This window comes from Oryx dammah, unplaced genomic scaffold (genome assembly GCF_014754425.2).
Source record: "Oryx dammah isolate SB20612 unplaced genomic scaffold, SCBI_Odam_1.1 HiC_scaffold_18, whole genome shotgun sequence".
Classification (NCBI taxonomy): Eukaryota; Metazoa; Chordata; class Mammalia; order Artiodactyla; family Bovidae; genus Oryx; species Oryx dammah.
The window spans coordinates 98,160,702-98,232,790 of NW_024070202.1; the positions used below are offsets into that span (position 1 = coordinate 98,160,702).

General features: G+C 42.3%; 1 protein-coding gene and 1 pseudogene across 1 annotated transcript; one reads left to right on the top strand and one right to left on the bottom strand.

The window, feature by feature from the left end:
• Positions 1–2,204: 2,204 nt before the first annotated feature.
• On the bottom strand, positions 2,205–42,331 carry SLC35B4 (solute carrier family 35 member B4). The gene is made up of 10 exons (XM_040260899.1): positions 42,023–42,331; positions 24,526–24,639; positions 20,298–20,400; positions 18,657–18,706; positions 15,436–15,517; positions 15,156–15,216; positions 13,439–13,548; positions 11,497–11,572; positions 8,585–8,660; positions 2,205–7,546 (listed from the first exon to the last, which is right to left on the bottom strand). Exons 1-10 carry the CDS (start codon positions 42,097–42,099, stop codon positions 7,300–7,302), a joined length of 996 nt encoding a protein of 331 aa, XP_040116833.1. The 5' UTR covers positions 42,100–42,331; the 3' UTR covers positions 2,205–7,299.
• On the top strand, positions 31,442–32,409 carry LOC120878220 (annotated as a pseudogene).
• Positions 42,332–72,089: the final 29,758 nt, after the last annotated feature.

The following is a 72,089-nucleotide window of genomic DNA, read 5'->3' on the forward strand; positions in this document are numbered from 1 at the left end:
TAAGGATCTTGAGAATAAAGAGTGAAAAGTTTTGAGTTGTTAACAGTTAGAAAATAAACAGAACAAACTAGATGAAGAATAAGTGAAGTGAAAAATACACTAGGAATACAGAAGGAATAAACAGAGGACTAAATGATACAGAGCAATGAATCAGTGAGCTGCAAGACAGAACAGTGGAAATAATGAGGTGAACAGCAAAAAGAATAAAAAGAAATGACTGTTTAAGAGACCTCTGGGAAAACATCAAGCATACTAATATTTGCATTATAGAGATCTCAGAAGGAGAAGAGAGAATAGGCAGAGAACATATTCGAAGCAATAATAGCTAAAAATATTACTAACCTAAAAAACAGATATCCAGGTTCAAGGAGCATGGAGAGTTGCAAACCAGATCAACTCCAAGAGGACCACATCAAGACACACGATAAGTAAAATGGCAAAAATTAGAATATTAAAGAATGGTAAGGGAAAAGCAACAGCTTACCTACAAGGGAATTCCCATAAGGCTGACTTTTCAGCAAAAACTCTGTAGGCCAGAAGGGAGTGGTATGATATATCTAAAGCGATGAAAGGGAATAAAGTACAACCAAGAATACTCTATCTGACAAAGCTCTCATTCAGATTTGATGGAAAGGTCAAAAGTTTTACAGATAAGCAAAAATTAAAAAAAAAAAAAAAAGCAAAAATTAGGAGTCTAGCACCACCAAATCAGCTGTTTAATAGACATGTTGAAGGGACTTCTCTAAGCAAAGGCAACATAAAAGGGAAAAGCTCATTGGTAAAGGCAAAAAAAAGACAGTAAAGGTAGAAAGTCAACCATATACAAAGCTAGTAGGAAGGTTAAAAGACAAAAGTAGTAAAATATATCCATAATAAGGAATTAAGGGATACGCAAAACAGATATAAAACATAATGTAAAAAACTAATTGTGAGGGGAGGAGAGTAAAATGCAGTGTTATTAAAATGTTTAAGGAGTCAGCAATTTAATCATATGTATGTGTGTATACATATATGTGTGTGTACACGTACACATATATAGATTCAGATACCTTATGGTAACCACAAACCAAAACTCTGTAGTACATGCACAAACAGAGGAATTCAAACATAACACTAAAAAAGAACTACCAAAGTCATACAATGTAAATTGTTGCAGCCACTGTGGAAAACAGTATAGAGGTTCTTTCCTCAAAAATCTAAAGATATTGACAGAACTACCATGTGATCCAGTAATTTCACTCCTGGGTATATATATCTAAAGAAAATGAAAACATTAATATACATGTACCTCGATGTTCATAGCAGCATTATTTACAATAGCCAAGACTCTGAAGCAACCTAAATGTCCATCAACTGGTGAATAGATAAAGATATGTATAAATACAATAGAACAGTAGTCAGCCAAAGAAATTTTGCTATTTGCAACGACATGGATAGACTTGGAGAGTTAAATTTGCTTAGTGAAATTTAAAGTCAGAGAAAGACAAATACTGTATGTTATTATTTTTATATATTATCTAAAAAATAAAACGAGTGAATATAACAAAGTAACAGACTCACAGATATAGAGAACTAGTGGTTCCCAGTGGGGAGGGGGAAGCAGGGAGGGACGAGATAGAGGTAGGGGATGAAGAGATAGAGTTCTATGTATAAAATAAATAAGCTACAAGGATATTGTTTACAGCACAGGCAATACAGCCAGTATTTTATAATAACTATAAATGGAGTATAATCTATAAAACTTGAGTCACCAGGTTGTACACCTGAAACTAGTATTATTATAAATCAACTATACTGCAATAAAAAAGAAAAAAAAGACAGTATAGTAAACTGCTATGAAAGCTGCTTCCACATTAAGATTCATTCAGAAGCAACAGATGGAAGAGGAAAAGAGCTGGCCATTGCAACGTTACAAAAATCAATGTGTTTCTATTAAGGCAAAGAGGTTTTGAGAGATTTGCTACAGAACTTACTGCCACGAACTTCTAAAACCTCCCAAAGTAAGCCAATCCTCTTTAAATTTCCGAAGTAGAAACTGACCTGTAGCCGGGGAAGTGGTTTGTGATTGACCCAGCTGCCAAGCAGCAGAAGATAGGTTGCTTACGATTGTGGTAAAATGTCCCACCACTGTATAAGGCAAAAACTGCAGAGCTTTTGAAACGGCACCCAAGCGCTTGAAAGGTGATGGTGATTGGAAACACCTGCAAGATATATATCACTTTTATTAAGAAACAATGATTGTACAATTCAAGATTAAAAACCAGGTGTCTGATGTGTTGTTTCAGAAAGCAGAAATTTGCTCTTTATAAGAAATCATGGTAAAAAGACTCATTCAATTTGTTTGGCAAAAACATTTTATTCACAAAATCTCCCTTTTCTCTGTAACTCTCTGCTCAAATAACTCAGAAGGCTGGAAGCTGACATTTGCTATTTACACAGCTCAAAATCTGAATACTCACTAATGTCTTAGCTGTTCTACATACTCTACTACTGTCTAGCCACCGCTCCCCTCCCACCGCCATCTTTGTTCTTAAATCACAATATGAATGAAGAGCTCAGAGGCTGGATAAATCAAATCCCCATCATCCTTCCCCAGCCCCAGGCCACATAATCTGTTACAAAATCCTACTTTAAAAATCATCCTCTTTTTGGGGAGGATGATGCCATTCTCTAGAATGAAAGCAACTAGCACAGAAATGACTTGTGATTGCAAGTGACACACAAAGAACATTTTTATCACGTTGGGGAATAATTACTGCTTCTCCTGGTTCACGGGAGTCTTCTTTACATCTCAAAAGCTATAAATAAATCAATGTGCCAAAGAATCATTACAACGTTTACTTTAAAAAGTATGAGTCTTATAAATGGAGACCAAGCTTTCCTCCCCTTAACCCACCTATCTCTGGTACCCTTCCTTGCAGCTTGCCTTACTTGACTGAAATTGAGGGCGTTTGGTAGAATGCTGAGTGACTTAAGTAGGTAAATCTCTGTGTGATTCTGAGGAGACAAAAAGACAATGAGCTTAAGGCATCAGCCAATGCAAACCCACTATACCAGCTTTGGAGATGTAAGGGACACCCCAAGCAGCCTACTCCAGAAACTTTTAAGCATCTTTAATGGTACCCTGAGGGCCTCTGCTTGCACTGAGCATCAAATGATGCAAGGTGCTAGACATGTAATGCTCTGCCCTCCTCCCACTGGCAACTGGAGAGCAGAAAGCGTCATTTGCACAACTCCTTGTGTGCATCCTCCCTTCCTTCTCTGGCTTAGAATCCAGGAATGTTGTCGTCTTTGCTTTCTTGCTGACCTACTGATGAAGGGTGGGAACGGGTATCAAGAACCATTAGAAGTTTTCTCAGAAACTTGAGGGAGTAAGAGATCTTGGCGAGGATTTATTTATTCACAGGATGCAAGTCAGATCCTGGTCCCTCCCTTCTCTGCAGTGCCCACTATAAGGAAGGTGCTAGAAAGCACACACAACTATAGTGTCTCCCAGCCCAGCCTGGTACACACCACATGTATGCTAATGCTTATTATTAATTTTACTGTTTAAACTCATTTCCAAAGGTCACACATCTGTAATAAAAATGGATTTTATCTATATTGACAGTTCTTTCACCCTAAGACTGAACTCTCATAGGTAACTTCCATGCACATTTTTCAGGATAAAGCTATTGAGACCAAAATGCTCATAGTTCCAGCCAAAGAGAAACAAACTACAGCAAATGTAGGATCTTGATTTCCTATCTCCATGTTAGGGTGCGTTTCACCGTGCATTTGTAGAGATGCTCAGGTCTTTGCTATATTGGCTTATGTGCTAGCCCACCAATAAGCGTGTCCCCCAGCCCAGAACTAATTCATTGGTTTACAATTACTCCTGACCTAATGTGGCCCACCTCCCCTCACCACAGACATTTGGCACTGCGAGTGAAGTCAGCTAGAGGTAGGGTAAAAAGAGCAAAAGATGAAAACTACTGCTTCCCAAATATAGAAAGAATGTGGTAGGATTGATAGGATTCTCCACCCCACTTTGAGCTGTAACACTATAGAAACATTTGTACATTAATCCTTCTTGTTCTTACTCATCTACACATACATTCGCTCTGCCTGATATTTGCATCTGTATATATACACACCCCTAGTATCAGTGCTTAAAACAATGTATAACAAAATACATGCTACTCAGATATGTATATCCTATAAAAATCTACAAAAGACACCTAGAGGCCCCAAAGAAGAGGCATAAATAGATACAGGATTATAGGTGTCATTCAGTAGAAAACTACATGAGTATCCAGAGGCTGCTGAAGAAATTGGAGGTAGGGGTAGGATATGAAAAAAATAAAAAATATGCAGAAGGGAGGCAAGGTGCTCAGGGAATGACACAAGCTATTATAATCCTTACAAAACACCAGGTAATCTTCCCAGAAGAATGGAAGGGGTTTGGTGAGGTTGGCAGAGATCAACTCAGCTTCTGTGTTTTTCTTCACTGGACGCAATGACCAAATTTCAGGTACTGTATTCACTTTGGGTAACTGTGCAGAAAGAAGGAAAAGACTATCTAGACTGTGTCCAAATACTTCAGAACTTGACAGAAACTTATTAAATGGATTAATGGTTTCAGCTGGATGAAAAAGAATATAAAAGACCAATAAACAAATTCCTGATAAAAAATGAAAAAGCGTTTATAATACAACAATGGAACCGTGGTAAAGGATATGCAGACATTAAATGGAATAACTCAAATATCACCAATTTTGCCTCATTTATGACCCTGGTCAAGCTATGAAGTGAGTTCACAGGTACATTCACACACACAAAACTTGTGTTTTCTAGCTAGTCATTTGCTATTTGATCTTTGCTCTAAGGGTAGAGTTTTGGATGCCTTAAACATCAATCTCTTTTGTAAACAAACCATACCCTCTCTGAGGCACAAAATTACATGGTCTTGATCCAGAGAAAGAGAGGCATTTAACAGACATTTCTTCTCCAATTACAGATGAGCCAGATCCTCTATAAAATGGTTTATTTGCCCTTTTAACAGGGATTGAAATCAAGTTCAACCAGGATTGAAAAAACAGTTAACCAAGGTGGGGAATAAACTGTTTTTAAAAAGTATTAACTAGGATCTGTTAGATGTATTTCCTTATATGCAACTACTGGAAAGAAAAACCAATTCCCAGGGCATTGTGTTCTTACATGCACTCATTTCATTGTACGAGTGCCCTAAGCTATCCATGCCCATCCTCCTATGAATAAGACCAGCAGAAGTGTTTAGCCTGAGAGAAACACACGCTCCATAAGCAGAACCTAAAACCTCAGGAACTCAGTTAAATGCTGTCTGTGTACATCAACACTGTTTCAGTTACTAAAAATTGTAATATTTCCCATCCACATTAAAAAATAAAAAAAGTGATACTATTTCATGTAAAGCTCTATAGTTATCCTGTCAAGACTCCAGACATGCAGCAGTCAAACAGCCCCTGGGGACAGGTTCTTTTATTATACAGTAAGAAAAGTAGCTTTTGTTCTTAAGAGGCTATTTAACACATGGTATTTATAGCACCACCAGTCTGAGAAACTCTACACAGTTCAAAGAAATTAAATACCTTTTGAGTCCATGAACAAATTCACACTTAATTCAGCATCTTTTAGTATAGACTCTCACTGGCACAGCACAGCTGTCAATGTCTAGGACAATAAATCGATCTGAAAACCCTGGGACTTAGATGGAGAAACAGTATCCATACCGTATGTAACAAAAAACCCGAGGCAGCTTAACTGACTTCCCCCAAAGTGACCCAGAGTTTCTAGGACACTCATCTCAGGGCTCATCAGAGAACAGCTCCTGAAAGTGGAATAAACACATCATACCTTGGGTGAGCCCAGGAGACTTGGAGAGCCACCTCTTGATTTAAGAACACAATCTGTGCCCAGCACAGGAGAGGCCTCTAAGTGCAAAAAGAGAGGCTGGTAAATCTGATGGACCCTCAAAGCACATACCTGGTGAGGCGATGCAGGTCAGGGCTGCTGAAGGATGAGGAAATAAAACACTGACTTTCAGGTTCTCCTCTCACCAGTGATCACAAACCACACAAGAGCATACACACCCCTATACACGCCACCCTAACACTATTGTTCTTTCTCAAAATTATCCCATGGGAGGAAAACCAGACATTTGAATGATTAGCAAAAGGGTGGGGGGCAAGTTTCTACATATAAAAAAACACACTCACCCCAAAACCCAGCAAGAACATCCTTGTTTAAAAAAAGAAAACCCTTCTATTTCAGATGTAGTTTGGCCTGATACACCACACCCACACGTACTGAATATATTGGTTTACCCATTAGCCTGACTGGTCATAACTCTGAAAAGAGTTGCCAGGCAGAGATGAACCTCTCTGATTAAGCAGCATTTCAAAGACTTAACCTCTCTCCCATGTGGAACCCGCCCTGAATGCCTGGCTGGGTGTAGAGGCGGGAGAGCCCGAGGCTCTCCAAGTGCCCTCTTGTCCAGTTTCTCCTGTGTTCTCCTGGCATCACCATCTAACCTTGAGGTTAAATGACTCAGACAACTGAGAGAAGACAGAGAGTAAAAGTCTTTCTTTCCCAATTCATATACAACTCTTCTTTAGCACTGTGCCATAGAGAATTGCTGCAGTAGAAAGCAAAAGGTATGAAAGCACATGACTGTTGCATAGAGGGAGGAAAAAAGGAAAAATGTGGGAAAGGATTCCCACCAGTCTTGCCCCAGTGTCACCAGGGCACACAGGGACACCCGCTGCTTTCCCAACTCTCAGGAGAAAGCCCAGCCCCACTATCACCGGAGCCTCAGTTATCTTCCTGGTGAGGGTGCCTGGAGCGTCAGACGGAAAAGTGGAGCTGCGGGTGGCAGGGTGATGGAGCAAGGGGTCAAGGCCCCAGGAGGAGGATGGCTGTTACAGAAGAGAATCATCAGAACAGGGAGAATCTTGTCTGAGACCATGGATATAAAACTAGTAGCTCTGGGGACTCAGAATTCAGCAAGCCAGTACAGTGCTGAATGTTTTGGTAAACAAAACAGAAATAACAAATGAACAGGGCTACCCGATAGTGGAGAACCGTTCTCTTTTCTACTTCAGGGTAGAGGGGCTTCTACTCAGGGTCCACAAATGTGGGTCTGCAGAGCCATGAGAAATCTGAGAAGCCCCTCCCTCTGAGGATTCCCTGGTACCCGGCAGGTAATTCAGCATTAACCAAGGTGAAATAGCAGCCAGGCCCCAGCCCATCAGCCTCGGGTCTCTCTACTGCAGGTGGGCCTCAGTTCTTCTTCTCCTCCTTCTGAGGCTGGCCTTTGGTGGCGCCCAGGGTGTTCCACACCTCTGTGTACATGAGGGTCCCAATGAAGACAAACAAGGTGCCCAGCCAGTGCCACAGGGTGAAAGGGTTCTGGAAGTACAAGATGGAAAAGATGAGGCTGACGAACTTGCGCAGTGTCACGACAAGGGTGACAGTGAGGGAGGCGCATTCTGTGGTGAGAATGAAGACGCCCCGGATGCACACATACCTGGAGGGGCGGGGTTAAGGCAGTTTTCTGTAAACAACCCAGAGATTAGCGGGAGAACCTTCTGGCAAGGTTTATGGCTTCATATTCCAGGAACCAGAAAACAGGGCATCAGCCATGGCTGCCCTGAGGCGGCTCCTTGATAGAACACCCTGCAGAATTCCTGTCCTGCCACACTATTTGTGGATCCTAACTTGCAGCTGCCTGAAAACTTCCTATGATAGTTATTTTGGATTTTTTTTGGATTCTTCCCATAGTTTACAGTGAAGGTCACCCCCCAAGTAATGACAGAAGGTAACACTGTCAGTAAAGCTGATCACATTTCCAAAAAGGAACTCTGCAGGACAAGCATATGAGGTGACTTCAGAGGAATGAGGTCATCTACTATCTGTTCCATTGTTTCAAAGGCTCAACCGTTGTTCTAATGGGCATAAAGTGTTTCAAGGGCTTTCCTTGTGGCTCAGCTGGTAACGAATCCACCTGCAATGTGGGAGACCTGGGTTTGATCCCTGGGTTGGGAAGATCCCCTGGAGAAGGGAAAGGTTACCTATTCCAGTATTTTGGCCTGGAGAATTCCATGGACTGTATAGTCCACGGGGTCACAAAGAGTCGGACATGACTGAGCAACTTTCAAGGTGGTTCAAAAGAGCCATTTAAAAAATTAGGCCTTATTTAATTTGAAATTTCTTGCAGAATTTTGAGGCAGCTTGTGAAATATCCTAGGATACTGGAAAACTCCATATAGAAATTATAGAGGATTTCTGTCACATACTAATTCTTAGTTACCCACTGACTTCCATCCCTCCACCCAGAGGTTTTCCTTCCTGGTGTCTTATGACTTACTGACCCTCCACACTGCCAGCATCTGTTTGCCTCCCTCTCCCTGCAAAAAGGAGTTCACTGGATGGGCCTGTCTCCTACTTACTGCAGAATAGATCAGAGCAAAAGCGAAATTCATGTCACTGCACCGTTAGAAGAAAAAACATTTCTGTGGCAAAGTAGTACAGCAACGACCACATGGCAGAGGAGTGCAAAGGATACTGAGTGATGACATTCATGAGGAGGTAGAACCACATGACGGGCACTGTCACACCAACGACTGGAACCCGATACAGTTCTGCAGAGATTGAGAGACAGTCGTATCACTGTGGACAGCTTATGTTTTCATCCCTTTGAACACAGTAACACAGGTGAACATAGTAGAGATAGCAACGTTATTTCTCTTGCAAATAGACTTGGGTCATATACTGTACTTGCCTTGATGCCAGGCTACATTGTCCTCAAGAGTCATTACACTGGTTTCTTAAAAAAAATTTATATTTTAACTTTAAACTTTTTACCTTTCACCGGACTAGGACCCCACTTTACAGAGAAAGATTGTGCAACACAGAGAAGTTCAAAATGATACGGTCTTAAGTATACTTAAAATACTTGTCTTGAGAGACAAGCCCTAAATAAATGCCATTTGGAAATATGTTCAATCCTACCAGTAATCAAAGAATTCTAAATTATTACAAGGCTATACCATTCTTTATCTATTAACTTAGCAATTGAACACTTATAATAATATCCTGATCTGGCAAGGTGGTGGCAGAACTAGCAGCCATTCAGCAGTGGCAGTATAAATTGGTGTTTTCAAAATCAGTTTCACAATAGGTATTAAGTGGTCAGAAAGGCGTTGGTTCTTATTCTCAGGAATTAGTCCTAGTTAATTCAAAAGAAGAAACAAGTTCAACATACATTGTGGCGGTATTTATAATAAAGGAAAAACTAAATGAGTCACAACGCCCAGTGATAAGAGCAAGGACTATGTAAGCAAAGGTACTTTAACTAGATGTGACATTATACACTTGATTTAAAAAAAAAAATCACAAAGATTATATATAGTCACATAAAAAACGCAGAACAAAAGTTAAAAAGAAAGTGTAAAATTATATTTACACAAGGATTATGACTGTGTGAGAATATATGTAAATAGTGTCACGACGGAAACTGGTAAAATGAAATTAGCTCATGTGTAGGACAACAGAACTGTAACTTTCCTTCCTTGAAATACATCCTTATGTTTAGTTTTATATAATGAGGCTTGCATGGTAAATATGTGGGAGGAAATAAAATATTCAAGATCAGAGAATAAGGACATAGTAATTAATCCTTGAAGGATCAGTCTTTTTATATTGCTAAACTGTTTGGGAGGCTTGAATTATACGGGCTTCCCTGGTGGCTCAGACAGTAAAGAATCTACCTGCAATGTGGGAGACTCAGATTCAATCCCTGGGTCAGGAAAGATCCTCTGGAGAAAGGGAAAGCTACCCACTCCAGTACTCTTGCCTGGAGAATTCCATGGACAGAGGAGCCTGTCCATGGGGTCACAAAGAGTCAGACATGACTGAACCACTAAAACTTTCACTTGAATTATACAGCATAACTGAGTAAAGTCTAACAAAGTGATGCTGAAATATGGTTAGTAAATGAACATTAATTTTCTTTTGCAAAAAATAAAAATTTATATACATATAAATCATTTCTGAAATTCTACATCTGGACTAGTGGGAAATCCCAATAATTTAGTGTTCTATTGTCTTTGAAATACTTAGCAAGTACTGAAATGAAAAGAAAGTCAACAAATGTTATTACTGTATAATAACTTGAGAGATTCACTGTGTCAGCTTGCTGGGGAAAGACAATCCATATGACGTACAGCATTTAGACGGATGTTCAGTTTCCTTGCAAATAACAAGTTCATCTGAGACGAAAAATGTATACTTAGGAACGATTTTAAAGAAGTTGAAGGCAAACCTTAACAGATTTTTTTTTTTATAAAAATACCCATCTCTGTGACTTCTAGAAGGAGCATTCAAGTAACTAAATATCAGTCTCAAGGAACTTGATAATGTATTTATTTCAATAGCCCTTTGCTATATGGAGCCTCTTAAGAGACCTTAGAAAACACTGTGTCAAAAATCATCTATATGTCAATTGTATCTCAATTTTTTTAAAAAGTCAAAACCAATTGAATAATCCAGAGCCTTAAAAACTTTCATGCCGTCATCACACACTTTTTTGCAGTCAAATGGGAGATACAACTTTGCAGACTCAGAGAACAGTCAAAGTTCACAACTTGTGACCAGATAGCAAACAAATATTTACTGAGCCCCTACTGTCATTCTACAAAACACACTTCCCATTTTATAGGTCTGAGCAACATAAAGCCTCAATTTTAAAAATATTTGTTCCCTGTGTATTCATTTGTCTGTACAACATGCTCTGTCTTTTAGTAGATAATCAGATTATATTGGGGTGACCAAAAAGTTTGTTCAAATTTTTCATTACATCTTATGGGAAAACCCGAAGGAATTTTGGGGCCAACCTAACATTGGTAATTTCTTTTAAGTTAACTAGCAATTATTAGCTAATGTACTAAATAGCCACTGTAAAAAGTAATAGCCAGCTCACACTGTAGATACCTGAACTAATTTTGCTTATTCTTGCGGCCTATCTACCCTGTTGTCATTTCTGTTCCTCCTTGCTTGGAGGCAGCTCAGCCTGTATCTGTGAGCAGATGTGCCTTTCCTAGCAGAGAAGGAGGAACAGGAGGAAAGAAGCTGGACTGCTGTCCAACTTCTCATGGCTCCAGTCACTGCAGTATTATTACTACTTGTTTGCATTCTCAGATCATCATACATTCCCTATTCAAATGCGAACAGCACACAAATTCCAAAGCAAAACAGAAAATTTGAAGATACTATCTTACTTCATTGGCAAATAATTGAGAAGTGCCTGCAAAAGCTTTTGTTTCTGCAACCACTGATTAATGGCACTATATTTCAGGAAGGTGGCATGGGGATGGGTGATCTGGATATGACAAAAACTGCAGAGGTGAAGTCATGAGTAAAACTGAGACGTTGCCTCTGAAACCGTCAGGTAATTCTACTGGATAACCCCAAACTCACCAGAATTATTGAACAGAACTGCATGGTCATAAATGTCAGAAGCCAAGAAGATGAAACCAGGAAGTGGAAGGGCGTGCTAGGGGAAGAAACATTTCATGTAAATTTAAATGCAAAAACATTACAGAAGTATAATATAGAGTATCTTTTACAATGATTGAAAGTTTTATAAGTTGTGTAAAAAGCAATATCACGGAGAAGGCAATGGCACCCCAACTCCAGTACTCTTGCCTGGAAAATCTCATGGGCAGAGTAGCCTGGTAGGCTGTAGTCCATGGGGTCACGAAGAGTCAGACACAACTGAGCGACTTCATTTTCACTTTTTACTTTCATGCACTGGAGAAGGAAATGGCAACCCACTCCAGTGTTCTTGCCTGGAGAATCCCAGGGATGGGGGAGCCTAGTGGGCTGCCATCTATGGGGTCGCACAGAGTCAGACACGACTGAAGCGACTTAGCAGCAGCAACAAGCAATGTCAAGAAAAACAAGTCAGACTTGTTAAAAGTATCCAATGCTTTTAATAGCCTCCTAGGTGGCACCAATGGTAAAGAACCTGCCTGTCAATGCAGGAGATGTGAGAGACATGGGTTCAATCCCTAGGTTGGGAAGATCCATTGGAGAAGAGAATGGCAACCTACTCCAGTATTCTTGCCTGGAGAATCCATGGACTGAGGAGCCTGGCAGGCTACAGTCCATAGGGTCACAAAGAGTCAGACACAACTTAAGTGACTGGGCACATATGCAGTGCCTTTTAAAGCAATGGATACTCTTAGTAAGTCCTGACATTGTATGGCATGATATGAACCCGAGAATTACAGTCTTGCCCCATAGAAGCTGATGGTCATTACAAAACAATAGAGCTAGCATCCTTTCCTCAACAAAAGGGAATGGAAAATTCAAACACAGTCATTCTGCCCAAAGGATCTGCCTACATCTTACTATTTTTGAGAATGGTTAAACAATATAACAGATTTAAAAATTATACGGAACGTGAAGACGGGTTTTAGGGAGTTCATGAAACTAATGGGAGAGAGACTAGAGGACAATATGAAGTCAGGGGAAAAGAAATGAAGACAGAGAGAGAGATTGAAGAGGAAGCGGAAACAATAGGTAAGCAAACATTAAGGTGCCTGACACCCACCCACCTACCACCACCACCACAGTTAACATTTACTAAGGAATCACAGTAAACATTTACCAAGCAGTTAACTATATGCCAGGTACTGTGCTAAAAGAAACATGGGAACCAAACAGAATGCTCCTTTATTTTTTAAACTCCCAGCCACATACTGTAGCTACAATTAAATATCTCAAATTGCTTGTTTGCAACTTCAGTTCAAAAGGTTCACAGGGAAGGATTCTTTGAGGTTACTGAACCTGGAAGCAACGCTATCCCTGAGACCTTGAGGAGCTGGGCATTATCTCAACACAAATGAGTGGGGAGAAAGAAAGAAGCTAGAGAAGGTGGCTCTAGATCAGCAATTTCAAACAAAAGGTAAAAGGGCATATCATTAGCTAATTAAGCTCTCTCTCAAAGGAACAGAGACTGTCTGAGCGGCTTGCTCCTCAAACCCCCCCAGTGCTCCCCAACTCCTGCCTGCACATCTTTTCCTTGGCATTGGGCTTTTGGAACTTCTGTTCCCTTTCCAGGTTTCCATATTGGTTTTAACTTGATTTCATCTTTAGGAACATTGAGTTCCTAGAAGGGAATGGTTGTTCTTGGTTGGCAGACATATTCTGTTCACACTGACTAATAACAATCATTTCTTGTAGAGAACTATGGCAGGCTATTAAAAGTGCCAAAGTCGGTGGGCCCCAAAGCAGTTTACTGGATAATAAATTGATCCTTCAACTATATCAGAAAGATGGAATATCATACTTGAACTAATATACTACAAAAACAACTCAGTAATTTCCTTTTCCCTGGGTTCAAGAAATTGCTTACATTATAAAATAAAGCCTCCTTGGAGTGTTTCCCGAATTGTTTGTACAGAGTCTCTTGGAAAATACCCATCCTTGCAGACATCAGAAGAGCAAAAGTCAGTGCCCCAATGCCTGAAAAGCAAACATGGAATTATAAAACGCCCATACTGGCTAACTTCTCAAAAAACATTTATTTTTTTCTTAAAAAAAAATTTATTCAGTTCTACAAATATTACACACTAAACATGGACCATGTACAAAATTTAAAAAGAAATAAAAATCAACCACCATATTACCATCCAGTCCTAAACAGTTTGCTATCTTTCCCTATATATGTTATGTAGATATTGGGTTGACGAAAAGTTCATTCGGGATTTTCTAAGATCTTACAGAATGCTCAAAGGAGATTTTTGGCCAACCCAATAGATACTTTATGCTGAGATGGTATCATAATGAGTATGTAATTTCATATCTTTTTCTTCATGATCTTTTTCCTGGATTTTCCTTCAAGTCATTCCATTAAAAATGTTTTCAAAAGTATGATTTAAAAACAGCATACTATTCTATCATGTGGACTGTACCATACTTAAATGTCTTACAAGAGGAGAATGGTTAGATTACTTCTAATTATTTCATCATTAAAATCAACATACATCCTAGTACATAAATCTTTAAACAAAATGTTGATTATTCCCTTAGGGAAAACTCTTATAAGGGGGATTACTGAGACAAAAGTTGTAGACATTTAAAAAGCTCAATACTTAATTTTTTGCCCAGAGAGTCTGTGTCAATTTACCATAAACAATTTATATGAATATGGCTGCCTTACTGCACCCTCAGCAGCAATGAGAATAATCAATATCTAGCCAATATAATAGACCAAAACAAAAAGGTACTGCATTTTGGTTGCCATTTGCATTTCTTTGTTTAGTAAACCAGTGAGGCTGAACATAAGCTTACTGAATATTAATTCTGTGCCCATGAACTGTGTGTTGACATCTTTCATTCTTATTGGAGAAAGTATCTTCCTAATAGCTCATAAAGATCTTCCTATGTTAAGAATAGCAACCTAAAGGGATAAAGCTGCAAAGTCAAGAAGCAAGGAGAATCCAGTTCTTTCACTGCTACTTTTCTTCCGTTTGGTCAGGCTCCATCTCTTATTGCTGTCACTGACTCTCCCTTCCTTATAGGATACAGCGAGGGCAAAGCTCTATAGGAGTTGTTTAATTAGTTAAACAAAGAGATATCTGTATTTTTAAAAATTACCCAGGAGATTCTGATGACCAGTCAGGTTTGGGAACATTGCCATGTGGAAGAGCTTATGAAGAAAAGAAATCTAAGATTTAGAAATGGGTCCTACGGAAATTTAAAGAGTCAACTGCTGCAATGTGCCCTCCTTTTGTAGAAGCTTCTGCTCAGCAGACAGATCATAAAGAAATGGGTGACACTCCCATTGTTCCCAGAGAGTGTGATGGGCAACTAGACACAGACTTTTCTTTCTATACTAGTGGCAACCAGCAAAAACATCCATGTTGTAGAACACACTACCATGAACATAGACATTTTCTTTTTAGTTTCTTCAACTCTAAGGTTCAGAGATATATAGTTAAAGGTGCCTTTCTCTTCCATGGCATAATCTGTTCAGTTGAAGCTTCTTGCCAAGAAACATATCCCTTAGGAGAAAACTCTGAAAACAGAACTGCAGAAGCAATTAGCTTTACTGTAATTACTGTACTTGCCTAGCAACCACCATGCAAATGCCTGGAATCCATCATTCTCAGTTGAGCTTGACTGGGAAGTCTAGGAAATAAAAAAACATACGAGGTACAGAGACCAGAACTACATGCAAGGGGCCTTGATACAAGGAAAATATTTATGTCACCCATTTCCCTCCATAATTCTCTTTTGAAGATGTAAATCCTTGTATTACATGAGTACTTACATTTATTGTATCATTAATAAGTACCTGGGCATCCCTGGTGAGGAGTGAAAAGAAATCATTTGTGAATAGACTCTTACCACCTGCTTCGCTGACATGAAAGTGCAAACAAATATCCCCACAGACACCAGGGCAATGGAGGTATATTTGAAGATACTGTATCTGCAAAAATAATAAAAAGAGCACGGATATGAATTTCCACATGATGCTGACAGTAAAGTGTGGTTCACGAACGTATAGATCACCAAGACATGATCAAGGGGATCACTTCTCAGCAGAGTCCACCTAAGTCTGTGCGTGAAAGAATCAGGATACTGACTTGTTTCTAGACCACACCCTTTCTGGTGGTGTCCAAGACTTGGTACACCAGTATACTGTTTCATCAGAAAACAAAAAAAGACAGATCAGGCACGACAGTCCATTCTGCTCTTACGTCTAAATGAAAGTCTAACAGATCTTAATACGGAATTCCCGTTGCTTTTCCTGGTTTCCGGGGCCCAAACATAGTGTGAAGAGACACAGCCTGCAGAGGAAGGACAGGAGAGAAGGACTACCAGGATTCCAGCAGGATTCCACACTCAGAAAAGAACTCAACTGTCCCTTTTCAGGGGAAGGTGCCGTCTTAATGTCTCTGAATGACTTAAATATTGTTTTTAAATGTTGGCATAGTTGGATAAAGCGAGTAATACTAAACCAATAGGACTGTTAGCAGGAATAACAGTGGCATTTCACATTAACTAAAATAGTATCAATTAACATCCCTCTCAGGCTCTTGGTGAAGCAAAAAGCTTCTGGCGACAAGAAAAAGGTGTTAAAACCTTACATCTGAAATTTTCTACTGAAATATTTTGTACAGTTCTGGTCACAGCGTGTCTGAAAAAGGCCAAGGGGTGACTAAGAACTGGCTAAGGGGTGGGGCAAGGTGCCAAAAGCACCACTCTAGAGAAGAGGGGTGGGCGAGGAGACAGGCACTGCTGCAGCAGACGTATAAACAGAGGGGAGCTCTTCAGTCTGCAATGATCAGAGAGAGGTCTAAAATTCAGGTCTGAACAATCATGAAGAACACAGTTAAGGTGAACAGAGGTTTGGTCTATAGTGGGGAACACACTATGAACTTGAAGGGGTACTACTCAAGATAAGCAAAAGGAGATGCTAAATGACTAATCCATGATATAGATAGTTAGCTTAGAGAAGTTTCTGCTCTCTGGGTAAGACCTACTGGACCGAGTCAAAGAGAGAGGGAGAGATGACAGACTCAGAACAGGTTCTTAAGGAAAAATCAGATGTTTGATAAAGGCCCCTGACATTTGGGGTATGTCAGAATATTAATGCATTCCTTTTATAGTAAATTCTTCTATATCCCTGCTATGCACCAAAATCAAAGGTTATAAAGACCACAGGTCTGTCCCAATGTGAATTTTACACTACCAGGAAGCACAGGGGTCACTTCAAAGGTAATGAGCCTGAGCATTATCTCTGTATGCTTGAACAGAAGAGCCTAGAAAAGCAATCAACTACAAGGGTGCTCTCATCTGGGGAATATATGAGCCTCGGGAGATAAAGAGCTCATCATCAGGAGCCAGCAGGACAGGACAATTATCCTTTTTATGACCCAGTCCTTTGTACTTAAAAAACCCTAGGTTCCCATGCTGAGTTGACAGCTACTTTCCAAGCTGGTACAGAGTTCCAGTACTGGGATTGGGTACGGACTACATTGAAAAGCTGGAACCAACTCACCTTTTTGGTCCCAACAGTGAGGCTGAACTTTCCCTAAGAAACGTTCCGGCCTGTATGTGCTGTCTCTGCTCCTTGCCCCTCCTCCTTGGGTGTGAGGGGTGAGGCTCTGAACGAAGGTGAGACACAAATCCCTGGAAACAGCATCCCAGGTACTGCTACTTTTTTTTGAAGATTGTTTTTGATGTACACCATTTTTAAAGTGTTTATTGCATTTGTTACAATAGTGCTTCTGTTTTATGCTTTGGGGTCATATGGGATCTTAGCTCAACCAGCAATGGAACCCGCACTGCCTGAATTAGAAGGTGAAGTCTTAACCACTGGACCTTCAGGAAAGTCCCTCATGTACTTCTGATACTTCCCAACTGTACCCAGACAGAGCTGCTCGTGATAGTCACAAACACCAGTCCTAAAACTTTTCCTTGCCTCTTCCTGGCCACTTGGGCCTTTGTTAGGAATCTTCTTTGTAATGCATATGATTATTCCTTAGTTCGCCATGTTGTATGCTTCCTAGGAGAGCCCCGTCCCACAGAACTTTGGTAAATCGGGAAATGTTCCACACCTGGGCTCTCCAATATGGTCACCACTAGTCACCCATGGCTACTGAACATTTAAAATGTGACTAGAGAGATGGAGAAACTATATATTTAATTTTCCTTAAAAAAATTTTTTTTTAAATTTATTTTACTTTACAATACTGTATTGGTTTTGCCATACATCAACGTGAATCCGCCACGGGTGTACATGAGTTCCCAATCCTGAACCCCCTTCCCACCTGCCTCCCCATACCATCTCTCTGGGTCATCCCAGTGCACCAGCCCCAAGCATCCTGTATCCTGCATCTAACCTAGACTGGCGATTCGTTTCTTACATGATATTATACATGTTTCAATGCCATTCTCCCAAATCATCCCACCCTCTCCCTCTCCCACAGAGTCCAAAAGACTGTTCTATACATCTGTGTCTCTTTTGCTGTCTCGCATACAGGGTTATCGTTACCATCTTTCTAAATTCCATATATATGCGTTAGTATATAGTCACATGTAGCCAGTGATGACCATGTGGGACAGTGAAATCCTAGATCAATTGCTTCATAAGTTACTGTTGTTATTTAGTTGCGAAGTTGTATCTGACCCTCTGTGGACTATAGCTTGCAGGCTCCTCTGTCCATGGGATTTCCCAGACAAGAAGCCTGGAGTGAGTTGCCCTTCCCTTCTCCAAGGGATCTTCCCAACCCAGGGATCGAACCTAGGGCTCTTGCATTGGCAGACAGATTTCTTTACCACTGAGCCACCAGGGAAGCCTGGCTTCACACGTTAGTATGGTACTAAAGATTTAATGACAAGAGTCTATTAATTCTACATAGAGAAAATGCTGCTCCAAAGACACAGGCGGGGCCTCTTCCCTGATCCACTGCCTCAGGAATGGGCCTCACTGTCACAGACAGAACCAAGAACCAAGGCAGATGGCCAAGAGCAAACTTATCACCACTATGAGAAAAGGAATCCAGAAAAAACTGTGGCTGGGGTGAACCTTCCTATATACAAAATAAAAGAGCACTGCTTACCTTTTTTTCAAAATGATAATTCCCAGAATCATGTTGGCAATTAGAGAACCCTGTAAAGAGAGACAACAGTTTTAGTGCATGAGGGAAAGAAAATAATGTGATTCAAGACAACCATGAAAATAGACAAGGAGGAGAAACAACTACAAAGATGGAAGTTAGGGTCAATAACTAGTGAGAATCACTTGTTCTTAGGACAGCAAAAAGGACAAACTATAAAAATCTATCATAGAAAATAATAACACCTTTTAAAGATGAAATTAAGAATAAAAATGATCAGTTCCCAATATGGTCACAGGTGAAGCTAGGGCTAGCAGGAATATTACAGACTTATTTTGGGCAGATTTTCTAATTGTTGTTTATTGTTTAGTTGCTAAGTCATGTCCAACTCTTTTGCAACCCCATGGACTGTAACCCATCAGGCTCCTCTGTGCATGGAATTCTCCAGGCAAGAATACTGGAGAGGGTTGCCATTCTCCTGCAGGGTATCTTCCCCACCCAGGGATTGAACCCAGGTCTCCTGCTTGACAGGAGGATTCTTGCCTACTGAGCCACCTGGGACACCCATATAATTCACAGGAGCATTTAATAAGCTTCTCCTGAGCTGCTGTTCGACTGAATGAAGTTGTGCAGGGACCTCTCTATCCTCTCAAAAGGCATCAGTCAGCCAGCAAATGTTTACTGAAAGTCTATTCTGTGTGCAATGCTCTGAAGGTCATCTTAGTTATTATAATCAGCTCTGGAAAGTTCCTTCAGGGAATCTCACATTTCATCTCACAAAAAATCTCAGGCCACACAAAAAAGTTATTATTCCAATTTTCACCCATTTTGCATTCCTCTACAAGCCTAACTACATTCCCCTTTGAGTTTCTCTCCTGTTCTTCAGGAAACACTGTCCTTATTTATACACAGACTAAACAAAGCTCTCCCACCATGCCTGAGGCAAAGATGAAAACCTCTGCTGCTTCGGGAGAAACCCTACCTTCCTCAAGAATTTCCCTTTAGCTAATTATCTCAAGTCTCTGCAGAAAAAAGAAGTAATCTATACCACATACTGAGAATTCCCTGGAGGCTCAGATGGTAAAGCATCTGCCTGCAATGTGGGAGACCCTGGGTTGGGATTGATCTCTGGGTTGGGAAGATCTCCTGGAGAAGGAAAAGGCAACCCACTCCAGTACTCTTGCCTGGAGAATCCCACGGGCAGAGGAGCCTGGTAGGCTACAGTCCATGGGGTTGCAAAGTCAGACACAACTGAGCGACTTCACTTTCACTTTCATACCACATACTAGAAGTAAATATAATTTTACAGAAGAAACAAAAAGTGATGAGAAAAAAGTTAAATAACATTCATAGCAAGACTGAATATAAAACCAACCAGAAAATTAAAGGCAAGATCTGTTATCTGGGGAAATTTTAACTTTTCTTTTATTAACTGCCTATAAGCTCTCTGATAAATGAAAGTAAGACATCCACCTTCACATTTCTGTCTTTTTGCTTTCCATCTCAGATGAAATTCAGTTTTCATTCATCCATGAGACCTAGTCTTACACCCTAGACTTTACTTCCTATAGGATCTTTGAATTTAATGGACCCACTTAACTTCATTTTCCAGAGGAACATATGCATGCGAGTCTGCAGACTTACAGATCTAAATATCATGTGCAGGGGCATGGCGATATTGAGATTCAGGGCGTAGTTGTTCACCACGCTGACAGTGAAGAACATGGTCACCATTACGGCGTAGTACCTGAGAGGCAGAGACAGCAGTTCATCATCTCACAGGGTCCACAATTTCAAGAAAATCAAGTCGACTAGGAAATACATAGTTTTGATTTTAAAAGTACTGTGCTTATCTTCTCTATGTTAAAAGATGGTAACACTATCACATGAAGTCAAATACCAAGTATATATGAAAACACTTCACAAAGCTAGACTAACAGAAAAAGTTTGAACTACAGAATGTGACACTATTTTAATATTCTTCCATAATGATAAAAAAAAACAACTTTAAAAAAATTTAGGAACTCTAATTACTTAGATAAAGGGATAAATACAAATGAAAAAGTTTTATACTTGTATGCCCCCATTTTGAGCTAGAAAATATTTAAGATGACTTTCATATAAATCAGCTTCAGTTCAGTTCAATTCAGTTCAGTTCAGTCGCTCAGTTGTGTCCGACTCTTTGCGACCCCATGAATCGCAGCACGCCAGGCCTCCCTGTCCATCACCAACTCCCGGAGTTCACTCAGACTCGCATCCATCGAGTCAGTGATGCCATCCAGCCATCTCATCCTCGGTCGTCCCCTTCTCCTCCTGCCCCCAATCCCTCCCAGCATCAAAGTCTTTTCCATTTAAAATGCTTTTCTCTTTTGGTATGCTAAACATCAGCAATTTCATACGATTCAACCTAATATATTCAAAATGAGAAAAATTGTATTTGAAGTATCAATTCGGTCACTCAGTTGTGTCTGACTCTTTGCGACCCCAAGAACTTCAGTACGCCAGGTTTCTCTGTCCATCACCAGCTCCCAGAGATTGCTCAAACTCATGTCCATCGAGTTGGTGATGCCATCCAACCATCTCATCCTGTCATCCCCTTCTCCTCCTGCCTTCAATCTTTCCCAGCATCAGGGTCTTTTCCAATGAATCAGCTCTTCACATCAGGTGGCAAAAGTATTGGAGTTTCAGCTTTAGCATCAGTCCTTCCAATGAATATTCAGGACTCATTTCCTTTGGGATTGACTGGTTGGATCTCCTTGCAGTCCAAGGGACTCTCAAGAGTCTTCTCCAACACCACAGTTCAAAAGCATCAATTCTTCAGGGCTCAGCTTTCTTTATAGTCCAAGCCTCAAATCCATACATGACCACTGGAAAAACCATAGCTTTGACTAGATGGACCTTTCTTGGCAAAGTAATGTCTCTGCTTTTTAATATGCTGTCTAGGTTGGTCATAGATTTTCTTCCAAGGAGCAAGCGTCTTTTAATTTTATGGCTGAAGTCACCATCCGCAGTGATTCTGGAGTCCAAGAAAATAAGGTCTGTCATTGTTTCCCCATCTATTTGCCATGAAATGATGGGACCAGATGCCATGATCCTAATTTTTTGAATGCTGGGTTTTAAGCCAACTTTTTCACTCTCCTCTTTCACTTTCATCAAGAGGCTCTTTAGTTTTTCTTCGCTTTCTGCCATAAGGTTGGTGTCATCTGCATATCTGAGGTTATTGATATTTCTCCCAGCAAGCTTGATTCCAGCTTGTGTTTCATCCACCTTGGCATTTTTCATGATGTACTCTGCATATAAGTTTAATAAGCAGGGTGACAATATACAGTCTTCATGTACTCCTTTCCCAAATTGGAACCAGTCTATTGTTCCATGTCTGGTTTTAACTATTGCTTCTTGACCTGCATACAGATTTCTCAGGAGGCAGGTAAGGTGGTCTGGTATTCCTATCTCTTTAAGTATTTTCCACAGTTTGTTGTAATCCACACAGTCAAAGGCTTTGGCGTATCAATAAAGCAGAAGTAGATGTTTTTCTGGAACTCTCTTGCCTTTTCTGTGATCCAATGAATGTTGGCAATTTGATCTCTGGTTCCTCTGCCTTTTCTAAACCCAGCCTGAACATCTAGACGTTCTTGGTTCATGGACTGTTGAAACCTCGCTTGGAGAATTTTGAACATTACTTTGCTAGCATGTGAGATGAGTGCAATTGTGTGTTTGTTTGAGCATTCTTTGGCATTGCCTTTCCTTGGGATTGGAATGAAAACTGACTTTTTCCAGTCCTGTGGCCATTGCTGAGTTTTCCAAATCTGCTGGCATATTGAGTGCAGCACTTTCACAACATCATCTTTTAGGATTTGAAATAGCTCAACTGGAATTCCATCACCTCCACTAGCTTTGTTCGTATTTGAAGTATTAGGTTGGCCAAAAAGTTTGTTTGGGTTTTTTTTTGCAAGATGTTACAGAAAAACCTGAATGAACTTTATGACCAACCCAAAGCAGAGCTAAAGAATTCAGGGCAAATGTGAACAAGTGGTTCCATATTCTTCAGAAGTGTCGGAAGTCTTTGAGCACAGAATCCCATCCTTTTACCCCTTTGCACATCTGGAGAATGTAACAGACTGAGTCTCAAGTTACTTTCCCTAACAAGAACCAGTTTTGTGTTCCTGGTGAGGTAGAGGGCTCTCTGCCCTCATAGGCAGCCATGCCAGGGCAACATTAATCCAGTCTGGGAAGTTTAAAGAGCTTTTACAATGAACGCAGAACCCAGTAATACACACATGCAAAGTTACTGCTAAGAGCAATTTCACAGCTTCTGAATAATACTGTTAGTGATTTCACAAGCTTTTTTGTCCAATTTTCCTTGTCCTGTCTTGAAAAGATGCCATTTGGAGATAGAGTTCATCAAGTTCTTTCAGGATAATTAATTCCAACTATTCCACCTCACTGCCTACATATTGCACTGCCTAGAAATTGCTTGTGGGAATGAATGACATGAGCAACATTTTGATTATGCCTTCACAGATAGAAAATAAAATAGCCAGCAAAAACTGCACACATGGGAGCATGGTTGTTAGGGCAAGTTCATGGGGAGCCTCCAAAGGCAGGTTAGGGAGTTTGGGCTTCATTCTGAGTCCAGTGGTGAACCCTGAGCACTTGTGAGAGTGGGTGCTACTATACAATGGTAGGAAGCTGACATGGAGGGATGAACAGGTCATGGGCAGGAGGTCAGCCTGCTAGGCTACTAGTATAAAAGTTATGGGGAGAGTGAAAATGTTCTTGAGCTATGCTACTGGCTGCCAGAATAGAAAGAAATAGTGGAAGGAGGAGGAGAAGGACCAGAGGAATTAAAAAAAGGCTGGGGTGCCTACTCTGATGTAAATGCTGGTCTTGGGAGGAGAAAGTTTTATACAGATACTAAAGCCACTGGGGGATGGGGGTATTTATCCTACTAAATACTCACAACTGGATGGATTACACTTTGTTTTTGTGTGCATGTATCTTTTTAATTTAATTGAACAACAGGACCTAATGTACAGGGAACTCTACTCAATATTCTGTAATAGCCTATACAGGAAAAGAATCTGAAAAAGAATAGATATATGTATATGTATAACTGAATCACTTTGCTGTACACCTGAAACAAATACATTGTTAATCAACACCACCCCAATATAAAATAAAAATCAAATTAAAAAAATAATAAATACACTTTGATTTCAAGTATCTCACAGCAAGAATGCTATTTTTCAATACAATGTTTATTATAAGATCTCCCCTCTTTGTATCTGGCCCCGTGAGTATAATTACACAAATTTGGACTCATGGATGGAGGTCTGGAAATAAGAATCTTACCTTAGCTTGCCATTCATTTTGTTCTGATTGAGGTGAAATTCACATAACAGAAAACCAACCATTTTACAGTGAACAATTCAGTGGTATTTAGTATTATGTTGGCCAAAAAGTTTGTTTTATATTACAATGTTATGTAACTACCACCTCCATCTCCAAAAGCCATTAGTTTTATAAAAAGTAACAACAATACCACTCTTACCATATTTGGTTACCATCATGAGGATAACACATATAAGTACTTAAAAACTGGTTACCACACTAGGCCTTTAACTGACCATACGCCAGACAAAGAAGATACACAGACACACACACACAAATGAGTTATTTTAAGTGTTGTGGCAGGAATTGTATTCTAAAAACAGGCTCCCTGCACATATTAAGTTCAGAAAATGAATTATTCTACTGATATCTTTGATATAAATCTTATAAAAGGATGCCTCACATTCCTTTTATATGGTTATGAGAAGAATAGCTGTTAAGTTTTTTAAAGGGGCTAAAAGAAGACTTCAACGTGCCATACCTTATTGGGATAGCCGGACGCTTCCTTCCCAAATCAGCCTCAAAGAGGAAGCCTTCCACAGCGATAAATAAAAACTGTGCAAATGTCACAATGTTCCCACATCCTGGATGTTTCCTATGGAGTGGATAACAGAAAGAAAAAAAAAAAGCACAGAAAACTGAGCTAAAGGGCATTAAGACTTGTTTTACTGGTAGTTCAGAATAACAGGGAAGATGGCTTTCTATTACCCACTGTCCGTCTTTATCTGAGTTTTCATATCCCATGGATCTCACACACACAGCAACAGATCCACAGAGAAGAATGTCAGCTTTCTTCCTTCACTCTTCTGAGGGTGTAGCAGGGCAGGGGGAAGAACCACTCTGATAATGCTCATCCCCAGAACTATGATACAACTTTCCCAGGGAACTGTAGGAAGTTGGTCATAGGTTCTCACTGGGATCCTCACTTAACCAAGAGGGCTTTAGTCCAGATCCTTGTCATTTTGGACACAAAGTCCAGGGACAGAAATATGCTCAGGTCTCCTGTAATGATTTAGCTTCCCTTGTGGCTCAGCTGGTAAAGAGTCCACCTGTGATGTGGGAGACCTGGGTTCAATCCCTGGGTTGGGAAGATCTCCTGGAGAAAGGAAAGGCTACCCACTCCAGTATTCTGGCCTGGAGAATTCCATGGACTGTATAGTCCATGGGGTCACAAAGTGACATGACTGAGCCACTTTCACTTTGACCTGTAATGTTTACATATCCTCCCGACCAGGAATCTCCAAGACTGCTGTCAATCAAAGACTCCTGCCCAGTGTTGACCACAAGAACACTACCTTAGACAGAGACCCGATGCGGGCCACAACTGGTTGTGGGGAGAGGGACGCAGAATCTTACTCTTTTTCTAAGCATAAAGCACAGGATAAACATACAGCATGTGAGTCCATTTATAGTGTATCTGCAGAGGGATGACTAGGGGAAAAAAATGCCTACAAAGGGTCTTTTGTGGGCATTGGGGGAGGGGCAATGATGAAGACAAGACCAAGGAGCACTGCTACGGTCTACCAGTCTCCACCATCCTTAACACAAATGTACTAGGCACTCAACATATGTCCCTGGAATTCACTGGAACCCCTTCAGTCATCTATGTAAGGGTTGGTGAACCTTCCACAGTGACGCTTAGGAACAAATCTACAAGGTGGTGAAATTCTCTGACATCGCTCTTGAGGTACTTTGTGAAAGTTACTTAATATGTGTGGCTTGTTTTCAGCTTCATTTACCATCGTGCAGTGCTGCCCCATCAGTGGAAGGACAAAGGGAACAGCTGTCTTTGTTTTCCTGAGTCCTCCACAGTCCTCACGTTACCATTATTCCCATATTATGAAACAGAGCCTCCCAATTCTGTATCCACATCTTAACCAAAGACACTTACTCAAGCCTAGTGATTAGAAGGATTTAACAATTATTATATATTAAAATAATGTTATTTATTAACAACTCCATCCTCTACTGGTGGTGTGTGTGTGCTCAGTTACTCAATCATGTCTTACTCTCCGACCCGCTATGGACTGTAGCCTGCCAGGCTCCTCTGTCCATGGGATTCTCCAGGCAAGAATCCTGGAGTGCCTTCCTCCAGGGGATCTTCCTGACACAGGGATTGAACCCACATCTCCTGCACCTACTGCATTGCAGGTGGATTCTTTACTGCTGAGCCACCAGGGAAGCCCGTATTGCTGGTATTAATATTAAAATAGCAATCCCAAGGATCTCATTCTTAAATTCACTAAATAAAAATGAACAATGCCAAGCATAAGCCATTCCTGTATGGAGCTGTGCTTTCCATCTGAAGCGGAACTGTTGCTCCTCTCTAGGCTCTACTGCTTATGAAGGTTTCCTTGAAAACTACTGCTCTGTATTCAACGATCTCTTTTGGCACTCCTTATGTTCGAGGGACAGGGCAAAACATTGCTGGAATTCATACATAATCATGTAAGTCATTTCCCTCATTCAAGGAACTAATCAAGACTATGAGCCTAAATATAAGTGACAGGAGAGGGAACTTTAGCTTTAGCACAGTGCTCTTCAACTCCGGCTGAAATGACAGTGAAAGTTGCTCAGTCATGTCCGACTCTTTGTGACCCCCCTTGGAATTCTCCAGGCCACAATACTAGAGTGGGTAACCTTTCCTTTCTCCAGGGGATCTTCCTAACCCAGGTCTCCTGCATTGCAGGCAGATTCTTCACCAGCTGAGCCGCAAAGGAAGCCCAAGAATACTGGAGTGGGTAGCCCCTATCCCTCTTCAGTAGATCTTCCAGACCTAGGAATCGAATAGGGATCTCCTGCATTGCAGGCAGATTCTTTACCAGCTGAGCCACAAGGGACTCAGGCTAGGCTGCTCTTTAAAAACCTGTAAGCCTGAGAAGCCTCACCTTCCCCTGTGGGGTGAGGCCCTGGAATCTGTACTTTTGAAAGCTTCCCACTAGATCCTAATGTGCACCCAGAGCAGAGAACCACTAGGGTAGGTCTGGGAGGTGTAGGAGTGTGTGTATATAAGACACACAAGTCTTAAGGGCTGCCATGGGGCTGAGAGTCTGTGTGCTCCACAGAACTTGTGCATGCCAAGTCATATCTGACTTGCTACAGTCATATCTGACTCTTTGTGACCCTACGGCTTAGAAGCACACAGTGACATGCAGGGTCCAGCTCTGCCACTTACCTGATGACGGCGGAAGTTAATTACCCTAAGTTTAGTTTCCTTATCTTTAAAATGGGAACAGTACCAGTGCCTATCTCCTTGAGTAAATAAGCCAGTCCCTGAAATGCACTTGACAGAGGGAAAAGGCAAAGAGCAGAACACTAGGAGACCTCCAACCTAAGCACAGTAACTCTTTTAAAGACATTTATATTGACCAAGTTTTCTCACCTGTAACATAGAAGTTTTGTATTTTTAATGTCATAGTGAGGATTCAATGAGACATCAACAATCACAGGACTCGGTCCAAGAAGGGCTCATGATACTTCTTGCTTTCCCTTCCATTTCCTCTTTACCAATGGCTTAGGCCAATTGGCTTAGGCCAATTCAACTAATGAATAATTACTGAGAACATTCTGCGTGTGCAGTTAAGTGCTGGCTGTGAGGGAGCTGCCAACTGAATGAGACATGATCCCTGCCAAGCATGGATGGAGTAAGAGGGAGAAGGAAGCCAGTGCCCTGATCCTTCTTCCTGGATGGTTAAAGGGTGTCCTGTTCATCTTCATGCCTCCAGTCTCTGGGCACTGAGTCTGGCCTTCACTCAAGCAACTGAAGCAAACATGACCTAGAATATTAGGATTGTATGAAAGTTAAAAAGAAACTACTTCAAAAAAAAAAAAAAAAGAAGATTCCCTTTAAAAGTATATTCTTCACAGGATGTTTTAAAGGGCATCATAACAGGATTGGATCAAGATGACAGAGAAGCAGGACGTGGAGCTCACTTTCTCCCACAAACACATCAAAAATACATCTATGTGTGAAACGATTCTCATGGAACACCTACTGCACACTGGCAGAAGACCTCAGACTTTCAAAAGGGCAAGGAAATCTCCATGTAACTGGGTGGGACCAAAAAAGAAAAGAGAAAGGAATCGAGATGGGAACCTGACCCCCTGAAAGGGAGCTGTGAAGGAGGAAAGGTTCCTGCCCCTGGGAAAGGCCCTCTCTCGTAGGGAGATCAGCCAGGACAGAGGGGGAGCTTCGGAGTCCTGGAGGAGAGCACAGCAACCCGTCTGTGAAGAGCAAGAAGAGAAAGACCCACATAGACGGTCAGGGCTGCCCAGCTCTCCCCAGACTGAGATTCTCCTCTGCTGGGGTGGGTGGGGGCTGGGTACTGAGGCTCGGGTTTCGGAGCTCAGACTCTGGGGAGAGCACTGGGGTTGGCTGCGTGCAGACAGCCTGAGCAGGCTGGCTAGGATGTGGTGTGCCACAGGCCAGGGAGTATGGGAAGATGCCTGGGCCCACCAGAGAAGCAAGGCCATCGTTGGGGGGTGTGTGAGGAGGTGGTGGGCCCACCATAGGAGCTTCTTTTTCTGAGTACACTCTCAGGAGGCACAGCACAGGCTACTTGAACTCTAGGAGTCCCGAGGAAAGAGACACCATCCAAACCCAAAACAGCCCTCATGCCAAAAAATATTAAACTCACACAAGCTATGCGGGGATGCTCCCACATAGAAATAGCCCTCCAAGACTACAGTAGATAGTTGTTTTTTCAAAACTCACAGAGTGAGAGGGATATAAGCAAAATGAAGAAGCAGAGGAAACACTCCCAATTAAAAGACCAAGAAGATTTCCCTGAAGGAACAAACAATGACATAGATATCTTCAGTCTAAAAGACACCAAGTTCAAAAAGGAGGTAATGAAGACACTGAAGAAATTAACAAAGGCTATTGACAGAAATGCAAATTACTAGAAACATAAAGAGGCAATAAAAATTTAAAAATTCACTTGTCAAGACAAAAGTAGAGCTAAAGGGAATGGACGGCAGAATGAATAATGCAGAAGAACGAATAAGTGACCTGAAAGACAGAACAATGGAAATTACCCAATCAAAACAGCAGACAGGAAGCCAAATCGAAAACAAAAAAGAATGAAAGCAATATAAAAGACTGTGAGATAATATAAAGCATGCCAATCTACATCTAATAGGTACTCTAGAAGGAGACGAGAAATGGGGATTGAAAATGTATTTGGAGAAATTATGGCTGAAAACTTTCCAAACCTAAAGAAGGAAACAGATATCCAGATACAGGAAGCACAGAGAGTTCCAAACAAGATAAACCCAAACAGACCTATACCAAGACATATTTTAATAAAAACGGCTAAAGCTAACGAGAGATTTCTAAATGGAAAGAAAAACAGTCAATTATAGGGCTTCCCTGGCAGCTCAGAGATAAACAATTGATCCAGGAAGATCCCACACATGAAGCAGAGCAGCTAAGCCCAGGCACCACAACCGCCGAGTCTGTGCTCTAGAGCCTGAGAGTCCCAGCTGCTGAAGCCTGCACTTGAGGGCCTGCGCTCTGCAACAAGAGAAGCCACCACAATGAGAAGCCTGTGCACCACCGCTAGAGAGAAGCCCCTGCTCACTGCAACTAGAGAGCCCGCACAGCAACAAAGACCCAGCAAAGCCAAAAATAAAAAAATAAAATTACTTTTAAAAATGAGTTGATTATAAGGGATCCCCCCCCCATAAGGCTATGAGCTGATTTCTCCACAGAAACACTGAAGGTCAGAAGGGAACAGTAAAACATATTCAAAGTCTTGAAAGGGAAAAATCTGGAGCTTAGATTACCCAGCAAGATCATCATTTAGAAGAAATAAAGAATTTCTCAGACAAGCAAAAACTAAACAAATACAGCAACTTTAAAAATGATCCCAAAAGAAATACTGAAAGGGCTTCTCCAAATAGAAAAAAGGCAAGAAGATATAGGAAGGAGGAAATCACAATTGGAAAGTAATTCATTTAAATTGGCCAGTACACAGATTAAAAAAAAAACAACAAACCTACTTGTGAAAGTGATGATCAACACAAGGAACAAGATAAACGAGAAAGATAAACATGTAAACGTAAAAAAAGACACCAAAATCAGAAAATGTGGGGAAGGACAGTAAAAAAATATAGATTAGAAAAAAATGTGTTTGAGCCTATAGTCTAAAGCAATCTAAGGCTTTAGAAGGGGTTAACACAACAGGGAAAAAAAAGGTGGGCTACCACAAATCGAAAACATAGATTCACAAAAACCAAAAAGAAGAGAACACAAGCATAAAATATATCAAAATCCAAACAGAAACAGAAGAATCAACTGGAAAACAAAGTTTAAAATGACAATAAATACACATGTATCAATAACTACCTTAAATGTCAGTGAACTGAATGCTCCAATCAAAAGAACAAAGTGGCAGACTGGATTAAAAAACAAGAGCCTAGAATATGCTGCCTACAGTATGAGACCCACCTTAGGGCAAAGGACACACATAGACGGAAAGTGAGGGGATGGAAAAAACGTATTTCATACAAATGGAAATGACAAGAAAGGAGTTGCAATACTCATATCAGACAAAATTTAAAGCAAAGGCTATAAACAAAGACAAAGAGGAACAGTATACAATGATAAAAGGATCAATACAAGAAAAGTAATTACACTCATCCACATATATGCACCTAATAGAGGAGCACTCAAATACATACAACAAACACTGACATAAAAGGAGAAATTGATGAGTATACAATTGTAGGAGACTTTAATTTCTCACTCACATTAATGGACAGATCTTCTAAACAGAAAATCAATCAGGCAACAGAGATCCTAAATAATACAAAAGAATTGACGTTTTTCAGGACATTATAACCGCCTTCTTCCCCAAAAAAGAAAACACATTCTTTTCAAGTGCACATGGAACATTCTCTAGGATTGACCACACACTAGGGCACAAACTAACCTCAGCAAATTTAAGCGTATAGAAGGAGGCCCTGGAGCGCGTGGTGTGGTGGCAGTTGGGCTGCATGAGTTGTGCCAGAGAGACACTCTGCGGTAATATCCGTTACGCCTTGCTAACTGGAGTGGAAAGTAAAAGGGACCTCTCCTCCTCCATCTTCTTTATCCTCTCCCTGCTGGGCAGGCATGGTGCTGGAAGCTGCAGCGACAGATGCTGGCGAGAGGCGCTGGTGGCAGTGGCGAAGACTCCTCTGGACCAGCGGGCTTCTCGAACTACTGAACTACTAGCCCTTCGAGCCTCAGGCGTTGGGTCGCAGCCGGAGCTGGTGGCTCACTGGCTTCAGCAGAAGGGCTGAGCCTGCAAGGTCCCCCAGGAGACGCTGCTCAAACTCTGGGTGGTGCTGGACTGGAGCCTGGTGGGAGGCCGATCTGCCCAGTAAGGGCAGGACCCAGCCCGCCCTTCCCCATCCTCGGCACTGGGATGGACTCCTGCATCACACCCCTGAGGTCCCTGGTGCAGACCACCGACCTCTTTCATCCCTTGGTGGAAGATCCCTACAGTGATGGGGCCCATCACATGCACCAACGTGCTGAGTGACCGCTATGCCATGGGCATTACTGCGTGATGCTACTCGGCGTCAGCCAGAGTATGCCTGAGGAGGAGTGAGGAAAGATCACACCACTCATGATCAGAGGCTTTCAGGATGCTGCCGAGGAAGGAGGGACTGCAGTGACCAGTGGGCAAACAGTGGTATTATCACCGGTGGGGTTGCCGCTGTGGTATGTCAACCAAATGAATTCATCTTGCCTGACAGCGGGGCTTTTGGGGATATGCTTGTGTTAACTAAACCCTTAGGAACCCAAGTTGCCTGTCAATGCGCACCAATGGTTGGATAATCCTGAAGGATGGAATAAGATAAAGATGGTATTCTCCAGAGAAGAGATAGAGCTGGGTCATCAGGAAGCTATGTTCAACATGGCTACCCTCAATAGAACTGCTGTTGGACTAATGCCCACATTTTAATGCCCACGCAGCCACAGATATCACAGGCTTTGGCATTCTAGGTCACTCTCAGAACCTGGTGAAAGAACAGAAATGAAGTGTCATTTGTAATGTGCCCATCATCGCCAAGATGGCTGCCATCAGCCAGGCCACAAGGTGCTCTGGTTTCCTGCAAGGAACCTCAGCAGAAACTTCTGGAGGGCTACTGATTTGTCTACCAAGAGAACAGGCAGCTCACTTTTGTTCAGAAATCAAATCTTTGAAGTATGGAGAGGGTCATCAAGCCCGGATTGTCAGCATTGTCGAAAAAGGGAAACCAGACAGCCCGGATCATTGACAAGCCTTGCGTTATTGAGGTCCTGCCTTGTGGGGCCACTGCTACTGCTCTTGCTCCTGAGAACTCCAGTGCCTCCTCTGAGCCTGGCTCGTAAGATGGAAGAGCAAAAGTTGTACACAAGCATGGACCATTCTCTACAGCTGGTTTCAGGAAGAAATTTCCAGAGAAGGCCGCCCGCTTAGTACTTCCAGCTGCTCTTCCTAGGTAATTCAAATCAGCCCATCAAACACTGCAGATTCCAAGGCCAGAAGTAACATTTTGGACTTCCAAGGGGTAGATCTGCTCACCTCTTGAATAGAAAAAGAGCAGGAAACCCCATTTCCTCTTTCCAAGAGCAAGACGAGATTATCCAGGTTTGAGATATATTTCTTGGCACAGTGTTAATTGATTTTTTCACAAGGAGTGAGGTTATTTATTAAAATTACATAGACACCAAAAATAAATTGCAAAATGAAAAACATTTAGATCAGAAGCAAATAAGTTTGGACTAATACTGTTGATAAACTGAAACTGTTATGAGAGATTAAAATGCAATGTCAAATTTTTATTAGACTACTCTGAAATACTGGCTGTTTCCTACTCTGGACAAGAATTGAGCAGCTTGTCCAATGCCTGGGAAAGGAGGACCTCCAACCACCTTACTTGATCACTGCTAATGACGTCTCTCTCTAAACCCCTTTAAGGACTGGGAGAGGCAGAGCAAACCCCAGAGCCCAGGCCTTGGTGGATATTAAGATATTAAATCTTGTGTTGAAAATTCCTGGTGATTTCATCAATAAAGCTATTTCTAGTGAAATAAAGAATTTTGTTGGGAAAAAAAAATTACTTCAAGCATCTTCTCTGACCACAATAGCATGAAACTATAGATCAAATACAGGAAAAGAAATGAGGTGGGGGGGAAAGATTATATGGGGACTAAACAACATACAAAAAACCAATGGGTCAATGAGGAAATCAAAAAGGAAATTAAAAAATACCTTGAAACAAAAGACAATGAAAATACAAGCATACGAAACTCTACAGGATGTAGTAAAAGCAGTTCTTAGAGGGACATTCACAGTGATACAGGCCTTCCTCAAAATATTAGAAAAATCTGAAATAATAACCTACCACCTAAAACAATTAGAGAAAGAAGAACAAACAAAACCTAAAGTCAGAAGAAGGAAGGAAATAATAAAGATTGTGTGTGAAAGTTGCTCAGTTGTGTCTGACTCTTTGAGACCCCATGGACAGTAGCCTGCCAGGCTTCTCTGTCTATGGAATTCTCCAAGAAATTCTACTGGCGTAAGTAGCCATTCCCTTCTTCAGGGGATCTTCCCAACCCAGGCACTGAACCCAGGTCTCCCCACTGCAGGCAGATTCTTTGCCATCTGAGCCACCAGCCATTAGTGAGGGAATAAATAAAACAGAAATTAAAAGGGAAACAGAAAAAATAAATCAATAAAACCAAGAGCTGGTTCTTTGAAAGGGTGAACAAAACTGACAAACCTCTGGCCAGGATCACCAAGAAGAAAAGAGAGAAGAGACGAAGTAAGAAATGAAAAGGGAGAAATCACAACTGATAACACAGAAATACATAAAAACCTTAACAGAATACTATAAACAATTACATGCCAACATAGTTAACAACCCAGAAGAAACAGACAACTTTCTACAAACATACAGCCCACCAAAACTGAATCAAGAAGAAATAATTTGAAGAGACCAGTCACTAGAAGTGAAATAGAATCTGTAACAAAAAAAACCAAAAACAAACAAAATACCCTATAAACAAAATTTCAGGACCAGACAGCTTCACAGGCAAATTCTGCCAAACACACAAAAAAGAACTTAATACTGATTCTTCTTGAAAAGGAGGGAACACTCCCAAAGACATTTTACAAAGCCACCATCGCCCTAATGTCAAAATCAGACAAAGATACCACCAAAAAATAAAATTACAGGCCAATATCTCTGAGGAATATAGCTGCAAAACCCTCAACAAAATATTAGCAAATCAAATCCAGCAACACACAGAAAAGATCATACACTATGACCAAGTGGGATTCACTCCAAATTCACTAGGATAGTTCAACATATGCAAAATCAATGTAATACACATTAACAAAAGAAAAGTAAAAAACCACATGATCATCTCAATAGATGCAGAAAAGGCATTTGACAAAATTCAACATCCATTTGTGATTAAAAAAAAAGAAAAACTCTTACCAAAGTGGGTATACAGGGAACATACCTCAACATAATAGAAGTCATTTATGACAAATCCATAGCCATTTTAATACTCAATATAATCAGAGAAAGCACTGGCGACCCACTCCAGTACTCTTGCCTGGAAAATCCCATGGACGGAGGAGCCTGGTAGGTTGCAGTCCATGGGGTCGCTGAGGGTCGGACACGACTGAGCGACTTCACTTTCACTTTTCACTTTCATGCATTGGAGAAGGAAATAGTAACCCACTCCAGCATTCCTGCCTGGAGAATCCCAGGGATGGGGGAACCTGATGGGCTGCCATCTATGGGGTCGCACAGAGCCAGACACAACTGATGCGACTTAGCAGCAGCAGCACTCAATATAATACTTTTAGCAAGAAAGCCTTCTTGCTAAAATCTGGAATAAGACAAGGATGCCCATTCTCACCACTTTTATTTAACACTGTATTGGAAGTTCTAGCCACAGCAATCAGACAAGAAATAAAAAAGTATCCAAATCAGAAGGAAAGATAAAATTGCCACTATATGCAGATGACATGAAACTATATATACAAAACTCTAAGCTCTCCACACAAAAGCTACTAGAGCTAATAAATGAATTCAGCAAAGTGCAGGATACAAGATTAACATTCAGAAATCAGTTGCATTTCTTTACATAAACAATGAAATAACAGAAAGAGAATGCAGGGAAAAAAAAAAAAAAACCTTTAAAACCAGAAAACAAAACAAAAAAATAGGAATAAACCTGACAAGGAGGTAAAAGACTTATATGCCGAGAACTCTAAAACACTAATAAAGGAAATCAAATAGGATTCAAAGAAATGGGAGAATATCCCATGCTCTTGATTTGGAAGAATTAATATTGTTAAAATGGCAACACTATCCAAAGCAATCTACAGATTTAATGTGATCTCTATAAAACTACACATGATATTTTTTCACAGAACTAGAAGAAATAACCCCAAAGTGTATATGGAACTATAAAAGACCCAGAATTGCCAAAGCAATCCTAAGGGGCAGGGGGGGCAAGACACATAACTCTTCCAGACTTCAGACAATACTGTTAATAAAAAGCTACAGTAATCAAACCCTGCAGGAGGGCATGGCAACCCACTCCAGTATTCTTGCCTGGAGAATTCCACAGACAGAGGAGCCTGGCGGGCTACAGTCCGTGGGGTCACAAACAGTCAGACACAACTGAGCGACTAACACACATACAGAGTAATCAAAACAGTGTGGTATTGGTACAAAAACATGTGTATAGATCAATGGCACAGAACAGAGAACCCAGAAATAAACCCACACACCTACAGTCAATTAATCTTTGACAAGGGAGACAAGAATATAAAATGGGAAAAAGAGTCTCTTCAGCAAGTGGTACTGGGAAAGTTGAACAGCTGCATATAAATCAATGAAGTTAGAACACAACCTCATACCACGCACAAAAATAAACTCAAAATGTCTTAAAGTCTTAAACATAAGACATGATACTATAAAACTCTTAGAAGAGAACATAGGCAAAACATTTTCTGACATAAATCATACCAATGTCTTCTTAGGTCAATATCCCAAGGCAACAGAAATAAAAATAAACAAATGTGACCCTAAAAGCTTTGGCAGAGCAAGTGAAGTCGCTCAGTCGTGTCTGACTCTTTGCGACCCCATAGAATGTAGCCTACCAGGCTCCTCTGTCCATGGGATTTTCCAGGCAATAGTACTAGAGTGGATTGCCATTTCCTTCTCCAGGGGATCTTCCCAACCCAGGGCTTGAACCCAGGTCTCCCGCATTGTAGACAGACGCTTTACCGTCTGAGCCACCAGGGAAGTCAAAGGAAACCATAAAAAAAAAAAAATCTATAGAATGAAAGCCAGAGCATTATTTGCAAATGATGCGCCATACAAGGGCTTAATCTCCAAAACATACAAACAGCTCATAGAACCCAACAACAAAAAAAACAACCCAATCAGAAGACCTTAATAGACAGTTCTCCAAAGAAGACATACAGATGGCCCATGAAAAGATATTCAACATCACTTTATTAGAGAAATGCAAATCAAAACTACAATGAGGTACCGCCTCACACCAGTCAGAATGACCATCATTAAAAAGTCTACAAACAACAAATGCTGAAGAGGGTGTGGAGAAAAGGGAACTCTCCTATACTGTTGGTGGGAATATAAGTTGGTACAGCCACTATACAAAACAGTATGGAGGTTCCTCAGAAAACTAAACAGACTTATCTTATGTTCCAGCAAACCCATTCCTGCGCATACATCCAGAGATACCTCTAATTCAAAAAGATACACATATGCCAATGTTCAAAGCAGCACTATTCACAATTGCTAAGACATGGATACAACTTAAATGTCCATCAACAGATGAATGGATAAAGATATAGTACATACATACAATGGAACATTATTCGGCCATAAAAAAAAACAAACAAAACAATGCCATTTGCAGCAACATAGACGCAGCTAGAGAACATCAAGCTAAGTGAAGTCAGAAAGAGAAAGGCCATATGACATCATTTATACGTGGAATTTAAAAATGGCAAAAATGAACCCATCTATAAAACAGAAATAGAATCACAGACGTACAGATCAGATTTGTGATTGCTAAGGGGGAGGGGAGGAGAGGTATGGACTGGGGAGTTTGGGGTTAGCAGATGCAAACTATTATACATAGAATGGATAAATAACAAGGTCCTACTGTATAGCACAGGGAACTATATCCAGTCTCCTGGGATATACCATAATGGAAAAGACTATTTAAAAGCATGTATGTGGTGGTGGTTGGTGGCTTAGTCGCTAAGTGATGTCCGACTCTTGCAACCCCATGGACTGTAGCCTGCCAGGCTCCTCTGTCCATGGGATTCACCAAGCAAGAATACTGGAGTGGGTAGCCATTTCCTTCTCCAGGGGATCTTTCCAACCCAGGAATCAAACCCGGGTCTCCTGCATTGCAGGTAGGTTAAGATTCTTAACCTACTGAGCTACAAGGGAAGCGCTCCTCCACCCCTACAAAAATGTATGTATGTGTATAACTGAGTCACTTTGCTGTATAGCAGAGACTGGCACATTAGAAATCAACTATATTTCAATTTTTTAAAAATGTTAAAAATAAATTATTGAAATCAAGATCTTGAAAGCATAGCTGTACCCCCATATTCACTGCAGCACTATTTGCAATACCTAGTGATGATACAGAAACAACTGAAATGTCCATGGACAGGTGAATGCTGCTGCTGCTGCTGCTAAGTCGCTTCAGTCATGTCCGACTCTGTGCAACCCCACAGACGGCAGCCCAACAGGCTCCCCCGTCCCTGGGATTCTCCAAGCAAGAACACTGGAGTGGGTTGCCATTTCCTTCTCCAATGGACAGGTGAATAGATACAGAAAATGTGGTATAAACATACAACATTATTCAACCTTAAAAAAGAAGGAAATGATATCATTTGCAACAATGTGGAAGACATGCTAAATGAAGTCAGTCACAAAAGGGGAAATACTGCATGACTCCTCTTACATGAAGCATCTAAAATCAAACTAACAGAAGCAGACAATAGAATGGAGACTGCCAAGGTCAAAGGGGAAGGGAAAATGGGGACCTGTTGTTTAATGGGTATAAGTTTTCAGTTACACAAAGCGAATAAGTTCAGAAGATATCTGTGCACTTTAGTACCTATGGTTAACAATTCCATATTGTACACTTTAGGATTTGTTAAGAGGGTACATCTTATGTTCAGTGTTCTTATCATAAAATAGAACACAAGAAAATTTTGGAGGTGATGGATGTGTTTATTACCTTGATTATGATGGCTTCATGGGTGTTATTTTATAACAATATCTGTCTCCATAGTAGGTATTATTATGCCCATTTCATTGCTAAAGACACCGAGGGCCATATGATACTGAGTTAGGTAAGTCTCTCAGGGCTACCTGGCAAATAAATGGTGTTTGCATTTTATTATTATTCTATTTATTATTATCATTGTTATTATTATTTTTTTTCTTTTTTGCCACGTGGGATGTGGGATCTTAGTTCCCCCACCAAGGATTAACTCTTGCCCCGGCACTGGAAATGCTGAGTCTTAACCACTGCACCGCCAAGGAGGTCCCTTTTTTTTTTTTTTAATTCAGTGATTTTTAGTATATTTAGAATTGTGCAGTCATTTCCATTATTTAATTTTAGGACATTCCAAAAGAAATCCCATACCCATTAGGAATCAGTCCCCATTTCCCCCTCCCCTTGACAATCTAATCTACTTCGCTTCTATTTCCATAGGATTTTTATATCTCCCTAATGTGCCCCCATAATTCAATTTTTAAGAAATCAATTTACCGAACTTTTTAAGAACACAATGCTGTATAGCTGCCAATGGAACAATTTAACTTGAATAATTCTTTTGAAAACATCAGAGTACAAACCTAGATCTTTTTCCCCTAAATCACTTATTTTCTTGAACTTTATTCCTCAGGAATTATAATCACTAACTGCAAATCATTTCTGTTTGAATTCTCTTTGGCAAGAATCCAAAGTTTTACTTTTAGAAAATGTCCTTATTTAACATTAGGCACTTGATTAAAAAATAAAATGCCAAAAAGAAAATGTTTCAGATTGTTTTCCTGAGACACTTCGCCTAGATAGGGAACTGATGTGTATCTTGATTCCAAAGTAGAAGGTGAACTCTCTCAGAAGGAAGATCAAGGCACTCATTCAATACTTTATGCTTGCCCTATACATTTCATGGGTGCTTTGTATTTTATTATAGGTCTCAATCATAGGTATGAAATCAGAAAGAAACACCTAAATTTGTTTTCCAATTTGGAAGAGAACGGTTAAAAATGCTCACTTTACAAGTCACTTTAGTATTTCCATTCATACTTGGTGTTCCATACCTAATGATTCCAAGAAAACCATAGAAGAAGCACAGTGCCTGCTCTACAAAATTTTATTAGCATTCCACTATGGAGAAGGCAATGGCAACCCACTCCAGTACTCTTGCCTGGAAAATCCCATGGACGGAGGAGCCTGGTAGGCTGCAGTCCATGCGGTCACAAAGAGTCGGACACAACTGAGCGACTTCACTTTCACTTTTCAATTTCCTGCATTGGAGACGGAAATGACCACCCACTCCAGTGTTCTTGCCTGGAGAATCCCAGGGATGGGGGAGCCTGGTGGGCTGCCATCTATAGGGTCACACAGAGTCAGACACGACTGAAGCGACTTAGCAGCAGCAGCATGATGTCCCAAGATAAGAATTACAAATTATGGGAAGTCAAATCGACAAAGAACCTTGAAGACTATCTAGACCAACCAGTTCTTATTTTCTCAATCTGAAACATGATTAAGTTGGAGTTGCCCAAGCAAATTAGGAAAAAACTGCTATTCAGTCTGGGGTACCACTCATTAAATTAGCAAATGTACCCCTTACCACTGTATGCAAACATTCAGATGAATAATGCAGAAAAACATTCTGTACAGTTATATTTACCCACAACTTTTCAGGAACAGTTAATAAAACAGAGTTGTTGTTTATCACTAAGTCATGTCCAGCTCTTTGGCTGTAGCCCACCAGGCTCCTCTGTCCATGGGATTCTCCAGGCAAGAATACTGGAGTAGGTTGCCATGCCCTCCTCCAGGGCATCTTCCTGACCAAGGGATTGAACTCTGATCTTCTGCATTGCAAGCGGATACTTTACCACTGAGCCACCTGGGAAGCCCAACAAAATGGGTATACAAATACTGAAACAAAAGTTGTTAAAAGGGGAATGAACCGAATATGAGCTTCAGGCTTTGCACGTGAATTTCATTTAATCCTTCAAAACCCTGTAAGGCTGGCAGAGCTATCACCACCCTTTCACAGCTCAGGGGACAGACTCAGAAAGACTAAGTAATTTAGCTAAGGGCTCACAACTGGTTAAAAAAAAAAAGGTTCTCAGTTGCTAGCATATTCTGATGTCATACAGCCTTTGGCAAGATTTAATTTAATGGCATATTCAACATAAACAGACTATTATTCTCTGACCTTCATTTCCATGGCTGACCTGATTCCATCACATTTTTATATTTTTAAACCAATTTCCAAAGTGACCTTCCTTTGAAGTGTACCAGCTGACAGCTGGATGCATCTTTTCCTTTTATTTTCATATCCCTCACCACTTACTCCCAAGAATGATAAATGACAGATCTTCATCAACACTTTTTGCATAATAAAGTTTTCAAGCTCTGTAATTGCAAAAATTAACCCCACAGAATTCTCTTAAGTAAACTGGTTGCTTCAGAATAACTTAATCGATCCTTAGTGTCATGAAAATAAAATACAAGTCTAACAGGCACCACACGAGGAACTGGATGACCAAAACTATGGGTTTTAAAATAACAGGAAGGCTGAAAAAGATGCTGGACTAAGAGTTTAGATTCTTGGGTTCCAGTTCTGGTTCTACCACTTACAAGTGATAAAAGAGAACCTAATTTCTTGGGACGTGTTTCACTTTCAGTAAAACAGAGAATATACTTGTTGACGTATCTTGTACATAAGATTGTTCTGATGGGCAATGGAGATAATTGTGCAGATTTTAAAACAAGGTATTAAACAGCACAGATATTATTTTATAGGTGGAAAAAGGAAGCCCAAAGAGGCTAAATAACTTGAAAACGTCACACAGCCAGGGGAATGACAGAGCCAAAGGCTGAAACTCATGAGATTTTCAGTCTTGAGCTTTTCCAGTCCACCTGTCGCCTTTTCTGTAACTGTTTCTGCTCAATGACCTTTGCACATTGTTACTTAATACTGTTTGTGTGCCACCTCAATAAAACTACCCTAGTGTCCTTTGGGAAAGTGTCATAACCATTCTTAATTTATAAAGTTTTACGCCTCAAATTGCAAGCTTCCTAATTTATTCAATAGTATCTTAATGCTGGAAAGTCTATCTCTGGTCAATTAGACAACTTTCTGCCTATGAATTCGTTCTACTACATCCCCAAGAGGTATGCTGGGTGAAGTATCGTAACCATCTCTAAGGCCAATAAAACAAATGTTTTGCAGCCTACTTTAATACAACTGAAACTTTCTTTGCAGTGTAAACCAAGTCAGACTGCTTTTTAAGTCCAAGCTTTGCTCAAGTCATACAAGAGGCATTAGCAGGATCGAGAAGAGCTGGGGGGAATCTTGGCTTCTGCCACGAGTTCCCTTCGACCTTGCGGGGTGGGAAACTCTACAGGCTTCAATCCTCCAGGGTATGAAACGGGCAGATGACGACAGCAAACACCCAGAGGGTTCCCCTCGAGGGATGCTGAGAAACTGTTGGGCAGGAGAGCTGACGGGGCATAGTCCAGAGCAGACCCGGGCGGAGGCGGTTCCATCCCGGCCCGCGCGCGCCTCGGGGCGAGAAGGGAATGGCAACAAGACGGGGCGGGGGGAAGCCGAGCTGCGGCGTTCGGGGGCTCCCCTCCTCCCGCTTCTTTTGTGCGACTGACGGGGGTCACTCACCGGGCCAGGAGCTCTAGGAAGATCACGTTACTGCAGCAGCCTGCGAAAACCAGGCCCACCGCGAAGGCCGGGCGCATGGCCAAGACAGGGGAAGGGGAGCGAGAGCGCAGAGGAAGCGCCCAACTAGACCACTACCCCTGGAAGCCCGGCTACCGCCTCGCCGCGGCACTGAACATCACCACCGTCCTGGAGTGCCGCTCTCCCGGGTCCGTGACGGTCTCCCTTTTCTCAGCGGCTGCCACCAACGCTGCCGGTTAAGGAGCTGTAGTTCGCCGTCAACCGGAGCTCCATTCATACGAGGGGGCGTCCGAGTCCAGGCTAGACTACACTTCCCAGAATGCCGCGCGCCCGTACGTCAGGCTGCGACGTATTCCGCTTCTGCTGGGCACCTCAGTCGGAGAGAGAGGCGAGGTGCCCGTCATGTCTCGCGCCGTAGCGTGCCGCGAGGCTTGCTGGGAAGTGAAGTTCCAACGCTGTCAATGTTGTTTCCCGTGAGGCAGCCAAAGGCTATGAAAGGGATTCGTCCATCATTTTCAGGGCAAATTCATAGCTGAGGGCACTAGAACAACACACCTATTATTGACTGATAATTAGAAGTGTTCTAGGATCTGACATTTCTCCTGAATTGGGAGAAAGTGCAAATTTTCTGAACTTGCTTCTCTACCTTTTGAGAAGAACTTTGGACTCAGGGAGTTGGTGATGGAAGGCAGGCCTGGCGTGCTGCGGTCCATGGGGTCACAAAGAGTCGGACACGACTGAGCGACTGAACTGAACTTGGACTCAGGAAGTTCTAGTACTCAGTCTTGGCTTAGCCACTAATTAGCTCGGCTAAGGAAACCTGACCTGCAAGGAGATCCAACCAGTCCATTCTGAAGGAGATCAACCCTGGGATTTCTTTGGAAGGAATGATGCTAAAGCTGAAACTCCAGTACTTTGGCCACCTGATGCAAAAAGTTGACTCATTGGAAAAGACTCTGATGCTGGGAGGGATTGGGGGCAGGAGGAGAAGGGGACGACAGAGGATGAGATGGCTGGATGGCATCACCGACGCAATGGACGTGAGTCTGAGTGAACTCCAGGAGCTGGTGATGGACAGGGAGGCCTGGCATGCTGCGATTCATGGGGTCACAGAGTCGGACACAACTGAGAGACTGAACTGAACTGAAGGCAACCTGTTTCTTATTATAGGTAAATATGGGAATAGTAATGCCCATCTTGCTTTCCTGGTGACTTAGATGATAAAGAATCCGCCAGCAATTCGGGAGACCTAGGTTCAGTCCCTGGGTTGGGAAGATCCCCTGGAAGAAGGCATGACAAACCACTCCAGTATTCTTGCCTGGAGAATCCCCATGGACGAAGGAGCCTGGGGGGCTACTGTCCAGGGGGTCACCAAGAGTTGGACACAATTGAAGCAACCAGTATTCGCCCGGCTATGGAGAATTCCATGGACAGAGGAGCCTGGTGGGCTGCAGTCCATGGATTGCAAGGAATCGGACACGACTGAGCAACTAACACACAGCAGTACATTATATCAGCACTGGAAGGGGCTCTCACTCAACTCCCTCAATTTTACAGACCATAAAAAACTGAGTCCAAGCAATCCCCCCTTGTACCCTGACCAGGCCGCACTCTACTCTATGACTCTAGTTCCCCACATGTGTTGCCCTTCTGTTTTAGGTCTCCCACATCCCAGTACTGGAGAAGGAAATGGCAACCCACTCCAGTATTCTTGCCTAGAGAATCCTGTGGACAGAGGAGCCTGGTGGGCTGCTGTCCATAGGGTCGCACAGAGTCAGACACGACTGAAGTGATTTAGCAGCAGCAGCAGCAGCAGAAGCAACTAAGCACAGAACACAGCAATGCCCATCTTACCTGGTGGTTGTGAGGATTAAAAGCTATGATCATCTGGGGATCTTGTGAAAGTGGAGATCCTGAGGTTCTGCATTTCCAGCAAGTTCCCAGGTGCTGGTGATGCTACAGATCCACCCACCACACTTTGAAGTGTGTGTGCTGTTGTTGAGTCGTGTCCAACTCTTGGCAACCCCACAGACTGTAGCCTGCCAGGCTCCTCTGTCTATGGGATTTTCCTCTTAGATGCGTATTAAATAGTTGACTCTGAAGACCTTTTATCCCACCCCTTCCATTGGCTCAGGGATTTAGTGCCCCTTGTGGCTCAGCTGGTAAAGAATCCACCTGCAATGCGGGAGACCTGGTTCCATCCCTGGGTTGAGAAGATCTCCTGGAGAAGGGAAAGGCTACCCACTCCAGTATTCTGGCCTGGAGAATTCCATGGTCTGTATAGGCCATGGGTTGCAAAGAGTCAGACAGGACTGGGCGACTTTCACTTTCAGGCAGCCAGCCAGGCTCCTTTTTCCCCCATGGCCTACAATCATGCTCAAATAAGCTACCATGTCTTTCTCCTTCACTTTAACACCAAATATCTTTAAAGAGTAATCTATATTCATGGTTTCTTCATTTTACTCTGACCGAAGCCAGCCTATTGAAACCAGTCTTATTTAAGAAACCTCAGTTCAGTCTCTCAGTCGTGTCCGACTCTTTGTGACCCCATGAATCGCAGCACGCCAGGCCTCCCTGTCCATCACCAGCTCCCAGATTTCACTCAGACTCACGTCCATCGAGTCAGTGATGCCATCCAGCCATCTCATCCTCGGTCATCCCCTTCTCCTCCTGCCCCCAATCCCTCCCAGCATCAGAGTCTTTTCCAATGAGTCAACTCTTTGCATCAGGTGGCCAAAGTACTGGAGTTTCAGCTTTAGCATCATTCCTTCCAAAGAAATCCCAGGGTTGATCTCCTTCAGAATGGACTGGTTGGATCTCCTTGCCGTCCAAGGGACCCTCAAGAGTTTTCTCCAACACCACAGTTCAAACACGTCAATTCTTCGGCACTCAGCTTTCTTCAAAGTCCAACTTTCACATCCATACATGACCACAGGAAAAACCATAGCCTTGACTAGACGGACCTTAGTCGGCAAAGTAATGTCTCTGCTTTTGAATATACTATCTAGGTTGCTCATAACTTTTCTTCCAAGGAGTAAGTGTCTTTTAATTTCATGGCTGCAGTCACCATCTGCAGTGATTTTGGAGCCCAAAAAAATAAAGTCTGACACTGTTTCCACTGTTTCCCCATCTATTACCCATGAAGTGATGGGACCGGATGCCATGATCTTCGTTTTCTGAATGTTGAGCTTTAAGCCAACTTTTTCTCTCTCCTCTTTCACTTTCATCAAGAGGCATTTTAGTTCCTCTTCACTTTCTGCCATAAGGGTGGTGTCATCTGAATATCTGAGGTTATTGATATTTCTCCTGGCAATCTTGATTCCACCTTGTGTTTCTTCCAGTCCAGCGTTTCTCATGATGTACTCTGCATAGAAGTTAAATAAGCGGGTGACAATATACAGCCTTGACGTACTCCTTGACGTATTTGGAACCAGTCTGTTGTTCCATGTCCAGTTCTAACTGTTGCTTCCTGACCTGCATACAGATTTCTCAAGAGGCAGGTTAGGTGGTCTGGTATTCCCACCTCTTTCAGAATTTTCCACAGTTTATTGTGATCCACACAGTCAAAGGCTTTGGCATAGGCAATAAAGCAGAAATAGATGTTTTTCTGGAACTCTCTTGCTTTCTCCATGATCCAGCGGATGTTGGCAATTTGATCTCTGGTTCCTCTGCCTTTTCTGAAATCAGCTTGAACTTCAGGGAGTTCATGGTTCACGCATTGCTGAAGTCTGGCTTGGAGAATTTTGAGCATTACTTTACTAGCTTGTGAGATGAGTGCAATTGTGTGGTAGTTTGAGCATTCTTTGGCATTGCCTTTCTTTGGAACTGGAATGAAAACTGACCTTTTCCAGTCCTGTGGCCACTGCTGAGTTTTCCAAATGTGCTGGCATATTGAGTGCAGCACTTTCACAGCATCATCTTTCAGGATTTGAAACAGCTCAACTGAAATTCCATCACCTCCACTAGCTTTGTTTGTAGTGATGCTTTCTAAGGCCCACTTGACTTCACTTTCCAAGATATCTGGCTCTAGATGAGTGATCACATCATCATGATTATCTGGGTCATGAAGATCTTTTTTGTACAGTTCTTCCATGTATTCTTGCCACCTCTTCTTAATATCTTCTGCTTCTGTTAGGTCCATACCATTTCTGTCCTTTATCGAGCCCATCTTTGCATGAAATGTTCCCTTGGTATCTCTAATTTTCTTGAAGAGATCTCTAGTCTTTCCCATTCTGTTGTTTTCCTTAGCTGAGCCACCCATGCCCAAGACCAGGGCCGGCGGCCAGGAGAAGCAACCCGAGGAGTGGTGGCTGAGCAGGCACAGGAGGGCCTAGAGGAGCTATCCCACGTTGAAGGTCAGGAACGGTGGTGGTAAGGAAATACCCCTCATCCAAGGAAAGGAACAGTGGCTGTGCTTTGCTGGAGCAGCCGTGAAGAGATACCCCACGCCAAGGTAAGAGAAACCCAAGTAAGATGGTAAGTGTTGCAAGAGGGCATCAGAGGGCAGACACACTGAAACCATACTCACAGAAAACTAGTCAATCTAATCACACTAGGACCACAGCCTTGTCTAACTCAATGAAACCAAGCCATGCCTGTGGGGCAACCCAAGACGGGCGGGTCATGGTGGAGAGGTCTGACAGAATGTGGTCCACTGGAGAAGGGAATGGCAAGCCACTTCAGTATTCTTGCTTTGAGAACCCCATGAACAATAGGAAAAGGCAAAATGATAGGATACCAAAAGAGGAACTCCCCAGATCATTAGGTGCCCGATATGCTAATGGGGATCACTGGAGAAATAAGTCCAGAAAGAATGAAGGGATGGAGCCAAAGCAAAAACAATACACAGTTGTGGATGTGACTGGTGATAGAAGCAAGATCCGATGCTGTAAAGAGCAATATTGCATAGGAACCTGGAATGTCAGGTCCATGAATCAAGACAAATTGGAAGTGGTCAAACAAGAGATGGCAAGGGTGAACATCGACATTCTAGGAATCAGCGAACTAAAATGCACTGGAATGGGTAAATTTAACTCAGATGACCATTATATCTACTACTGCGGGCAGGAATCCCTCAGAAGAAATGGAGTAGCCATCATGGTCAACAAAAGAGTCTGAAATGCAGTACTTGGATGCAATCTCAAAAACGACAGAATGATCTCTCTTTATTTCCAAGGCAAACCATTCAATATCACAGTAATCCAAGTCTATGCCCCAACCAGTAATGCTGAAGAAGCTGAAGTTGAACGGTTTTATGAAGACCTACAAGATCTTTTAGAACTAACACCCAAAAAAGTTGTCCTTTTCATTATAGGGGACTGGAATGCAAAAGTAGGAAGTCAAGAAACACCTGGAGTAACAGGCAAATTTGGCCTTGGAATGCGGAATGAAGCAGGGCAAAGACTAATAAAGTTTTGCCAAGACAATGCACTGGTCATAGCAAACACCCTCTTCCAACAACACAAGACAAGACTTTACACATGGACATCACCAGATGGTCAACACCGAAATCAGATTGATTATATTCTTTGCAGCCAAAGATGGAGAAGCTCTATACAATCAACAAAAACAAGACCGGGAGCTGACTGTGGCTCAGATCCTGAACTCCTTATTGCCAAATTCAGACTTAAATTGAAGAAACTAGGGAAAACCGCTAGACCATTCAGGCATGACCTAAATCAAATCCCTTATGATTATACAGTGGAAGTGAGAAATATATTTAAGGGTCTAGATCTGATAGATAGAGTGCCTGATGAACTATGGAATGAGGTTCTTGACATTGTACAAGAGACAGGGATCAAGACCATCCTCATGGAAAAGAAATTAAGAAACCTAGTGACCGCTTAATTGTCAAAACCAAATACAAGCTCACCTTACTCAATCTTGCAATGACTTTTGATAATGAGAGCTCAATGCTCTTGACATTCTCTTGTCCTTCTGCTTATATGACATGAATTTTCTATTTCTCTGACTTAATCTTTTTTCAGTTTTTATTTGGCTTTTTCCTGCTCTGTCCACTGAATTCTCCTAACAAACCTCCACTATCTGTCCCTCCTCCTGTTGCTGTGTATACTTTCTATTGATGACCTTGCCTCCATAACTTCAACCATCACTGTTTGTAACTGAGATGGTACATGAATGTACACGTGCAGCCCCAATCAGCTGTGTGCCTTAAATTTTCCAATTGCTTGTCAGACATTTTCACCAATGAATCCTTGTAACCCCCACCACAACAACATATACACAGTTCTTTATCTACTCTCTCAAATAGGGCCCTTATTTCTATTAAGGACATTATCTACCACCTGTTCTCTTTGGGCAAAAACCTGAAAGATATTCACAGTCTTCTTTTCACAACACTTCTACCTGACGAGTATCTCTAGATTCCAGCCTCTCCTTTCAGTTTACATCCATGCCCACTTCCCCTCCTAACATGTTCTTGGTAGCTTCCGCCCATCCTCCATGCTGTCTCCACACTGCTCCCCAAAATAGACTCTTTATGTCACAGTGCTATTCCAACAAGTCTTCCAATTGTTACTACTGTGTAACAAACCACCCCAAAATATGGCAATTGAAAACATAGTATAGGGCTTCCCTAGTGGTCCAGTGGTTAAGAATCCACCTGCCAGTACAGGAGACACGGGTTCGATCCCTGGTCTGGGAAGATCCCATATGCCATGGAGCAACTAAGCCTGTGCAACCCAACTACTGAAGCCTGAGCAGCCTAGAGCCCATGCTCCACAATGCGAGAAGGCGAGAAGCCACAATAAGCCCACATGCCAGAAGTAGAGAGTAACCCCCGCTCACCACAACTATGGAAAGCCTGTGTGCAAAGCAATGAAGACCCAGTGCAGCCAAAATAAATAAATATTTAGAAAAGATAGCACAGAACAAGAAGATTTTCTCTCACTCACAGTTCTGTATGTTGACAACATCTGACACATGGCTAGTCCGTTCTCCACTGGGGTTTTGGATGCAGTTGTGGCCAGATGTCAGCTGCAGCTGGTGTCATCCGAAGTCTTGGCTGGTTAAGGGTTTCTCCTCATGGCCTGTCTTAGGCTGTGCTTCCACACAATAAGGTAAACTCAGAATAGCCAGACTTCCCACAAGACAACTAGCTCCCCCTAGAACAAGCATTCCAAGAAATCAAGTCAGAAGCTGAAGTGGTCTCAGATATCACTTGCACCAAATTCTATTGGTTCCACTGGCCAAGAGTGAGTCTCAGATTCATTCTGAGAAGGGACTAGCAAAAGCATCAGCTACATGTGGGTAGAGAGGCATCTTTGAAGACTAATTATACATTGTTTCTTGGCTCCTTGCGTGAAATTCACACGCTGTAGAAGGCATACAGACGTATCATCATCAACCTCAGTTTACATTTGGAATTTCCTCTCCTGCCAAAGCCTCAGTTTACATTTGGAATTTCCTCTCCTGCCATTCTTTCCAGTACTACCTGGATTCCTGCCACATTAAACACTCTGTTCTCTGAGTTTATGGAGACTCAAAATTCACATCTCCACATGCTGTTTGGCCTGCTCAGAACACCCTTTTCACTTTGGCCAGCTCCTGCTCATCCGTTTATGGCGATGGAGGACAGAGGAGTGAGTAGATACTTCTACACTGTGCATGGGGGGAAGTCCCCTGCTGAAACATCACCTTTCTGAGTGTAGTTTTTCAGTGCACCATTCACAGCTTCTCCTCTTTATCTCTAGCACCTCATATACACCTGAACCAACCCATGAATCATGTTGCACTGTAGTTTACCTGTTCATGTCAGCCTCCTCCTTTATACTATGCCCCTTTATGAACAGGAACCACAATAAATAATTCATCTCTAGATGCTTAGCATTATAGACAGTGACTGGTATATAATATGTACATATACTTTTTGTTGAATGAATGAGTTTGACTTCATTGGGAAGTGAAAGTGAAAGTCACTCAGTCACGTCTGACTCTTTGTGACCCGTGGACTATACAGTCCATGGAATTCTCCAGGCCAGAATACTGGTGTGGGTAGCCTTTCCCTTCTCCAGGGGATCTTCCCAACCCAGGGATCAAACCCAGGTCTCCTGCGTTGCAGGTGGATTCTTTATCAGCTGAGTCACAAGAGAAGCCCAAGAATACTGGAGTTGATAGCCTATCCCTTCTCCAGCGGATCTTCCTGACCCAGGAATCAAACTGGGGTCTTCTGCATTGCAGGCAGATTCTTTACCGACTGACCTATCATTATTTGAGTCAAATAAGTCACACTTCATAATTTCAATAACTACATAATACATTTCAGCTTGAAACATTTCTAAAATATAAACATCAAAAATGCACTGCTCAATGAATTTGCATAAACAATGATATATAACCAATACCCTGGCCAGGAAACAACATTACCAGCACCCCCAAAGATCCCTGTGCCTCCTTTGAATCATTAGTCCCCTCCAGGAATAAACATATTTCTTACTTTCTAGCACCAGAGATTAGTTTTGCCTGGTATTAGACTTGACATAAATGGAATCATACAGAATATTTTCTTTTGTTTCTGCTTCTTTCACCTAACATTGTTTGTCAGTTCATCTGTGTCGTTGCATGTACTTGTGGTTCATTTACTCTCATTGCTGGATAGCATTCCCTTGTATTAATGTACTACAGTTTCTTGGTGATGGACATTTTGGCCACTGTGAAAAGTGCAACTATGAAATTTCTTGTACATAACTTTTGGTGAACATAAACACACATTTCTGTTGGGTATCAGTGAATTAATCAAGGTCTTTAGTCAAGAAACAGAAATCATACTGTAACGAACAGGATAAGTTTCATATACAAAAGTATTAACTAGTAACAGAGGATTCATTACCTTAAGGGGTTAAGAAACTCCCAAGATTATAGGAAGAACAACTATGACCTAGGACAGGAGCAGACCCCCCAAGGAAGGAACACATTTAGAAGAGAGGGCCTTCTCTCCTGCAAACTGAGACTCAGAATTTCCTGCAGAGGGCATGGCTATACAGCCCTCTGGCTAGCAGAGAAGTTCTGTAAGGTCCTGATGAAACATCCTCTAGGGTTTGGCTGGGGCACTGGTCAAGTCATGGCAAGTTGCTGTGGGGGTGTACTTTCCAGGAAACTGGCTGGGGCTCTGGAGAACTTTCTGGTGACCACCTGGAATGGAACCACTGAATTCACTGCCACGGGATGTCCCATGTGCTGTAGGAACAAGGAGAGAGGAAAAAGACCCAGACCCAGGAAGACAAGGCCCTTCCTCCTGCGGTGCTCCTACAGCACCATTATGACTGAGGTCCACAGTGTGCAGAGGATAAACAGCCAGAGGATCCACCTCCAGAATCACAAAAGGAGAACCGGGAGGCTCTAAGTCAACACCTGGGACACCCTGGGACTTTGTTAGGTGTCATGTCAACTTCAGTATTTTAATGGTTTCATCATAAAACCAAAGTTATGAAGTGCAGACAAGGCTTCATCTCCCAGGCTCCTTTCTACGTTCCATTTCAAATTCTAGCATCTTTGAATGAATAGCAACATCTTAGACAGCAGCTGGGCTCAGTGTGTTCAAACCTTCATGCCAACCACTTCCTTACAAGGAGGACCTATTGTTTTGGGAATGTTCGTCATCTTTGCCCCTGGGGTGTCAGCAGGGAAAGGCTGTCAAGTTTGTCTTAAAAGCCATTTGTGCTTCTAGCTCCAGCCACTCAGACATATTTTGAATCATTTATTAAAACCACTTAACCAACTTGTTGACAAAAAATTAAGTAAGATGACTCCTGTGGGATATTCCTCGACAAGTGTCCTCAAGTTGACAATCCTACAGAGATCTGTCACTTGAGTTTTTTTTTTTTTTAAACCTGTTTTCATATCTTTCACATGAGGATGATTTTCTCCTCCATTACATAAATCCTGAGACACTTGGAGCTGTGCATGGGAAAGGCACACTACAAATATACGTACAGTATTATTTATAAAGTCAAATATTTTTGTTACTCGTTTCATAGGTCAGAGTCAAGCAGTGCCCAGTGTATTGATACACTGATGTCATCTAGCTTCTTCAAGGACATTATTCAAAGACAGATGACGTTTTTCAGAGCACTACAGAGTTTTGGCGAGGAAGGAAACTTTCTCAATCAGAGTGTTAGTGGCATAAGGTTAAGTATTTTGTCTTATTAATCATGGTACCTTCCATATCTCAATGGCGTTTGGCTCATAGCAGATACTCAAAGAGTATGGATGGAGGTAGAAAGGAAGGAAGGAATGAGGGACAGAGTGAGGGGAGAGAGGGAGGGAGGAAGTAACGAAGGACCTTTAGAAAAACCAGCTCCTATTTACAGAACTCTTAGACACAAAACACATGAAGGGTTGAAAATGGTACTAGCTATAGTAGAAACTGCAAATCAGGCTAAACACCTGAAGAAACAGTCCTGCATGCTAGGGGCTATGGGCGAGCTCCTGATGTCAGAAACTAATGTTTCTTTGATCTGTGTGCCTCCCAGTAATCCACTTCATTATTACTGAACTGATGTTTGTTAAATTATGTTATTGAATTGAGATGGTAAATCTCACTACCAGGAAAGTTCAGTTCAGTGGCTCAGTTGTGTCTGAATCTTTGCGACCCCGTGGACTGCAGCATACCAGGCTTTCCTGTCCATCACCAACTCTAGAGCTTGCTCGAACTCATGTCCATTGAGTTGGTGATGCCATCCAACCATCTCATCCTCTGTCGTCCCCTTCTCCTCCTGCCTTCAATCTTTCCCAGCATCAGGATCTTTTCAAATGAGTCAGTTCTTCACATCAGGTGGCCAAAGTATCAGGCGGAGTTCAGCTTCAGCATCAGTCCTTCCAATGAATATTCAGGACTCATTTCCTTTAGGATGGACTGGTTGGATCTCCTTGCAGTCCAAGGGACTCTCAAGAGTCTTCTTCAACAGCACAGTTCAGAAGCATTAATTCTTTAGCACTTAGCTTTCTTTATAGTCCAACTCCCACATCCATCCATGACTACTGGAAAAACTATAGCTTTGACTAGACAGACCTTTGTCGGCAAAGTAACGTCTCCGCTTTTTAATATGCTGTCTAGGTTGGTCGTAGCTTTTCTTCCAAGGAGCAAGTGTCTTTTTATTTCATGGCTGCAGTCATCATCTGCAGTGATTTTGGAGCCCAAGAAAATAAAGTCTCTCAATGTTTCCATTGTTTCCCCATCTATTTGCATGAAATGATGGGACCAGATGCCATGATCTTAATTTTCTGAATGTTGAGTTTTAAGCCAATTTTTTCCACTCCTCTTTCACTTTCATCAAGAGGCTCTTTAGGTCCTCTTCACTTTCTGCCATAAGGGTGGTGTCATCTGCGTATCTGAGGTTATTGATATTTCTCCCGGCAATCTGGATTCCAGCTTGTGCTTCATCCAGCCTGGCATTTCGCATGATGTACTCTGCATATAAGTTAAATAAGCAGGGTGACAATACACAGCCTTGACAGTACTCCTTTCCCAAATTGGAACCAGTCTGTTGTTCCATGTCTGGTTCTAGATGTTGCTTCTTGACCTACATACAGATTTCTCAGGAGGCAGGTAATGTGGTCTGGTATTCCCAGCTCTTTAAGAATTTTCCACATTTTATTGTGATCTACACAGTCAAAGGCTTTGGTGTAATCAATAAAGCAGAAGTAGATGTTTTTATGGAACTCTCTTGCTTTTTTGATGATCCAATGGATGTTGGCAATTTGATCTCTGGTTCCTCTGCCTTTTCTAAAACCAGCTTGAACATCTGGAAGTTTCATGGTTCACATACTGTTGAAGCCTGGCTTGGAGAATTTTGAGCATTACTTTACTAGCATGTGAGATGAGTGCAATTGTGCAGTAGTTTGAGCATTCTTTGGCATTGCCTTTCTTTGGGATTGGAATGAAAACTGACCTTTTCTAATCCTGTGGCCACTGCTGAGTTCTCCAAATGTGCTGGCATATTGAGTGCAGCACTTTTGCAGCACCATCTTTCAGGATTTGAAAGAGCTCCACTGGAATTCCATCACCTCCACTAGCTTTGTTCTTGGAGATGCTTCCTAAGGCCCACTTGACTTCACATTCCAGGATGTCTGGCTCTAGGTGAGTGATCACACCATTGTGGTTATCTGGGTCATGAAGATCTTTTTTGTACAATTCTTCTGTGTATTCTTGCCACCTCTTCTTAATATCTTCTGCTTCTGTTAGGTCCATATCATTTCTGTCCTTTATTGAGCCCATCTTTGCATGAAATGTACCCTTGATATCTCTAATATTCTTGAAGAGACCTCTAGTCTTTCCCATTCTATTATTTTCCTCCACTTTTTTGTACTGATCACTGAGGAAGGCTTTATCTCTCCTTGCTATTCTTTGGAACTCTGCATTCAAATGGGTATATCTTTCCTTTTCTCCTTTGCCTTTAGCTTCTCTTCTTTTCTCAGCCATTTGTAAGTCCTCCTCAGACAACCATTTTGCCTTTTTGCATTTCTTTTTCTTGGGTGGTCTTGATCACTGCCTCCTGTACAATGTCACGAACCTCTGTCCATAGTTCTTCAGGCACTCTATCAGATCTAATCCCTTGAATCTATTTGTCACTTTCACTTATATAGTAAGGGATTTGATTGTAAGGGATTTGATTTAGGTCATACCTGAACTGGTTCCATCACTTTATGGCAAATAAATGGGGCCACAGTGGCTGACTTTATTTTTCTGGGCTCCAAAATCACTGCAGATGGTGATTGCAGCATGAAATTAAAAGACGCTTACTCCTTGGAAGGAAAGTTATGATCAACCTAGACAGCATATTCAAAAGCAGAGACATTACTTTGCCGACAAAGGTCCGTCTAGTCAAGGCTACGGTTTTTCCAGTGGTCACGTATGGATGTGAGAGTTGGACTGTGAAGAAAGCTGAGTGCATAAGAACTGATGTTTTTGAACTATGGTGTTGGAGAAGACTCTTGAGAGTCTCTTGGACTGCAAGGAGATCCAACCAGTCCATCCTAAAGGAGATCAGTCCTGTGTGTTCATTGGAAGGACTGATGTTGAAGCTGAAACTCCAATATTTTGGCCACCTGATGTGAAGAGCTGACTCATTTGAAAAGACCCTGATGCTGGGAAAGATTGAGGGCAGGAGGAGAAGGGGACAACAGAGGATGAGATGGCTGGATGGCATCACTGACTCAATGGACAGGGGTTTGGGTGAACTCCGGGAGTTGGTGATGGACAGGGAGGCCTGGCGTGCTGTGGTTCATGGGGTTGCAAAGAGTCGGACATGACTGAGTGACTGAACTGAACTGAACTGAATGATCTAGTGGTTTTCCCTACTTTCTTCAATTTAAGTCTGAAGTTGGCAATAAGGAGTTCATGATCTGAGCCACAGTCAGCTCCTGGTCTTGTTTTTGCTGACTGTATAGAGCTTCTCCATCTTTGACTGCAATGAATATAATCAATCTGATTTCAGTATTGACCATCTGGTGATGTCCATGTGTAGAGTCTTCTCGTGTGTTGTTGAAAGAGGGTGTTTGCTTTGACCAGTGCATTCTCTTGGCAAAACTTTGTTAGCCTTTGCCATGTTTCATTTTGTACTTCAAGGCCAAATTTGCCTGTTACTCTTGGTATCTCTTGACTTCCTACTTTTGCATTCCAGTCCCCTATGATGAAAAGAACATCTTTTTTTGGATGTTGGTTCTAGAACATCTTGTAGGTCTTCATAGATCCATTCAATTTCAGCTCTTAAGTGTTACTGGTTGGGGTATAGACTTGAATTACTGTGACATTGAATGGTTTGCCTTGGAAACAGAGATCATTCTGTCATTTTTGAGATTGCACTGAAGTACTGCATTTCAGATTCTTTTGTTGACTATTGATGGCTACTCCTTTTCTTCTTCTGGATTCTTGCCCACAGTAGTAGATATAACAGTTACCTGAATTAAATTCCAGTCCATTTTAGTTTACCAATTCCTAAAATGTCAATGTTCACTCTTGCCATCTCCTGTTTGACCACTTCTAATTTACCTTGATTCATGGACCTAACATTCCAGGTTCCTATGCAATACTGCTCTTTACAGCATTGGACTTTACTTTCATCGCCAGTCACATCCACAACTGGGCGTTGTTTTTGCTTTGGCTCTGTCTCTTCATTCATTCTGGAGTTATTTCTCCACTCTTCTCCATTAGCATATTGGGCACATATTAACCTGGGGGGTTCATATTTCGGTGTCATATCTTTTTGCCTTTTCATACTGTTCATGGGGTTCTCAAGGCAAGAATATTGAAGTGGTTTGCCATTCCCTTCTCCAGTGGACCACGTTTTGTCAGAACTGTCCACCATGACCCATCAGGGCATGGGTCATAGTTTCATTGAATTAGACAAGGCTGTGGTCCATGTGATCAGTTTGATTAGTTTTCTGTGATTGTGGTTTAAATTCTGTCCGCCCTTTGATGGATAAGGATAAGAGGCTTATGGAAGCTTCCTGATGGGAGAGACTGACTGTGGGGGAAAAGATACTATGAGGAAAAGATACTCTTAAACCACTTTCAGGAAAAGAATGATGTCAGAGAATCAATCATGCTTTTTGCATCAAATGTGATGTGTCTCTGTTACTTAGTATGCTTCCACCTTCCCTCACCCCTAGATGATAACTGATACTATTTTGAGGGAATAAAACAAACCCATGGAATCATTTCATTTTGATTTTCCTACTCAGGTTCTGTGACCTTTTCTCTGGCTCAGGCATTAAGCTATGTTGCTAACCCACCTGGTGGAACACTTTGATAAGCTCCTCGCCGCGATGAACATAGCACATCACAGTGACCGTTTCAGTTTCTAAATGCCTCTAAATGCCTCTAAATTCCCACCTATCACTCCATCAATTATGTGAGGGAGATAGGGATTATTATTCCTACAAGAAAATCTGAGGGTCAAAAAGTTTAAATACATTTGCTAAGGCCCACAAATTTCAATGCATGTGGGGCCAGACAGGTGAGGTCAATGTGAAACTGATTTTCAAGGCAAATGTGTGAAGCTCCAAAATGTATTGAATTTTGGGGGGAGTCAAGAGGTGTAAACTGTTTCTGGGTACATTCAAATTAAAGCTTTTTTAATTTTATTTTTAATTGTGGTAACATGTATTTCACACACAATTTACCATCTCAACACTTTTTAAGTGCACAGTTCTGTGGTATTAAATACTTTTACATCATCACCATCCATTCTAAGAACCTTTTTCATCTTGTAAAACTGAAACTCTGTACCCATTAAACAACTATTCAGCCTTTTTTCCTCCCCCACCCAACCCTGGAAACCACCATTCCAGTTTCTGCTTCTGTGAATTTGACTACTCTAAATACTTCATGGAAATAGAAACATTCAGTATTTGTCTTTTTGTGACTAGGTTATTTCAGTTCAGTTCAGTTCAGTCACTCAGTCATGTCTGACTCTTTGTGATTCTCTTTGTGATTCCATGGACCGCAGCATGCCAGGCTTCCCTGTCCATCACCAACTCCCAGAGCTTGCTCAAACTCATGTCCATCGAGTTGGTGATGCCATCCAACCATCTCATCCTCTGTCGTCCCCTTCTCCTCCTGCCCTCAATCTTTTCCAGCATCAGGGTCTTTTTCAATGAGTCAGTTCTTCGCATCAGGATGCCAGATTATTGGAGTTTCAGCTTTAGCATCAGTCCTTCCAATGAATATTTAGGACTGATTTCCTTTAGGATAGACTGGTTGGATCTCCTTGCAGTCCAAGGGACTCTCAAGAGTCTTCTCCAACACCACAATTCAAAAGCATCAGTTCTTTGGCAATCAGTCCAACTCTCACATCTATACATGACTACTGGAAAAACCATAGCTTTGACTAGACGGACTTCTGTTGACAAAGTAATGTCTCTGCTTTTGAATATACTATCTAGGTTGGTCATAACTTTCCTTCCAAGGAGTAAGCGTCTTTTAATTTCATGGTGCAGTCACCATCTGCAGTGATTTTAGAGCCACCAAAAATAAAGTCTTTCAATGTTTCCATTGTTTCCCCATCTATTTGCATGAAGTGATGGGGCTGGATGCCATGATCTTAGTTTTCTGAAGATCTGCCTCCTGAGATGATCTGAGTGGCTTATTTCACTTAGCATAATGTCCTCGAGGTTCAACCATGTTGTCACAGGCGTCAGAATTTCTTTCCATTTTAAGGGTGAATAATGTTCTACTGTCTGTTCACACCACATTTTGTTCACCCATTCATTCAGCGATGGACACTTGAGTTGCATCTTTTGACTGTTGTCAGTAATGCTGTCATGAACATGTATGTACAAATATCCCATTAAGACCCTGCTTTCAATTTTTCTGGGAATATACTCAGAAGTGCTGGATCTGATGGTAATTCTATCTTTAATTTTTTGAGAAACAATCATACTATTTTCCACAGCAATCACACCATTTTCTGTTTCTAAACAATGCACAAAGATTCCCTTTTTTCTGTCTCTTTACCAACACTTATTTTCTGTTTGTTTTCTTTTTAATAGTAGCCACCCTAATGGGTGTGAGGTTGTATCTCAGCCATCTCAATGGTATGAGGTGGTTTTGATTTGTACTTCTTTAATGATCACTGACATTGAGCATCTTTTCATGTGCTCACCAGTCATTTGCATATCTGCATTGGAGTCCATCTAATTCACATTTTTACAGCACGGATTTTTGAGCCAGGTTCTTTCTGCAGGCTGGTGGCTTCTGACCCTGGATCATGCTCTGAGCAACAGAATCAGGAGGAGGGGGTCCTTGTTCAGCCCTCATTTGGCACCTGGTCAATCTGCTCCACCATCTCAATTGCCTTTTCAACTAATGACATTTCTTACTTTTTCCTCATTAAAAGTTTCTTTGTAGACTTTTGAATTTGTAACACATGAGCATGGTACAAAATTCAAAAGGTACAAAGGATACCAGTGTAAAATGATTTCCTTCCCTTTCCTGAACCTCATTCACCCAGCACTCTTACTTTGAGGCTAGCATTGTCACTAATGTTTTGGGCATCCTTCCACTTACTATAAAATATATAGTTTTTTCACTCAATTTTTTCTTTAACAATGCATCTTGAAGAATGTTCCATTTTAACATTTTGTTCCCTGTTGTTGGATCTTTAGGTTGTTTACAGTATTTTGCTCTAACAATCAACACTGCATTGACTTGCCAATAGTATGTACTTTTTAGTAAACTGAAGAAGTGGACAGTTGTGGTCATGACTTAGCTATGAAACATAGTCCAGTTAACTGACTGACTCAGGTTTTAGATTCATCTTCTAGATTAGCAGCATTAATAGTACCAAGCTTTTTCAATGCAGCCTTATTTACAATAGTCCAGATACAGAACAACCTAAATGCCTATCAGTGGATGAAAGAAGATGCGTATATATGGTGAACATATATATATCACATACATATCATGTGTACGTGCTTTCCCAGTAGCTCAGTAGTAAAGAATCCACCTGTAATGGGAGCCATGGGAGACGTGGATTCAGTCCTTGGGTTGGGAAGATCTCCTGGAGGGGGGTGGCATGGCAACCCACTCCAGTGTTCTTGCCTGGAGAATCCCATGGACAGAGGAGCCTGGCAGGCTACAGTCCATGGGGTCGTAAAGAGTCAGACACGACTGAAGGGACTTTAGCACGCATGCACATGGTCACATATCCACGTGAAAGTGAAAGTGAAGTCGCTCAGTCGTGTCCGACTCTTTGTGACCCCATGGACTTGTAGCCTACCAGGCTCCTCCATCCATGGGATTTTCAAGGCTAGAGTACTGGGAGTGGGTTGCCATTTATACATACACAATGGAACACTACTCAACCATAGAAAAGAATGAGATCTTGCCATTTTCAAACAACAGAGACAGACCTTGAGGGTATCATGCTAAGCGAAATAAGTCATACAGAGAAAGACAAATACCACACAATTTCACTTATATGTGGAATCTAAAAAAAATAAAGCAAACAAACATACAAAACAAAACCAGACCCAGACTCATAGGTACACAGAACAGATTGGTGGTTTTTAGCGGGGAGGGAAATGTGAGGGGGCATGCAAAATGGGTGAAGGGGATCAGAAAGTACAAGCTTCTAGTTATAAAATAAATGTCATAGGGATGTACAGTACAGCATGGGGATATAGTCAACAATATTGTACTAACTTTGTATGATGACGTATGGCAACTAGACTTATTGTGGTGATCATTATATACAAATGAATCACTATGTTGTACACCTGAAATTAATATAATATTGTATGTCAATTGCACATCAATAAAAACAAAATAGAGACTTCCCTGGTGGTACAATGGATAAGAATCTGTCTGCCAATGCAAGGGGGCGTGGGTTCAATCTCTAGTCCAGGAAGAGTCCACATGCCTTGGAGCAACTAAGCTCACATACCACAGCTACTGAAGCCTGTGCGATCGAGGGCCCACATGCCACAGCTGCTGAAACCCATGCACTTAGAGCCTGTGCTCTACAACGAGAGAAGCCCCCCAATCTCAGCTAGAGAGCTGCCCTCCACCCTCTGCAACTAGAGAAAGCCTGTGCACAGCAGTGAAGCCCCAATGCAGCCAAAAAATTAAAAATAAATAAAGCAAAGCAGGATCCAACCCTCAATTTGCATAGTCACCTCACCCACCTTACTGTATTGAAAACTGTTATTTCATTCATTGTGACTTTTTCTGCACTGATTTTTATGTTTTAAAATATTGCATTAAAATATTATTTGTATTTTTACCACAATAAAGAAAATAGAAAAAAAAAATGCCAAACTTTCACAGGACTCCCATAGCAAAGGATATTTCTTTCTAAACCTTTCCCCATAACCAGTTTTTTTTTTAAAAAAAGGAGGCACTTTATCTAATATTTATATACAAGACAAAATATTATATAGTAAGCCTCATACATTGTCTGAAAAACTATGCCCTAACAATAATCCCTCATAGATCTTGTATCACTAGGAAATAAATGTTAGTGCCACAAGGGCAAGATTGCAATGAAGCAAAAATTTCCAGATAATGCATCAATTTAAGAACTGAAAATTGTACTGAAATAATTTTTAATGGAAATCTTCATGTTATTCCCTGCTTTATGAAATAAAATACAGGGAACATTGACAATCCTTATCTTCTGCACTGAACACTGTGGTTTTGAGCATCCATTATTGCAGTGTGGTGATTCTTACTGAGTCACTGGATGGACCACGGCCTCTGAGTGCCCTGATGCTAAATGGCCTCCAATTTTCTCCAGGAAACGAACGCTGCCCGATGAAGGCTGATCAACGCTCCTCTAGCGCCCTCTAGTGTTCTGTGCTCACTCTGGCCCATAACTTAACGCTGTATTGAAATTGTTTCCTTGCTTGTCGTCCCCCCACCACACAAGCTCTGCCAGGGCAAGGATGAGGGTCTTGCCACTTTTGTGTACCCAGCTCTTAACAATAGTACCTAGCTAACAATAGTCATCCATAAATATGTGTTGAGTAACTGAATTAATAATACATGAATAAAGGGGTGAGTGAGTAGATTCCTGTTTTCCTGTTTTGAATTTTCCTCCTTGCTTTCTATGGTTTTCCTTTGATGTTCTTTTGCACTGTTGCTATCTATACATTAAGCTACATTAAGTGTGTTGGCGTTTGGCCACTGTCCCTTCCAACTCTCTGTAACCTAAGAAACCAGATGGAGCACGTGATTGGGTTTGAAACGTTAGGCCGAGGAGCTCTCTATTCCTAATGTTTTCAAACCCAATCACGTGCTCCATCAGTTGGTTTCTTAGGTTACAGAGAGTTGGAAGGAGGAGCTTTAGCTTGCAATCTTTCTGGCAGGTGTTTGGGGGAATTTAAAGACATATTTTGTTTTCCTTCTGGTTCTTGGGTTCTAAATAGAGTTGTCAGTAAACTGATTGCTGGGTTAGAAAGTTATTGCTCTTTTGTAAATCTACAGAAGTTCATTAGGCATTGGGTTATGTGGTCAACCCAATGCTAGGAAGTATGGGGTTATACTTCACAAGGCATGTCCGTGGTAAGAGCGTCATATGGATCTGCTGATGGATAAAAGTGCAGAGCATGGGTCTGTGTCTTCAATGGTGATAGCTAAAGACACTGATGCTGGGAAAGACTGAGGGGAGGAGGAGAAGAGGGCAACAGAGGATAAGATGGTTGGATGGCATCACTAGTCAGTGACATGAATTGCAGCAAACTCTGGGAGATAGCGGAGGACAGAGGAGCCTGGCATGCGTGCTGCAGTCCATGGGATCGCAAAGAATCAGACCTGACTTAGTGACTGAACAACAACATATGGACACTTAGTCAATGTCCAGCACCTTTCCCAACTTCTCTCATCTAATCTTCATAAAAACCCAATGAGATAGGCGTGGGCACTATTATGAGCTCCATTTTCTAGAGGAGGAAATTGAAGCTTAGTGAGATTAAGAGATCTTTCCAAAGTGATGCAAAGTTGTGACCTTGGCTAACTCCCAGATCTGCCTGATACTGGAGTCTGGAGTTGTAACTGCTGTGCTCCACTGACCCCCGAGGTTTTCAGCTTCGTCAGAGAAGCAAGATAAACTCCCACAAAACCACCACGGTGTCTCAGGACACCCCAGCTCTAGCCCAGCCCCTGGTGCTTCTCCTCCACTCTTCCCTGGGCCGCACTCTTCAGCCGCTCTGGGCACCTTGCTGGTTTTTTTTTTTTTTTTGCAGGATGTTGAGCCCATTCCTGCTCCAGGGCCTTTGCACTTGCTATTCATTCTGCCTGGAACACTCTTTCCCCAGGTATATCCATGGCTTTCTTCCTCATTTCTTTCAATTTTGTGCTTAATTGTTACTTCCTCAGAGAGACCATTTTTGACCACCATATCTAAAATAGCATCCCTTGACATTCCATCTGGCCCACCCCCACTTTATTTTCTTTACCATTACCTAACATGATGGTCCGGAGAAGGCAATGGCACCCCACTCCAGTACTCTTGCCTGGAAAATCCCACGGACAGAGGAGCCTGGTAGGCTGCAGTCCATGGGGTCGCTAAGAGTTGGACACAACTGAGCGACTTCACTTTCAGCTTTCCCTTTCATGCATTGGAGAAGGAAATGGCAACCCACTCCAGTGTTCTTGCCTGGGGAATCCCAGGGGCGGGAGCCTGGTGGGCTGCCGTCTATGGGGTTGCACAGAGTCAGACACGACTGAAGAGACGCAGCAGCAGCAGCAGCAGCAGCAACATGGTGCTCATTATCTTTTTATGGATTTTTTTTTTTTAATTTTCTGTGTCTTCCACTAGAGATTTGACTCTAGGAAGCCAGGGACTCTGTGTGTACCTCCAGCAATGAGAAGTGTCTTGTACATAGGAGAACTCAATATACCTGTCGAATGAACAAATTAAGATCATTAAGATAATTGTTCTTTAAGATAATTGGCAAGTATTGAACAGCAGTTCTGTGCCAGGCATTTTGCCAGATGTTTTATGTTACAGCATCTCATATATTACTTTGCCACATCGCTATGAGAGAATTGTATTTTCTTCTCATTTTACAGGCACAGACAAGGTAACCAAAGTTTAGAGAGGTCGTATAACCTGTTCCAGGGCAGTTAGTAGCTGAGCTGGGATGTGAAAATGCTCTTTCTTATAATTCATCATGGGCTTCCCAGGTGGCTCCAATGGTAAAGAATCCGCCTGCCAAGCAGGAGATGTGGGTTCTATCCCTAGGTCGAGAAGATCCTCTGGAAAAGGAAATGGTAACCTACTCCAATATTCTTGCCTGGAAAATCCCATGGACAGAGGAGCCTGGCAAGCTACAGTCCATGAGATTGCAAAAGAGTCAGACACAACTGAGCGAATAAATAACAACCACAACACTTATGCATCATATCCTGAGAATTCATTTTCTCCGGGCTTATTTTTCCGGCAGAGCTATGCAGTCAATCTCTCTAAAACTTGCAGCAGAGAGTAGTTTCTCTTCCATGTTGCACTGATGTCAACAAGTTCTCACAGACAGAGAGGACAACTGGAAGATGAGCTTCTCAAGCCTCAGCATCCACAGCATAGCCCCACCAGGGTCACACACAAGGAGCCTGCTTGTCCAGGACCGATTTCCTCCAGGATGCTTTCGATTCTCTGGTTTTTATTCCAGCCGTGACAGATGGCTTATAAAGGACAGACAGCTCCTTGAGTGAGCGGTAATGAGGAGTGGTCAGAGGACCTCCTAGGCAGAGAAGATTTTGTGTTCCTGCCCATTTCTTTAGTACAAGGAAAGCTTGTTTCTATGCAGAATATTTTCCAAAGCTTTTGATGAAGTGTCAACAGGGTGGTTTTTTTTTTTTTTTTTTTCCCCTGAGTATAGTTTTTGCATCCTGCTTTCCTTGAGCTGCTCTGATTGCTGGAAGTTGCATCATGCCCTGGGAAAGTGGAGCTTCAGTCCCTGATCTCCTGCTGGAGGATAATCATTCTCTGAATGTGGACCTGGAAGATTCTGTCTTTCACAAACCTACCCCACCTGCTTTGGCTTGGTCTTGAGGGGAAGGGTGAGGGAAGGCGGTTCTTTCATACAAAATCAAGACAACTCATAATTACTATCAACTGTTTCCCCTGAGGCACCAATATGGTAGTCTGAGTTTCTGTTAAAAGTTTTAGCATTTCATTATGAACAAACCCTGTAACAAGACAGATGCCCCTTTGGTCATGGTTATGAGCGACTTCCCTTTCACTTTTCACTTTCCTGCATTGAAGAAGGAAATGGCAACCCACTGCAGTGTTCTTGCCTGGAGAATCCCAGGGACTGGGGAGCCTGGTGGGCTGCCATCTATGGGGTCGCACAGAGTCGGACATGACTGAAGTGACTTAGCAGCAGCAGCATAGAGTATTCCTGGTGGCTCAGGTGGTAAAGAATCTGTCTCCAATGTAGGAGACCAGGGTTCAATCCCTGGGTCAGGAAGATCCCCTGAAGAAGGGAATGGCTACCCACTCCAGTATTCTTGCCTAGAGAATCCCATGGACAGAGGAGCCTGGCGGGCTACAGTCCATGGGGTTGCCAAAAGAGTCAAATATGACTGAGTGACTAACACACATAGTCAGCACTGGTTTTCTCCCTAAACCCCCCAACACCCACAATTTCATGCAACAGTGAGGAAGGGAGTTCAGAGGAGAGGGGTGGATTGGAAAAGAGGAAGTTCTAGTCTGTTCCACGTCAGGCCAGCAGGGGTGCTGAGAAAGGAGGCTGCAGCTCAGCCAGAGATGCCACGTGTTGACGAGGCAGCTGGAAGAGACTAGAAAACCAGCATTTTGGCAGCCCACTCCAGTATTCTTACCTGGAGAAGTTCACGGACAGCCCATGGGGTCTCAAAGAGAAGAAGACGACTGAGTGACTAATACTTCCTCTGCTCAGGACAGTCCTGACACAGACAGATTTGTGGGGTGAGGTGGACCTCATTATCTGCAGTTTTGCAACCCCCAAACAATGAAATGGAAGCTCAGAGAGGTTGATCATTAGCCCGAGCTTCCTTACCGAAGATTCCTTTCTCTATTTAAAACCCTTCATTGATAGCCTGTATCTTCACAAAAAAAGAAAACCAAAAAATCCAAACTTCCTTTCAAAAAGGAAGGAATTCACTTCCTGAAGTGAATTGCCATGCCCTCCTCCAGGAGCTCTTCCTGACCCAGAGATCGAACCCATGTCTGTCTCCTGCCTTAGCAGGCAGATTCTTTACCACCAGCTCCACCTGGCAGGTGAAACATGCACACCACCATACGTAAAATAGACACCCAGTGGGAGGTTGCTGTATGATGAGGGCCTTCTCAGCCCATCTTCCCAGCTGCATCTGCTGTCCTCCGGCCCGTGTGCTGGGCCCTGGGTCCTGAGAAGTATCTGGGCCTTCTGAGCATGCACTGACCATCCTTGTCTGGCCTTGCTGCTTTGCGTCTGTTATTTCCACTTCCAAAGTCCTCCCTTTAGAGCCACCTGGCAAATGTCTGCTCATTTCTTCAGTTCTGCTCAGGTGCGACCTCCTCTTTCAGGTAGTTCCCTTGACCTCATCCTGAGTTGGGATTCCATCTTAAAAAGTCCTGTGCTGCCTATTATACAGAGTGAAGTAAGTCAGAAAGAGAAAGATAAATATCGTATATGAACACATATATACAGAACACATATATGGTGCTGATGATCGTATGTCCAGGGTAGCAAGGGAGACATAGACATAAAAACAGACTTTTGGACACAGTGGGGGAAGGAGAGGGTGGGATATTTTGCAAAAACAGCATTGAAACATACATATAGCACACATGCTAAGTTGTGTCTGACTCTTTGCGACACCATAGACTGTAGCCCACCAGGCTCCTCTCTCCATGGGCATTTTCCAAGCGAGAATACTGGAGTGAATTGCCAAGCCCTCCTCCAGGGGATCTTCCTGACCCAGGGATTGAACCCATGTCTCTTATGTCTCCTGCATTGGCAGGCAGATTTTCTTTACCACCAGCTCCACCTGGCAGGTGAAACATACACATTACCATAGGTAAAATAGATACCCAGTGGGAGTTTGCTGTATGACCCAGGAAACCCAAAGCTGGTGCTCTGCTCTGTGACAATCTAGAGGGCTGGGACGGGGAGGAAAGAAGGAGGAAGGTGCAAGAGGGAGGGGACATATGTGTATCTATGGTCTATTCATGTCGATGTATGGCAAAAACCATCACAATACTGTAATTATCTTACAACTAAAAATTAACTATTAAAAGAAAAGTTTCTGTGCTTTGGGTATCCTGCACACTGCTCCAAAAATCTGACCACTAGTCTTTTCCAGTCTAACACTTCTCAGGAGCGTCCCCTCGCCCACAGGATAAGGTTCAAAGCATGGCATCGGATGTGTGACCCTCCTTATTGTGAACCTTCCCCTAACCTTTTCTTCTAGAACCACACTGATCAGCATGGTAGCTACTATCCCCATGTGGCTGTATAAACTTAAAGCATTTAAAAGTAAATAAAATGGAAAATTCAGTTCTTAGTCACATTAGGCACATCCCAAGTACTAATAGAAATGTGTGGCTTGCAGCTATCACTTTGGGTAGATTTAGAGAACATTCCATGGGCAGAACCTCAGATGGGAACAGAAAGTTCTATTGGACAGCACTCTTCTAAAAGCATCTACCCCCACTTCCTGTACCACCTCTGTGTCTTCACTTGTCTTGGTCCTTTCCCAGGCCTTTTTAAACCCCCTAATCTGCCCCCCTCAAGTCCTGGCTGGGCAAACTGCAGAACCTCATGCTTGGGGGATAATGACCTTCGCTGTTGCCATTCCCTTGTTCTCATCTTACCAGGTGGTGGAACATCCCTGCTGCCGTAAAGGCGATTTGTGCTCTATCTGAAGGTCATCATTTCAAGGCCACCAAATTCCATTGATTCGAGTGGAAAGACACTGTAGAATGTTCCTTAACTTCTGTTGACCTGGGACCCTGTGATTCCTCTGCAGGAGCAGCTTCCATATCACAGTCTCATTGAAAGGATCTCAGCGTCCTTATTGGCATTCTGTAGGAGCCTCGGTGACAGTGCTGAGCTGATGGAAGGGTCTTATGCGTCATGAATATGAATATCATTATTGAAATGCCTCTGGTAGATGTCAAAGATAAAAGGAAATATTTTATTTTGTGTTCATTAAGCACTAGAAGGTATGTTTCCCCAGGATGCGACTCATTAAGCCTATAATGGTTGATGGGAGTTAAATTCCAACATCACATCAAGGGGGAGAAATGATCCCTCAAGTATTCGGAAACTTCTTCCTCCAAACTGCTGATCAAAGCTAGGTTATGAACTTCTGTGCTGTCTTGCTAATGGATTAGACTAACTGTGTTCTTTGAATTTTTTTCCCTTTCCAAATACTAACTTTCCCTAAGTAGAGATGATTACAGAAAGTTTACAAGCATGAGAGATTGTGAGGTCTACCAGAGCCAGTCACCATGATCGGGTTTCCCTCTAGGGGAGAGAAACGAACATTGTATAAACGCCGATTATATATCAGGGGTTTTACTTATGCCTTCTCACAACTCATAGAACCCCAGTGAGATGCTTGTTTCTGTCTTATCCATGAGGAAACTTAGGCATGGATGGTGAAGTCACCTGCCCCGAATCACACGGCTGATGGGGAAATAACGTAACAAGCCCAGAGCTGCCTGGTTTAAACACACATCTGGATACACTCTTATGGGTCATCTCCCCAGTGTCTGTCAGATCCCTACTCTGTGATAAATGTTACATATACAGAACTGGGGTCAGCACCCAAGATGAGGAAAAACAGCTAACAAAATATCCAGGAAGGTGTGGCTGATTCACAGAAACTCATCCACTAATATAAACTCATCTACTAATGTGGTTTCCTCTCCTTCCGTAAACCTGCTGGTGGGAAAAATGAAGGGATCCTAGATCATGGTGAGCAAGTAACTAGGAAAGTGCCCTGGAGGTGGCTTGGGAGAGGAAGGAGCAGGTGCTGAGGTGAGGGGTGTAGACAAGGTGCTGGCTGGTGTCCTCAGCATGCCTGTGGATGGGACCTTCTCCCCTGCATCTCATCCCACTGAAGAGGCAGCTTCTGGTGACTTCTGGAGGGAGAGAAACCCCAGACAGCTCAGCTCCATGCAGAGTTTCATAACGTTTATGACAAAATGTCTCAGCTGCTGAGGAAGGAGGAGAAAATGGATCCCTGCTCTCCTTATACCATCTTCCTGTGACAGTTTCTGGGCTCTGAGTGGAACACAGCCCAGTTTTGTCATTCTCCCTCCCTGGACTCATTCTATGGGTCAGGGTAATATCTGCGCTTTTCTCCTTTGTGCTCTCTTTGGCTTATCCTAACTGGAGTGAAATGTGGGACCCAGGGGGAAAAAAAAGAAACGGATTTGCAAAACAATGCTTGGAGTAACAGACGACCCTGCTGAGACTCCACCTGGAAGGCTGCGCTTGGCTCTGAGCATCTAATTACCAGCCGGGTACCAACAAATGGGGTGAGTGTTGGGAGGAAAGATACAAGAGTGATGGAGGAGGGAAACTGGATTTATGGAGGACGATTAAAAGAGCTGAATGGTGGAACTTTGTAAATGATGATCTGGGGAAACTCAGGGACCATCTACTCATATCTGAAGGTTGTAAACAGTCAGCAGAGTAAGAATTATTTTGCTTAGACCTAAGAAATATAACAAAGCGTAATGAAAAGAAATATATAATAATAATGGACTGTAATTTTACACCTATTCCCATCCCAAGAAACCTCAAAACATTTTATAGTTCAGTGTAATATACATGCTACAGTGGGGTATATTCAGACTATAAAGTGGCTTGTAATTTAGCTAAAGCTTTTGCAAAAATAATAATATTTAGTGAGAGGGTAATGGGCACTTTGAGTAGGAAGTGTGGGGCCCTGGTTGTGCTTTGCTTGCTGCCTACTCATGGGCAGACTAGAGGTGGACGAGAGGGTTGTATAAGTATACTTATACTTTGTATAAATAAGACCACTCACCAAGTTTCCCACTGCCATTTTCAGAAGCACACACGATTCAACTCTGTTTTACAGAAAAACATAGAAGACCTACATAGTCTAAGAAATACGGGTCTCAGAAAACCACAGACTACTGCAGCTCAGCTCTGAGGTTGTCAGCTACCTGCTCGAGTGGCAGGGACCAGGGACCACAGCCAGACCTCCGGGTCACTACACTGCTCTCCTCCAGACCCTGTCCCTTCAGTGACTGCACGGGGTCCCTGCCTCTCTCTGGACCTCAGCTCTTAGTCTCCATTGGAGGAGGCCAATCTTTGTCCCTTTTCTGAATGTGTTTCTAAGGAGTGGTGAGACTTTGCCTTTTGCTGTTCCCTCTGCTTAGAATGCTTCTTCCTCCAATATTCATACGGTTCACTTCCTCATTGTGTTCAGCTCTCTGCTTAAATTCCAAATTGTTGACAGACTGTATCTGGCCACCCATCTGCAATAGCAATATTCTCCCAACTTCATTACCCTCCAGCGTCTCCCTCACCTTCTTTATTTTTAAGTTGTTATTATCAACACCCAAAATATACCATATATCACATACTTTCTGCCTCTCATGACTAGAATGTAAGTTCCTGCAGGACAGGGACTTTGCTGTTCTGTCCACTGTGGCATTACCAGCAGCTGAGGATATCATTGGATGTCACATTTGACCTTCGCAAAGTGATCTGACCTTACCAAATGACCTCGGGCTCTGTAAAGAGATGTGAGGATGAAGGGTCTAAAAGAGAAGGAATAATTGCAAGCTGAGAAAGGTTATGGGCTCCAGAAACTGTTCTTTTATCACTTCTGTCCCTCATAAGTGAGACAAAGAGATCTGCCCTTACTTGCTGAGCTTTTGGGCAGAGAAAAGCCTTCTGCAAAAATGAAGCAGAGGACTCCCCAGGTGGTCCAGTGGTTAAGAACCTGCCTGGCAATACAGGAGACGCAGGTTCGACCCCTGGTCTGAGAAGATCCCTACTGAGCCCACAAGCCCTAGAGCCCCTGCTCCACAACAAGAGAAGAGACCACAATGAGAAGCCCTCACACCAAAATGAAGAGTAGCTCCCACTCGCCAGAGAAAGACAACCAGAAAAAGACCGTGCGCAGCAACAAAGACCCAGCACAGCCAAATTAAATGATAAATTTAAAACAAAAAAAAGATGAAGTAGAGCATGAACTCACTGACTATCTGAGGCAGTGTTCAGGAGATGAGGAGAAAAAGCCAAGCCCAAATGTCCTCTCGGGCACACAATCTCATACCATGTCCCTGGAGGTTTTATGTGTGAGGCTGGTCCGTCCCATCCCCTCCTGGCCACTCACAGCATATGTTCAGTAAATATTAGCAAAGTGATATACCTTTTTGGTGTCTCAGAATAAAGGAACCTTATATACTGCATATATAATTTACACCTGCAGTATGCATTTAACCTTTTAAATTCTTACCATTTCGGTAGTCCTCTGGGATGCACTAGTGATCTTCTCTCCAATTTACAGATGGGAACACTGAGGCACAAAATTACAATGCGAGGGAATTTCACATTACAGGAACCAGATTTATCGCCAGAGCTCCTCAAGTTTTAGAACTTTCTTGGGACCCATGGGCATCTCCTACTGGAGTCCAAGTTTTATACCTATAAGCTCCTTGCCTCCCACTTTGCACAAACTTGTAGAAGGTTGTCAGGGGATTATAAGGAAACTCTTCCTGAAGAATTGGATATGTATATAGAGTAATGATCTCATGCTAGAAAATCTATAAGTCCAGACCAACTCTCCTCTGCTGCTGACCACAGGTACCTGAGGTCTCTGGCACAGACTGTTGGCGCAGTGTGTTTCAACTGGCTGTAAGGCCTCGCTGCTCCAAGCAGCACTTTGGTTTTGTGCTTTTCCTGCCTTCCATCTGGTTAAGAATCTTAATGGCCACGTAGGGCTTCCCTGGTAGCTCAGACAGTAAAGCGTCTGCCTGCAATGACGGAGACCCAGCTTCGATCCCTGGGCTGGGAAGATCCCCTGGAGAAGGAAATGGCAACCCACTCCAGTACTCTTGCCTGAAAAATCCCATGGACGGAGGAGCCTGGTAGGCTACAGTCCCTGGGGTTGCAAAGAGTCAGACATGACTGAGCGACTTCACTTTCACTCAACTGGTAATGTGTTTTCCAACCTAAGGTTTCAGTGATTGTCTTCAACTTGTAAGTTGCTGACGGGTCAATAGGATCAAAGGTTTCTCTGGTTCCTTTATTGGCGGGTGTCAACATCCTTATTACTTTTGTCATTAATGCAGCATCAGTGGTATGCCAGGTAGCAATGTGGGGGCCTGGAGGAGGTGGACCCTGTCCTTGGCCGGGACCTCACAGGAGAGTTGAGAAGCAGAACAGCAAGTGACTTGTCTTGGGAGGTGAGGCCACCACATGTTACTCACCATGTGGGGAGCCTCTGAAACCACTTTGTTTAATTATGGGTGGAGCAGCCGTACACACAAACTTCCAGGGACATGCAGTGAGGCGCCATGCCGGAGAGGACATTTGGGCTCGACTCTCTCTTCCCATCTCCTAAACACTGCCTTGG

What these genes read in the sequence shown, in the direction of transcription:
- SLC35B4 (XM_040260899.1), bottom strand. Translation starts at nt 42,099, where the DNA reads ATGCGCCCGGCCTTCGCGGTGGGCCTGGTTTTCGCAGGCTGCTGCAGT. An exon ending in CGTCCGGCTATCCCAATAAG is followed by an intron (nt 20,401 to 24,525) that starts GTATGGCACGTT and finishes TCTGCCTCTCAG; the next exon opens with GTACTACGCCGTAATGGTGA. An exon ending in TCATGTCAGCGAAGCAGGTG is followed by an intron (nt 15,217 to 15,435) that starts GTAAGAGTCTAT and finishes TTTATTTCCTAG; the next exon opens with ACTTCCCAGTCAAGCTCAAC.